Here is a 69,094-nt window from a genome sequence, read left to right as displayed (position 1 = left end):
AAGAATTTAATGGAAATGAGGTAGTTGAATGATCAAACTCTCTTCATGGGCTGACTATTTTGTTCAAATTAACATCAGTTGCTACAACAATTTCTACAGTATTGGGCAGAATTATTTTGCATCATCAGTTGTCGCTTGTTGGACTTCTCATACCCTTAAGTACCCTAACAATGACCAGCTGTTATTTCACCTAAGGTATAGTATTATGAACATACACTCTCACCACCCTACAATGTGAATTCCTATATCTAGTTCTTCAAAAATCTTAACTCAAGTGTGGCCCTTTTGGGACTCAAGTTAAACTCAATCCAGGAAACTTAAATTAAGATCAAGTATTACTCTAATAATTTCCACTAAGACAGGCCATTTTGCCGCTCTCTCTTAACTTGTACCATTAAATGGGAGGTCAACCAAAATAATGATTATAATATAAGCTACTAGAGGAAAATGCTACAACAATCTTGCAGCAACTCATAAGAACAGTCAAGAATCCATTGAGATTGTTTGTCACTCAACTACAATCAAATTTAGTTCATACTTTCAAAAAGAAAAACAAATAGCAAAGTATCAGTCATGAAGTACATTGTTTCAATCAAAAAGTAAGAAAAGGGATAAGTAAAGAACGATGAAAATTGAATCCAAATAGTTCACCGATTGCATCATTGGTGCAGACTTTGTTTTCCCGTGAATTCTGATTTTTTTCTTCTTTTCCTCTTGATTTCTTCGATGTTCATCCACTGTCGCCTTTTCATATGATGCGTGCTCCTTTTACAACTAAAAACTAGGGTAAATAGAAGCCTAGGGTGCGCATAAGTTAGATTAGGAAACTGCAGACCGCGATTCTGCAAGTATCTCGCGCTAAATTTTCTCTTTCGTTTTTCCTGGATTGCTACAGCAACGGCTACAACACTACATTGTTCCAGATTTATTTCAATTCTTTTTGTAACCGTATTCTTCCTCATTTTTTCAAGCCTATTGCATAAGCATTTCTTCCATGAAATATGAGCTTCTGGACACCTACAATTATGCACACAATTTAAGCACGAATTATTCTAAATCAAGTAAAATTTATTAAGACTAAACTAAAATAAATGCTAAATTCAGGAAACTTAAATTAAGATAAAGTGTTACTCTAATAATTTCCACTAAGACAAGCTCTTTTGCGGCTATCTTTTAATGTGTACCATTAAATGGGAGTTCAACTGAAATAATGATTATAATATAAGTTACTAGAGCAAAATACTACAGTAATCTTACAACAACTCATAAGAACAGTCAAGAACCCATTGAGATTGTTTGTCACTCAACTACAATCAAATTTAGTTTATACTTTGAAAAAAAAAACAACCAGCAAAGTATCAGCCATGAAGTACATCGTTTCAATCAAAGAGTAAGAAAGGGGATAAGCAAAGAACAATGAAAATTGAATTCAAATAGTTCTGCCGATTTCTTCACTAATGCAGACTTGTTTTCTCGTGAATTCTGATTTTTCCTTCTTTTCTTCTTGATTTCTTTGATGTTCATCCATTGTTGCCTTTTCATATGATGCGTGCTCCTTTTATAACTAAAAACTAGGGTAAACATAAGCCTAGGGCGCGCATAAGTCAGATTAGAAAATTGCCGAATGCGATTCTGCAAGTATCCCACCCTAAATTTTCTCTGTCGTTGTTTTTGGATTGCTACAGCAACGGCTACAACACTACATTGTTCCAGATTTATTTCAATTCTTTTTGTAGACGTGTTTTTTCTCATTTTTGCAAACCTATTGCATCAGCATTCCTTCCATGAAATATGAGCTTCTGGACACCTACAATTATGCACACAATTTAAGCACAAATTATTCTAAATCAAGCAAAATTTATTAAGACTAAACTAAAATGACTGTTTATGCAAAATGTAACAAAAATATAATAGAAACACATCATTTACTCTCTAAGTAATATTGATTTACGTCTAATTGCCATAATAACTCTCATTTCATAGAGTTATCAACAAGCACGACTAGAATTTTTATAATCCTATTTTATGAGGGTCTTGGGGTATATTGAAAATGAAAATTAAAGGCTCAAAAGGCGAAATAGGGTCCACTCACAAAAGGAAGATAACATGTTGGGCCTTCGTATTTGAAAAGAGGCATTTATGAAGGCAATTTTATGGATTACTTTTGTTTACTTATATTTTGGACTTTGATTGAAAAGGAAAAGATATCAAACATCACATTATTGACACAAAGTTACTTTGCGCTCCCACGAGGTTGTAAATTTAACAATTGACACAAACATAGTTGGTAATAGTGAAAATGGATAAAAAAATTATAAAAAAATCCACCAGTTTGCATGATAGATTGATATGTTTTATGATTTTGTAATGTAGTTTTAGATATTTTCCAGTCAAGGAAGTGGGATTTCACTTTACCAAGATCATTCGATGGACAAGTGATTTTCTATTATAATAGAATATGTATAAGTTTTATTAGTTTATTTGAGGCTCGTAGAATTGCTAATGGTAATTACATGTGCTTGAAAATATGATTCTGTCAGTGTGACAAAAGGTGCATATCATAACTTTAGGTGATTGGGTTACATTAGAGTACCCGTTATATGATAAAAAAAATTGACTACTGTCTACATCAATCATCGAGATACCAAGCATAAAATAATATTGGCCATAATTTCCCACAAAAGTTCAAAAACAAATTGTCAAGGAAAAGAAGAAAACCTTAATGGGAAATTATCATTTGGGTTAATGCAGCTAAGTATTGTAAATGAACCTACTGTGAGTCAATGACTATATGTATCCATGCATTATTAGACCATAGTAATGCGTGCCAAGAGTTAGCATGTTCCTTTGAAGGTAGAGAGTTGATTATAAAAGCATTTATTTTTTCGACAATACAAATACATATTTATATATATATTATAGAAATATGATGAGATTTTGCTTCCTCGAATAGATTGTTCATGAGGTCTGACATCCATTAGTGCATTGAGAGTTCATCTTTATAAGAAGGTTTAATTTAAGCATAATTTTTTAAAGTAAAACATGAGTTAAATTATATTATATTGCCCTTACTTGCAAATATTGACAATTACATCAACAAGAAAAAAGGTTATCAATTCTTCATAAGATAATTATTTTATGACTTACAAATTCCAATCTAATTGTTAACAAAAACTTGCTTTCTCAAATACCATTTGATAAGTACTTGAATAACAAATATAACACAACATTTTGTACACCCAAGTAACTTTATTAATATCAAACTTTGAACTTTGATTCCACAATCCATCGAGAGTAGATAAGGACAACATATAAGTTTTGTGTGAAGACTTGAATTATGCTTTTGAGACTAAAATACAATCGAGGAAAAGCCTTTGGGCCATAGTGCAGATTGACTTCAACTGAGGGGTCATTTTATAAATATCTTACTGACGTGGCTAAAGGCCATGAAAGGTTGCGTGATGTTTCTGGAAAATTTCTAGGGCACAATACCTAGTGTATGGGTCTTTTTCTCATTCATTTCTCAACCGAAATTAATGATTCTTGTTTCTTTGAAAAGCTTGTAATCTCCTCTATAAAGTGTAATTGATTTGTGATAAGTTTGAGTAATAAAAGTGTGTACATTTTTCCTTCAATCATAGAAGCTTAATCACTATAATGGCGATTGGTTTCTTGAACTTGCTGATTTGATTCTCTCGTTTTGCTTCTGATTTTGATCTTAATTTGTTCAATATTTATTCTTTTTGAGTATTTTTTGTGTTGATTAGCCTCTAAAATAGAACAAGTGGAATTAGACTAGAAATTGAGAAATTCACCATTGGTAATGATCTCTTATTTTAAAAGATGAAGATGAGAACTCTTTTTGTTCATCTATGTGTTAAGTCTGCTCTGGAAAAAGATGATTCTTGGGAAGCATCAGGTTCTGTCTCTGATAAGAAGAGAAGATGAATCTTAAATAGAACTCACAGTACCTTCATCTTGAGTCTTACTGACTCAATCTTAAGGAAGATTCCAGGTGAAATGACAACCTTGAGTATCATGGAATAAAGTAGAGGCTTTATATATGAAAAAGTTACTTATATGTTGTTTTTAAAGAAAATATTGTTTATTTCTCTATGAAAGAAGGGGTATCAATGAAGAACATAATGATACTTTTAACAAGATTATTCTCGATCTTAAAGGGGTTAAAAATATTAAAATTGGTGTTGAAGAAAATGTTTTCTTCTTATTGAGTTCATTACTAAAGACCTATAAAGGTTTTGTTGATACTATATTGTGTGGAAGAACAAGCTTCGCATTAGAAGCTATTAAGCCTTCACTATGCTCAAAAGAAATTCAAAAGCACTCAGAGGACTTGGATATAGACACAGAAGAATGTTTGATGGCATGATTTGAAAAGAAGAATGATAAGAAGAAAAAAAAGAACAAGAATTATTTTGAGAATGAGGATTAGTCTAAAAAAGAAAAAAATAAAGAGAAGAAAATATTTTTATTACTAGAAACCAGGCCATTACATCAAGGATTGTGCTAAAAAAAGAGAAACAATAGGAAGAAATCTGATGATGTTGTTGTGGCCTCAGATGAGCTTTCCAAAAAAGGCTATCATAGTGTTGTTTTACTAGTTGCATCAAATAAAAAGATTAAAGGCTAGGGGTTCTTAACTTTTGATGCTCTTTCTATATGAGTCTTGATAACTATCTTTTTCATGATTATTAATCTATTGATGGTGGAAGAGTCTTAATAGGTAATCACCATGCATGCAAAATTGTTGGTATTAGTTCTATTAAAATTAGAATGTATGATCGAAACGCAAGGACACTAGAGCATGTAAGGCATCTGCCTAGACTAAAGAAGAATCTCATTTGACATGCTAAATAGTTCATGTTATTTCTTTAAATCAAAGCATGATGGTTTAAAAATAATGAAAAAATCATGATATAGTGATGAAGGGTGTTAAGAAGAACAGACTTTACGTGCTGGGAGGTTCCTCTGTGTCTATTTTGTTTGCTTTGCATATTAAAATTGATGTTGACAGAGACAAGTTATGGCATTTAAGACTTGCCCACATATGTACAAAGGGCATGCGAGAATTGAGTAAAAAGGTGTTGTTATGTGGTGATAAGATTGAAGAGCTAGATTCTTATGAAAACTAAATCTTTAAGAAGGCACACAAGGTTAAGTTTGAGAAAAGAACATAATGAATTATATACATACTTTTAGGGGCCTACTCAAGTTCCATGCTTGAGTAGTGGAAAACATTTCATGCTATCATCATCAGACAACCAATCTAACGCCAAAGTCCTGAGATCTGGCTCTGGTTTGTAAGCTTGTAAAAGATCAAACAACTCATTGGCGATAAAAGCACAAATAAAGAGGTTTTTTTTGCTAAGAATGGAATGAAATGATTTTTAATTGCTTGGTTAAGAAATTACATCAAGCCATCATAAAAGTTATTAACATTTAATAAACCAATGAGTATTTTTATGAATGGTCAAATAGGCTCAAGATGTAAATGTAATTGATGCCTCCAGAGTTGCAAGATCTCCTAGCAAAAAAATAAAAGCATCGGCATACTTTAGCATTTTAGATACTCTCTCTTGCATATTTAAGACGACTAACTCATTTTCAGTTGGTGGGTCGGGTAAGCATCCTAGAGGTTTTAAGGCTTTTGGAATAACCCCTAACACTTGGCTTCCTCTAATAAAAATAGCTTATGAGACATGTTTTGATAACCCTCAACCACTTCCTCCATAGACCGAGTGTAGTTCTCTTTTGGCTACGACACAAAAAAATCTATAGCTGCTTGAATGAACTCCTTGTATTTTCCTTAGTAAAACCTAGAAAGCACATAAATGTTCATAAATTGTCTACATGAAGTTGTTGCCATTGGGAAAATCTTCAAAAATAATTTGTGAGTGTTTGAAAAAAAACTCAAATTAAATTATCTTGGTGATAGACACAATGATACACAGTTATATATGGGATGATATGTTTGTCAAATAATACGTGAAGCTCATAGCTCAATATTCAAATGCAAATAGCCAAAAGAAGCAGACAATGATTAGATATAAAAGCACACCATTAAAAGCAATAATGCAAGCGATAAAAAATATTAAAATACAAGGATATTTACTGGTAGTTGTGATTATGACTCACATCTTCCACTAGTTTTACATCTAGAAACAACTTGAATGTCCTCTATAGGTCAAAGATAGACTTCCCATTCAATTTTCTTATAAATTGACAAACAAGGTGATAAGTGCATATTTTTCATATATTTTGCTATTAATTTCTCCATCTCTTTCTTGTTTTGGTCTTAAATATTCTAGTTATTTTAGTTAATTTTTAATTTAGTAAATTATATTTTTATTGTGTTAATTTTTATCGTAGTTTTTTATTTTGTTATTTTAGGTATATTCTGGTTAAAGAGAAATTAAATTGGAGCATTCAAGAAGAAATCTGCTTAAAGGAATTAGGAAAGGAAATAACTGAAGATTTTTTTGGAAGCCAATTAATTAATTGATGCACAGTTGGAAGCATATAGGATTTCATGGAGATTAATAAAGACTTTGGGAACAAGCATGCATAAAATGAAAACTTGTTAATAAGCATGGATTTACTTGACAAATTTAAAAAGATTGCATGCATTGGATTAAATTATGGAAAGCAAATTGAAGAAAAAGGAAATTCGCAAAGTGGGCGGCATGTGCATGGCAATTAAAGGAAGCAAATATTTTGCATGGCTTCAAATGCCAAGCACGTTATGGCATGGGCGGTTTTGGCTTTAGATTTAATTCTTTCCATGCAAGGATTTAAAAGCCACAATTGAAGCATTATAAAAGGATCAACCGGAAGCAACACAATGGGGGATTTTTTCCAGCCAAGAGGATTTGAGGAACCAGCAGTCGCAAGAAGGAAAATAAGGGAGAAAATAAAAGGAATTAAAGAAAAAAACAGCCGCTTGAACTAATCTCCATGATTGGTTTTATCAATTCTCTTATTCCCAATTTAATTATGTTAGGCTAGATTTTCTATTTGGTTGAGGGTGAATTCAAAACCCCAAACATGTCATATGATTAATGTTCAATTTCTATCATTCAATTTACTTAATTGAGATTGTTTACGTTCTTCTATAATTAATGTTTATGATTTTATTCTCGTCTTGTTTGAGTGGCCAATTAGATAGGACTTGAATAAATTCTATTGATAGATTTAAAATTCTTGATCTGTAATTGTCTTGAGATTTTAATCATAAGTAGCAGGTTGCAATCAGTGATTTCAATTGGAGAACATAACGTAAGTTAAATAATCTGAGCTTGTGTGTTTATTGCCTAGATCAATCTAATATCTTTCTCTACTTAATGCTCCCATTATCTTAAATTTAAAGAGCTTGTTTTAAATTATTTAATGGTTAGAGATTACATGAAGAGCTTGTTTTGTCTAACGACACACTAAGGAAAGATTGAGACTAACAGAGCTTATTGTTGTCTACGGTTGATAGTTTCAATAGAAATTAATGATAGAATTGATATATTATGTGCATGTTTGGAGGTGGCGAATGATCCTTTAACCAAAGTTTTCATCATTATTAATTCTTTTTCCTTTAATTAGAGTTTTGATTAAATTTTTGTTTCCATAGTTTAATTTCTTTATTTCTTACTATTTAGTTAAAAATTCAAAAACCCCCCATTTTATTTATAACTAGAAAATAGAACCGCGCTTCACGCGGCTTTGAAAAAAGAATTTAGTATTATCCTTTTTTCTTACTTTACACTTGATGAAACTGATAAAAAATATGAATTGATTTTTTTTTAAAATGAGGCAACCTTATAAAAAAAAACTATTAGCCAGCAATATAAATAAAGAAGCAACACAAGATAACGAATAAAATGAGAGAATATATTATAGAGTGATTTTATTAATTCTAATTGTGTGTGTACAAAACAAAAAGATGAGCTCTCCTTTTATAGTTACATAATCACTTCATGAAATTAATGAAAAATTATGGATCATAATTCCTTGTGAGATAGCGGAAGTTATAGGGAAGCTAAAGGTTGCTAATGAGAGATAGTGGGGAGAGTAAGAGATATATATTATGAAAATCCATATTTATTTTAATAAATGTATAACACTCCCCCTTGGATGTTCATTACAAAGAATATGCCTCATTAAAACCTTTACATAATTGTTATTCTGTAATAACAATTAAATTAATTATGAGAAGATGAAAAGTCAAATCTAAAAAAAAAATCTCTATTTATTAAATAATAGAAAATATAAAAAGATAAGAAATAATAATGCCACATCACCTTTTGTAGTCCTAACTTTATATACATATAAGCTATTAGCCAGCAGCAAAAATAAAGAAGAAACGCAAGATAAAGAATAAAATGAGAGAATATGTTATAAAGTGATTTTATTCATTCCAATTGTGTGTGTACAAAATAAAAAGATAATCTCTCCTTTTATAATTACATAATCACTCGATGAAATTAATGAAAAATTATGGATCATAATTCCTTTTGAGATAGTGGGAGTTATAGGGAAGCTAAAGATTGCTAATGGGAGATAGTGGGGAGACTAAGAGATATATGTTATGAACATATACATTTATTTTAATAAATTCATAACACTCCCCCTTGGATGTTCATTACAAAAAATATGCCTCATTAAAACCTTTACATAATTGTTATTGTGTAATAACAATCAAATTAATTATGATAAGATGAAAAGCCAAATTTAAAAGAAAATTTCTCTATTTATTAGATAATAGAGAATATACAAAGATGAGAAATGGTGATGCCACATCACCTCCTCAAGTCCCAGCTTTATATATATATATATAGATTGGTATTTTCTTTAGTTAGATTAATTTATATTAATTATTTCTATTATTATTTTATGGGAAAATATCCACCGTCCACCCATTTTTTACACCTTTTTAAAAAATACACAATTCTTTCATTTTTTGGCTGGAATTCACCTAAAGTTACATTTTGTTTCACTTTTTCACTTCCGTTTGAAATCTGTTAAGAAAACTAACAGAAACTTAAAAAAATAACCATTTTACCCCCAAAACGAAAATTACAATTTCACCTTAAAAATTACCAAAAATAATCAGATTAAATCTAATTATTTTCCCCATCAGTCAATAAAGAAATTAATTACACAACCATCAAATGCAGGTTTTTTTTGAAATATTTCTGTAATTAGAATGCTAAATTATAACAGTAGTATTAAAAATAGCCCAATCTCGCAAACCATCAATTGAATTTAAGATAAATAGAGTTTTATTATTCATTGAGTTATAATCTCTAGTAGTTAAGATTTTTTTGTACTTCATTAACGTACCAATAATGATATTCATCATTAAATCTTATTATTTTTGGCATTCTTTTGGGTGAAATTGTAATTTTTGTTTTGGGGGTAAAATGGTCATTTTTTAAAGTTTCCGTTAGTTTTCTTAACGGATTCCAAACGGAAGTAGAAAAGTGAAACAAAATGTAACTTTAGGTGGATTCCAGCCAAAAAAATGAAGGAATTGTGTATTTTTAAAAAAGGTGTAAAAAACGGGTGGATAGTGGATATTTTCCCTTATTTTATTTTAAATCTTGCTTTAGAGTTGATAATAAATATAACTAGTATAGTCTCTGTGAGATCGATCCTTACTCGTTCTGTACTAATTATTTGTAGCAGTAGTAAGGTTTTAAATTTTGTGCACTCTAACGACACTACCACAAGGTCATTTATAATCAGATTTCTAAGAGTGTATCGTGCATGTTCTTTCTGGAATTATGGTCATAACTGGGTAATTGCTCTCTGTACATGTCCATCGGGATGTGTTTCAAGAGATGAAAGGACATCATCTAATTACACTTTATTCACACCATCACTAATGAATTGAATCTTGTCTTCCCTATTATCAGACATCATTCCTGAAGATGTACAACGATTTCTGTTACAGTTTCTTCGAACCCACGTATAACAAGAAACATGAAGCCATTTAGCTCTTCATTTTTTGGAATAGTTTTCTTTTCTGTAACTAGCCATGTAGATAAAGATTTTGGAGGTAACTCCCCTGCTAATCATACTTTAACTTCGATTAACCAACATATGTCAACGATTTCTGTTACAGTTTCTTTGAACCCACGTATAACAAGAAACATGAAGCCATTTAGCTCTTCATTTTTTGGAATAGTTTTCTTTTCTGTAACTAGCCATGTAGGTAAAGATTTTGGAGGTAACTCCCCTGCTAATCATACTTTAACTTCGATTAACCAACATATGTCAACAGGAATTTTATTTCTTATAAGTAGTTGCAAATGTTCGGATCGAGCTTTGTAGATTGTGAGGAATGCATTCTAAAGGAGTAAGGGAAATCTCTTGTGAAGTTTTGCAAGAATTCTTGTCCATGGGAAATCTCTTGTGAAGTTTTGCAAGAATTCTTGTCCATACCTTGGCTTGAAATTATCAATAAGTATGGAAACTAAAGGAACCAACTTTAATAGTCATGAAGTACTATTATCCACCATTTAACCAGGTAATAAATTACAACATACTGAAAGGAAATTAATTTTCCAAAATCAAATCAAACATGAAAGCACACAACGTAGAAAAAAGGGCGTATAATTAGATATTTAACTCACCATTATTCTTTTATTGCATTAATCTCAAGTTCCAATTGGATGTAATATATACCACCCTTTATTTCCTTGAATTGTCTTTCTAAATTTTCAACATGGGATGCCAATATTGGTAGTTGAAAGTCCTAAACAGAATGTGATTTATAAATTTGTATCAGGTTCTTTAGATGAAATTTTACATATAAAAGTTATCTAAGATGTTTAAAGAGGATATGTTTCATTGAGGTACTCATAAATTATATTAAAAGTAGTGAAATAAAACACAATTATCAAGCAAACACATTTAAGTGAGAAACATCATAATATGCCCCATTCAAGACATAGAAAAAAAGATCAAACAATTCAAAAGGTAAAGTAATAGTAAAATGAAATGAAAAAAAAAAGTAAACCCATTAAAACTAAAAAAGGCTTAAGGAAGATTTTGGTGGGTCACTCAAATTTATTTCAGTGTCTTCTTCATGTAGTTGGTATTCTAGATATAGTTTTAATCTTTGATCATTAACTTTAAATGTGACATCACGCTTTAGATTCTCAATTTCTATGATATATATATATATAGTGCTTTTCAGATCTAGGATCCTGGATCATAGTAATAATCCGGGAGAGTGCTTGTGGCCTTTGGATTTGATCCAACGGTCACTTTATATTTTCTTTATAGAGCACTGCTTCCCGACATATGGGCCCACACTGCAGAGTTTCTATAATTTTTTAAAACTGAAAAAATAAAAGAGGAAGCTCAATAGTCGTAGTTCTAGAGAGAGAAAACTAAAAAAAAAAACTTTTACATAGCACGATTTAACCAATTTGCACCTCGAAATAAAAAATTCCAAATTGTCTTTTAGATCCTAAACTGAACTACTTAACCCATAACTGAAATGAAAATACAACGTTTTGATCAGCAAGAGGAAAATGAAGCTTCTGTTAGAGAAAAATCAGGTTTTTAAATTTTTATAAAACCTTTTAAGATCGCTCTCATACAATATATTAGAATTTGTAATCTAAAAATCGTACCTTGAAAATCCGATTTAGCTTTCTGCTGAAGTGATTTAGGCTCCCAGATCACGATCCGTCACCACCACTCCTGTTAGATCACGATCCGTCACCACCACGCTTGTCAGATACGAACTGTCACCAATTATCTTCCAGGTTATGACTCAGGTTTGATCTCCCTTTAGTGAAAACCCTAGACTTCAAATAATGAAAATCAAAACTCATGTTACTTGCTTTTTCTATAGGGGACCCACCTTGTAAAATAACATAAGGCCCCTTACGCACAAGCTAATTAAATGGAGCCTCCCACTAAATGATATATTTAGGGTTTTGACCCAAATAGCTAGTTATCTTGCTTATTAATTCAGTAGTGGTGCAGTCAATTAAATGAGCTAACCCGAGGATCATTTGGGAACATACAATAGTGGCTATAACAATTAGGCCTGTAATTAAAATAGCCTAATTATTTAATTCCAAATCTACTCCACTAAAAGATTGGAATTGACCTCCATAATTGTATGCTCGAATAATAATTCGTCCCAAACCACATTGATTTCTTTACTGCACAGTCCTTTGTACCACATCATTAATTAAATCGATATCTCAACTATCCAATCAATTTAATTATATCTTGTTCGTTGATACTTACTGGCTTTCTCTAATGATCATTTTCAACATACTAAATATGTTGACACACTCTGGCTAGAGAATTCTATGATCAAGTGCCGAAAACCTATCAAGAGATGTGTTGTACAAATTCTATATTGTTAATCCATAACTCCAATACTCATAATTGCTCCCACCAAGATACCGGGTAATCTTGCCACAATTGTGTGTCGTGCCCATTGGTAATTCAAATGAAATAACAATTACAATCATGAAATCATAACTAACTCAAGATTAAGATTACAGTAAAATCAATGCCTATGCGATTTAATAAGTCTGACAGTCATTTCAAGGTTAATTAAATCTCATATGTGATCATGTTCAATGTAGTCGTACTACATCAATAAATTCATACATGATTAAGACAAATCATTCAATGAATTCATTACAGTCTACACCTAAATAAAGTGCCCGACTTTATTTATCAACTGCGAACTAAATTTATTTAATCATAAGATAACTTATATTTATGTCTTCTGTGAATCCACATGGTGATCACATAAATACATATAATATGATTAAATGGACTTTGATCAAAATATTAATGCAATTAAGATATTTGAATAAAATACCTCATTAATTTTATTAATCAGAAAAAATGTTTAGTACAATTAAATAAACACATATGCTTTTAAAGAGCATATTTTCCCAACAGCTCCGTCATAGCAGTGCCGCCGTCGAGTTTCTTCATTGAAGTGCAAATATAGTTAAAATATTAGTCAATATTGTCAATCAATTTGATTTTGAAGTTTTCATGTTTATTGATTTTTAACTTTATCCTAGAAATATGTATCAATTCAAATGTGTGGCATTTTTTAATGGGATTTCCTTCATGTTGGGTTGCAAATGGAATTGGTGGTGCATATATTGTACTTTCCGTTGTGCATTTGGCTTTTATGATGAGTGCATAATTTTATAGCTTTTACAGTAAGTGCTTCCACAATTCCATGTCTTTTAGGCTTGTAATGGAAATCAAAGCACAATTTGGATTGCTATTTGTTCGCAGTTTGGTCACTTTTGCCAAAGCACCAGTGCTGTTGTAGTGGCATCTACCGAGAAGTTCCCATATTATCAAACTAGAGTACATATCACAAGCTTTGACATCAAATTTTTCATAAATCAAAAGGTAAAGCCAATTAGTTCTCATGCATATATTATAGGCTTTAACATCAAATTACATCCTCAAAAAGTTAAATTGAAGAAATTCTCCTCTTTGTCAAACAAGAGTACTACACAATATAACATAAAAAATACGCAAACTGCTACAACAATTGAAACAACATTACTGCTCTCGATTCATTTTGACCCCCAACTATTTTGACAGTTCCACAAGTGACATAGATGCAAAGATCTTGGCAAGGCTCTTTACTTTATAAGGAGTGATCTGGGGGAAAAGGAGTAAGAAAAAAGAGGAACGAACATCTATTCGAAAAAAAAGATCATGGGTAATCTGTTACAATAAGTTAAAAAAAAAGTTAATGATAGATTTATTCAATTCCTTTTAATATTAAAAAATTAAATTGTATAATGAAGGCACACTTGAATGAAATCAAATTACCTGTGGAAGCATAGCTTCCATTACTTGAATTAGACGAATTTATGTTTCTTTTTGTATTCAGCTCTAATCTAAATCAACTAATACAACATCTTATTAAAAAACTGAAAAAAGTGAAAGTCGTGATAAACTTAATACAAAATAAATATGAAAATACACATTTACCTCTTTATGAGCAAGAGGCAATTTCTTTTATCGTGTGACTGGCCAACTAGACCACATCCACTGCAACGTCTTCCTTTGTCTTTCCCTTTCGCTTTCTCTTTTGCTTTTTGATCTGATTTCAACACCCCTTGTAGCCACTCATTCTCTGTTAATTTTGCCTTATCTGTAACATCCTTCCACAGTGCATCAAACTTTTCTATAGTATTTGATTCCCAAATGCATTTATGAAAATGTCTATAATTTTCCATATGGACAGTTTTGCTTAGTCTCTCCGAAAATTTGTTCAATATTATGCCAAATGCAAAATCTATGAAAAGTGAATGGAAAGGCTAGAGATATATCTTTTGTCATTGCTAGATCATGGTCAGTAATAATCATTTTTGGGTCATCACCAGGTATGGCCTCCTTAAATTGTTCAAACAACCAAAGAAATGATTATGTTGTCTCATCACTTAAAAAACTGCAACCGAAAACAATAGTTTGACCATGGTTATTAACCCCAACAAAAGGTACAAAAATCATAATATATCGATTGGTATTGTACGTAGTATCAAACACAATCACATCACCGTAAAACTTGTATGCCCGCCTACAAACTGCATCAGCCCAAAAACAATGTGTAATTCTATCATCACTATTGAGTGTTAGAAAATGTATATTTATAAAGGAGAAAATCGTCATTTTACACTTCAGTTTTACTAACACCCTTACTTTTATGTATTTAAGCTTCTTGTCATTTAATTATGTGTGTTGTATTATAATTAAGTATTTTATGTATTTTACGGGCACCATAGTTATTTCACAATGAACGAGAGATCAGACGGCAAAACAGACATCACTTTTGAACTCAGGACGGTCGAAAACCTTAAGAGGAGCATAAAAGGAAAAATGACATTGTTCACATGTACGGTACTATTCACATCTACGGTATTGTCTACGTTACTGTTCACGACACTGTTCACATAGACGGATCGATGACATGGCATTGACCGATGATGTGGCATTGACCGATGAGGTGTCACGATCCTGTTGGACTAAAATTCTTATGCAATGTTGATCGATGACGTGGCAGCATATCAGTGGACTAAAAATCTCGTGTACGGTACATGCATTACACAAGATTATTTTCAACCAAACCGCATCGTTGTTCAAGCCGAGTCAAACCGTGCTACTGTTCAAACCGCGTACTGTTGACTGATGACGTGCTGCAATTCTGAGTGTCCAAACTGTTTTTAATCCGATGGCCACTATTTACTCAATGTATCTATAAAAAAGGGGCCTCCCCCCCTAATTTGATAGCTTTGATCCATTTTTGGACTCCATTTTCTGTAATTTCTTCTCCATCTTGTATTTTCTATGTATTTTAATAAATTTCCATTTTGTCCCTAGTTCAATTATGAGTAGTTAATTTTCTTTCAAGCTTGGGTTGAAGGTGAAGTCTCAACATATGTCATAGGCTTTATTTGGTAAATTTATTTTCTCTTCCCCTATAGTTTTTGTGGATGTTTTGACTTCTCGTCGACAATAATAATAATCTTATTTAGTACCGCCTTGGTTTCACCGGCTCCCTAATACAATGTTATTATTATTTGGCACGATAAGCTCTTAGTACCATATTGATTAAAGTGTGGTTCATGAGGTGTGGACTCCCCCCTCATGATTTAATTGGTATTAATAAGGAATATTTAGCTCATGGTGCATATTGATACGGATCCAGATACCCAAGTACGTCATTTCAATATATTTCTATTCAATTTATTCTCGTCATTTAAATTCTAATTTTAGGATAATCTAAGTCACTTTCACCACAAATCCAACCACCCATTTAGAAAATTAATTCTACACACAATTAAAATCCACCTCCTCGTGAGATCGATACTAGTCACCATTGATCTATACTACAATAGATTCGTGCACTTGCGAGTTCAAATAAATTTGCACAACAAGTTTTTGGCGCCGTTGCCGGGGAGGTAAGTTATTTTAATTTGTAAAATTAATTTTTGTGAATAATTTTTTTTATTTGTTTTCTTGTATTTTTTTCTTGTTAAAAAAAGGGAAAAAATGAATATGAATTTAGAGGTTAGTTTTTCTTTTCTTTTCTTTTTCTCTTCTTTAAAATTCTGTAATTTAATTTTCAAGTTATTTTTTTCTTCTTTGTATTTTTTGTTTATCTTACTAATTTTTTTTAGTTAATTAATTTCACATATTTTTTTTGTGTATTTTTATAGTAAGGTTGTAATAGCGCGATAAGGTTAGTATTGTAATTTCTCCTTATTCTATATTTTTATTTGTTTTGTTCCCATTTTTTTTTGTTCTTTGCATGCATGGTCGTAGGTTATTATTACCTAATCTTGAACCTATAGACCTTAAACTATTAAAAACATTACGCACACACAAACACGTTAAAAATAAAATGGATTTGCAACAACAAGCACCACAAGAGAGGCCATTTAAGGACTACTTTAGTCCCTTAGCTAATTTGAGCACATCATGCATAAGATACCCAAATGTAGCTGCTAGGAGTTTTGAATTAAAACCTAGTGTGCTAAATTGTCTCCCAACATTCTATGGCCTAGAAAATGAGGACCCATATAATCATTTAAATGATTTTCATGCTGTTTGTCAAACATTTGATATGAGAATTTTTCAGCTGATGATGTTAAGCTTAGACTATTCCCATTTTCTTTAAAGGATAGAGCTCGTTCATGGTTCAATACATTGCCTTCTAATAGCATTACATCATGGGAACAAATGGTTACAAAATTTTTGAATAAATATTTCTCAGTGCATAAAACCAATGCTATTCGCAGGGAAATCTCAGAGTTTACCCAAAAGAGAAGACGAGCAGTTTTTCGAAACATGGGATCGATTCAATGGGCTCCTCTTGAAGTGTCCACATCATGGGTACGAGAAATGGCACCAATGCCAATACTTTTTGGAGGGATTATTGCCGAATGTGCAAGAATGACTAATGGCAACAAGTGGAGGAGAGCTAATGTCAAAAAGTGCATCAGAAATTTGGGAATTCTTCCAGCGACAAGCGGATAATTCCCAACAACGGAGTCGATCGCTCAGGAACACTAAAAGAATTAAGAGATTAAATGAGGTTCACATTGGTGAATCAAGTTCAGAAATGAAAGAAGTCAAAGCGATAATTGAAGGTCTCTCTCGACAAATAGCATCGTTATCGATTGCTAAATCAACAGAGCCACATGACCATGACTCATACTCAGATCAAGCCAACGCCATAGGTGTAATGAGAAAACCATCGAATTACAACCCATACTCCAACACATATAACCCTGGATGGAGAGACCACCCCAATTTTTCATGGTCTCAAGGATTCCAAAAGAATGGACCAGCAGCTCCAGCTCCATCAATGCAACCAATTCCTCAAGCTCCTCAAGCCTCTCCGCCACCATTTAGACCATACAATCAGAACCAGAACTACTCTCAACCCAGACCATGGGAGGATGCATTCCAGAATTTCAAGAATGTTACTCACTCTACGATTGAGCAACAGAATCGCACTATTGATGGACTACGAAATGAGTTGAGAGCAGGCTTCAAATCACAAGCCCAATCAGTTTCAAGCCTTGAGAAGATGGTGGGACAACTTGCTTCTTTAGTTCAGACCTTAGCAATGACTGTTGAGAAAGGCAAGTTTCCAAGTCAACCAGTGCCTAATCCTAAAGGAGTACATGAAGCAAGTACTAGTTCACCACAGCAGCATGGAGAGGTCAAAGCAGTCATGACCTTGCGAAAAGAAAAAGAAGTCGACAACAAAGTGGAGATGCCGGTGACAAAAGAAAATCAAATTGTACCTGTGAATGTTGAGGACTCACTATCTGAATTGAAAGAAGAAACCAACCCACGAGAGTATGTTCCCAAAGCTCCATTTCCTCAGAGTTTAGCTAAAGGAAAGAAGGGAAAATCCACAGGTGAGATTTTTGAAATCTTCAAACAGGTAAATGTTAACATCCTTTTACTTGATGCTATAAAACAAGTTCCATCTTATGCCAAGTTTCTTAAAGACCTTTATACTAAAAAGAGAAATATTCATGTTTAAAAGAAGGCATTTTTGACAGAAAATGTTAGTTCTATACTCCAACACAAAATTCCTCTAAAATGCAAAGACCTAGGCTCCCCCACTATCTCATGTAGTATAGGGAACCACACAATTGAGAATGCTTTGTTGGATTTAAGAGCTAGTGTAAATCTGTTGCCTTATTCAGTTTTCATGAAACTTGGACTAGGAGAATTACACCCAACTCTAGTAGTATTGCAGCTTGCAGATCGGTCCACAAAAATACCTCGTGGTATTGTAGAGGACGTGCTTATCCAGGTAGACAAGTTTTATTTTCCTGTTGATTTCATTGTAATTGACACTCAACCAATACAGGACTCAAGGAAGCACATCCCCATTATCATAGGCCGACCTTTCTTGGCAACTGTGAATGCCCACATTCAATGCAGGATTGGAAATATGCAGTTGTCCTTCGGCAACATGACTATGGAGTTGAACATTTTCAACATTGCCAAACAACCTCACAATGCAGATGATGAAATTGTTGATGTGGATTTAATTGAAGCATTAGTTGATGACACTTTTCTTTCAAACCTTAGCGATGACCCTTTACAAACATGTTTAACTCACTTTGGTTTGGATTTTGATATTGACAGATCAGTCGATGAGGTCAATGCCCTACTTGACTCAGCACCTTCCATGGACACTGATAAATAAAAGTCAAGAGTTGAACAACTAGCACCATTAGAGAAGAAACTCATCCCATCATCGAAATCACCACCGAAAGTCGAGCTCAAACCATTACCCAATACTCTGGAATATGCATTTTTGGAAAAAGAAAGTACTCTACCGGTAATCATCTCATCATCCCTAAATGACGAACAAAAAGGTAAGTTGTTGGATATTTTAAAAGAGTACAAAGGAGCATTATGATGGACCATAGCAGACATTAAAGGTATAAACCCAGTAGACTGCATGCATTACATTCACCTTAATGAAAATGCTAAATCTACTAGGGAAATGCAACGTCTTTTAAATCCTAATATGAAAGAAGTTTTTAGAACTGAAGTCCTTAAGCTATTAGATGTAGGTATCATTTACCCCATTTCTGATAGTTCATGGGTCAGTCTTGTACAAGTTGTCCCCAAAAAGTCAGGAGTCACAGTAGTTACGAATGCCGATAATGAATTGATACCAACTAGAGTGACGACAGGATGGCGTGTATGCATTGGTTATAGAAAGTTGAATTCTGTCACACGTAAAGACCATTTTCCTTTACCATTTATCGATCAAATGCTTGATAGATTAGCAGGCCATGAATTTTATTGCTTTCTAGATGGCTACTCAGGATATAATCATATTCCCATAGCACCAAAAGATCAAGAGAAAACTACTTTCACTTGCCCTTTGGGCACATTTGCATATAGGAGGATGCCATTTGGATTATGTAATGCACCTGCCAAATTTCAACGATGTATGTTAAGCATTTTTTCTGATATGGTTGAACGATTCCTTGAAGTTTTATGGATGACTTTTCTGTTTTTGGTGACTCGTTTGATCAATGTTTACATCATCTAACACTAGTTCTGCAGAGATGTATCGAGAAAAACTTAGTCTTAAATTGGGAGAAGTGTCATTTTATGGTAAAACAAGGTATTATTCTCGGTCACATCATTTCGAGCAAAGGTATTGAGGTTGACAAAGCCAATGTGGATCTTATTTCTAATCTTCCTCCACCCAAAACAGTCAGAGAAGTAAGATCTTTCCTTAGGTATGCTGGTTTTTATAGACGTTTCATTAAAGATTTTAGCAAAGTTTCTAGACCTTTATGCAATTTACTTGCTAAGGATGTACCTTTCATCTTTAATGATTCATGTCTTGTGGCTTTTGAAAAATTAAAGCAATTGTTGACATCATCACCCATCATTCAGCCCCCAAACTGGAGTTTACCATTTGAACTCATGTGTGATGCATCTTATTATGCAGTAGGAGCAGTATTAGGACAAAGAGTTGATCGAATTCCCCATGTTATTTACTATGCTAGTATGACATTGAATGATGCACAGTTGAACTATTCAACTAATGAAAAAGAAATGTTAGCAGTAGTATTTGCATTAGAAAAATTTCGATCTTATCTCATTGGTTGTAAAATAATTATATTCACAGATCATGTTGCTCTTAAATATCTTCTCACAAAGAAAGATGCAAAAGTTAGACTAATTCGTTGGGTGTTACTTTTGCAGGAATTTGACTTGGAATTTAATGATAAGAAAGGCACAGAAAATGTTGTGGCAGACTATCTCTCTCGTCTCCATTTTGACACAATTACAGAGCCATTAACATTGAATGACGTGGCATTGACGACACTGTTCACATAGACGGATCGATGACGTGGCATTGACCGATGATGTGGCATTGACTGATGAGGTGTCACGATTCTGTTGGACTAAAATTCTTATGCACTGTTGATCGATGATGTGGCAGCATATCAGTGGACCAAAAATCTCGTGTACAATACATGCATTACACAGGATTATTTTCAACCAAACCGCTTCACTGTTCAAGCTGGGACAAACCGTGTTACTGTTCAAACCGCATGGTCAAACCACGTACTATTGATAGATGACGTGGCGCAATCCTGAGCATCCAAACTGTTTTTAATCCGATGGCCATGATTTACTCAATGTATCTATAAAAAAGGGGCCTCCCTCCCCTAATTTGATAGCTCTGAATCCATTTTTGGACTCCATTTTCTATAATTCTTTCTTCATCTTGTATTTTCTATGTATTTTAATAAATTCCTATTTTGCCCCTAGTTCAATTATGAGTAGCTAATTTTCTTTCAAGCTTGGGTTGAAGGTGAAGTCTCAACATATGTCATGGGCTTTATTTGGTAAATTTATTTTCTCTTCCCCTCTAGTTTTTGTGGATGTTTTGACTTCTCATTGACAAATAATAATAATCTTATTTAGTACCGCCTTGGTTTCACCGGCTCCCTAATACAAGGTTATTATTATTTGGCACGATAAGCCCTTAGCACCATATTGATTAGAGTGTGGTTCATGAGGTGTGGATTCCCCCCTCATGATTTAATTGGTATTAATAAGGAATATTTTGCCCATGGTGCATGTTGATACGGATCCAGATACCCAAGTACGTCATTTCAATATATTTCTATTTAATTTATTCTCGTCATTTAAATTCCAATTTTAGGATAATCTAAGTCACTTTCACCACAAATCCAACCACCCATTTAGAAAATTAATTCTACACACAATTAAAATCCACCTCCTCGTGGGATCGACACTCGTCACCATTGATCTATACTACAATAGATTCGTGCACTTGCGAATTCAATAAAATTTCCACAACAATCACATCCAGCTTTGATATTGTAAAAGAATGATGAGTTATTTTCCTTCTCAGACTGAAAAATGCTCGTACAACATATCTGCATCATGACCCTTTAATTCATTCCGTAAATTTCTATCATTATTATAAAAGTCTCTATGTACACTTCCCATATTTTGCAAGCCCTCTGCCTGCAATTCAAAAAGACTGATTTGCTGACATGTTGGTATGTTCACTGCAGCTAATTGTTGACTTAAGCTTTTCTGAACTGCTGACATTGAACGATGAGACCTCAATAGATGAACCCTTCGAGGTGAAGATAATGCGTGATTATGCTCTTCAACAAATATATGAACCATATATTTATCGAATTCAGATTTAACCACTACTAATTTTGCACTACAACCACCCCGTATTATACCGCGTCTCCTCTTACAATTAACAACTTTGGATTGTCTTGCTTGTCCTTCTTTAAGGCACACATATTCCTTCCTTATTATGTCATTACTCTCTTTGCATATCTTACTCGAATTAATTCGGATACTAAAACCACCCTCTTTAGCGTATTTGTTGTTAAATTCATAAGCGTCATCTAAAGTGTCAAATTCTTGACCTTTATATGGCTTACGGTCGAGTGCTACTTCTGGTATGTAGAGACTATCCTCACAGTTTGACTGGCCAGCCACATTCTGAGCATTCATTTTACTACAACTGAAATAAAGGGAAAAAAAGAAGAAAAAACACAAATTTAGGGAGCTAAAATAAATAATTAAAGAGGATGAATATAAATCAACATGCAACTCACTTGAAAAAAAAGACTCAACGGCGACGCTACAATGATGAAGCTCCAGTAGCTACAAATTCCAAATGAGTGATTCAATTCGATAATGAACAGGTCGCTACAAATTCTAAACTAAATTTAATTTGTTCAATTTGGAATTTTTATTTCAAGCTGCAAATTAGCTAAATCGTGTTGTATAAAAGTTTTTTTTAGTTTTCTCTCTCCAGAACTACGACTACTGAGCTTCCTCTTTTATTTTTTCAGTTTTCAAAAATTATATAAACTCTGCAGTGTGGACCCATATGTTGGGAAGCAGTGCTCTATAAAGAAAATATAAATATTTTTTGAAAAATGCTTTTACCATGAAAAGCTTGGTTTCTTACCTTAATAATTCTTGAATTCCCGTATGTATTATTTCTTAATTCCTCAAGTTTATTCAATTGCGTTTTATGTTCACTACCAGCATCATCAATATTTGAATCAAAGCTTTAATAGCCTAAAATAATTTGTGCTCAAGTTCAACCACTAAGTAGCAAGGCTTATCATAAGCCAGTCGATAGGGTGATATTTCTAAAGATGTCTTGAATGAAGTACTATAACGCAAAGTGCATTAATCAGTCGAAGAGACCAATCTTTGTAGCTTGGGTTAACTGACTTTTCTAAAATTTGTTTTATCTCCCTGTTTACTAATTCAACTTGACCTCTTATTTGAAGATGATAAGAGATAACATCTTGTATAATTCCATATTTCTTCATTGAAGATTCAAATGTCTTGTTAAAAAAATGTTTACCTCCATTATTAATAATGGCTTGAGGGATTCCAAATCTGCTCAAAAGATTTTCTTTTAAAAAGTGGATCACATTTTTGTGATCATTGTGGCTACAAAGAATCACTTTAATTTATTTTGAAACATAATCAACAGCAACCAAAATATATACAAATCTAAATGATGATAGGAAGGACCTCATAAAATCAATTCCCTAACAATTAAATGTTTCAATAACAAGGATATGGATTTTAAAAGCATCAATGTTTCACTTTAAGATAGATCGTAACATTTGACAATTTTTATACAATTTATAAAATGCATGTTAATTTTTAAATAATGTAGGCTAATAGAATCCACACTACAAGCTTGTTGTAGTTATCTTCTTTGACGAAAATTGAATGACACTACTTACTTCATTGTTCGGTATATATCTCTGAAAAATTTAGTCAGAACAATACTTTAATAGGTATAGATCATCATATTAAAAATTTTTCACCTCTGTTAAGAATATTTTTTTGTCCTAGGAGTTCTAATCAAATGCTATTTCACCTATTACAAGATAATTAATAATGTTAAAATACCAATGTATTTTATCAATTGAAGACTGATAACTCTATAAAATGAGAGTTATCACGGCACTTTTAGACTTAATCAGTAATACTTAGAGAGTAAATTGTGTAATTTGATTGCATTTTAGTTACAATTTATGTGAGCATCCATTTTAGTTTATTTTTAATAAATTGAGTTTGCTTTATATCATTTTTTGTGCTTAGATTAAGTGCATGATTATAGGTGACTGAAAGCTCAAATTTTCAGGAAGGAATGCTGCTGCAACGGACTTACGGAGACAATAAAAGAACTTGGCTACAGAGGAATTGAAACAAGTCTAGAATAGTGAAAATGTTGTAGTTGTTGTTATAGTAATCCTGGAGCAATGACAGATTGAATTTTGCGCGCAACAACTAAAACATTGCGATCTAAAGTTTCCAAAAATAGAGGATACTTGCCACACACTTTTGGTTGCCTTAATTATGAATTATAAAAGGAGCACGTATGAAAAGAAAAAAAGAGAACTGTCACCCAAGGAGAATACCAAACAGAAACAACCAGAAAACAAAAATCAAGAGAGAGATTGAAGGTTGTAACAGAGAATTCAAGGAGAAAATAGAGAAGATATCAATACGACCAATCAACCTTCAGTTCTTCTTCTTATTTTCTTATTTTCTCTTTAATTATAGGAATGTATTGGATGGCTATAACAATTGTATTTATTGTTTTATCACAAATCATGAACTGAATTTGATTGTAGTTGAGTGATAAACGATTTTAATGGATGTTTGACTGAGATATATGTGTTGCTCTGTATTTGCTATAGAATTTTGTCTTAATTGTATTTACTTCAATTTTCCATTTCGGTTGACCACCCATTTAATGGATACTACCTAAGAAAGAGCCTCATAAAGGTTTGACTTAGTGGATCAAATTAAGTCAATACTTGGTTTTAGATTGAGTTTCCCAAGTTGAGTAAATCTCAATTTGAATAGAGTCATTCTTAATCTAAAATTAGTGAAGAACTAGAGAAATTATTGAAAAACTAGACATAGAGATTCACTTTATAGGATAAATGGAACCTAGAACGTTTAATATTATATTTCATGTTGGCATAACAATTGGTCACTATTAGGTTGCATTAGATATATGATATCCAACAAGCGATAGCTGATGATGCATGAGGGATTCTGCCAAGTGATGTATTAGATGTTATAACAACAATACTGTAATTGAAAAATAGTCAATGCCATTAAGTAAATTTATTCACTCAACTACTCATTTTCCATTAGTTACATCCTTGTGTTTGACGTGAGAATTTTCTTTATTGCATTTTATTTATCCCATTTTTAGCTAAATCAATTCATTAATTTCATACATTGTCTTATTTCAATTAGAACAAAAATGCATTGTTAAGATTGTTGTAGCAAGTTTGATAACATCAATCCCTGTGGAGACGATCTGAATACTCATCAGTATATTACTTGTTGTGTACATTTGCACATTGACACCCATAGCAATGGAAATCATCCAATAAAGACTCATTTGTAAGTCTTAACAAGTGCTCTATAACAACATTTTTGGCATCCATTTGCCTTTGATTGTGAGGTTGAATTCCTAGAGCAACAAAATCCATCGCATTAATCTTGGCTTGACATCTTATTTAGACAGTAAACATTTAATAATAGCATGATTAGAATAGACAATAGTAGATAAACAAAAATTAAATACTATCGAAATTTATCCAATACAAATATTATAACAAGTAGTTCTTTCTCAATGGTAGTGTAATTCATTTAGGCACTATTTTAAAGTTCTACTTGCATAATAAATAACAAAAGACTTACCTTCTTTTCTTTGTCCCAAAACAACTCCAATGATATAATCGCTAGAATCACACATTATCTTAAAAGGTAAAGACCAATCATGGGGTTGCATTACAGGGGTTGATGTTAAAAGACTTATTATCTTTTCTAAGGCTTTCTGACAATCTTCAGTCCATTTGAATGGTTTGCCTTTTATTATGAGGTTACAAAGTGGTCTAGATATGACATTAAAATCTTTTATAAACCTTCTGTAAAAGTCAGCATGACCTAAAAAGGAACGGACTTTTTTAACTGTCTTTGGTGAGGGTAAATTTAAGATGACTTCAACTTTAGCTTTATCAACTACAATTCCATTAGAAGACACTACATGGCCTAAGATAACTCCAGAAATAGTCATGAAATGATATTTTTTTCCAATTTAAATCAAGTCTTTTTTCTTTGCATCTTTCCAAAACTTTTTCCAAATTATCAAGACATTATCATAAATACAATTAAATAATTCATAAAGACTTTCAAACAATTCTCAACAATGTCATTAAAAATACTTAGCATGCATCTATGAAAATGTTGCAGGAGCATTACATAATCCAAAGGACATTCTTCTAAATGTAAATGTTTTGAATGAGCATGTGAATGTGCTATTTTCTTGGTCTTGTAAGGTTATAGGATTTGATAATAGCCTGAGTAGTGATTTGTATTAAAAATTGTCTAATTATCAAGCGATAATAATATTATTTTGTGCTTATGTTATAATTTATATTTGTGTTTGTGCAATATAATAGGAATTATTAATTATGTTTTAAATATATATAATTTTGTGTATTTTTGTGTGTTTATTAGGTAAAATATTAATTTCACATAATTCGAGGCTCCAAACAGATAAACGGAGGTCAAATTTGGATTCCGGAGGTCCGAAAATCTTAAGATCAGTTAAGATTGGCTTAAAATTGGGCTTGTGTAAAAAGAGTTGACTTTCCATGTTGACCGAGTACTAATTGGATGATGAAATGAGTTTACAATAGATATGAGTGCATGGAATAGCTGACAATTTTGACTAAATCTCAACCGTTCATGATTCAATGGCCATGATTATGCCATGTGGCAATGGTTGGTGAAGCAAGTTGTAGGATTCGAATCTTTGTAATCAGGTCGACCCGATCCACTCATTAACCCGCCAAATCTCAACTGTTCTTTGGGCAAATCAGACGAGTCAAATGATGCCACGTGTGATGTTGACTTTTGAAGTTTGACCAGCCATGTGATCTGATCTAAAGGTTGTAAGGAGCACATGCATGATGCTTATGATGGACCACAACACACTGGATTATGAATTTATTTTTCTATAAATATAGCCTCATTTTATGTTTTTAATCATCTCTCTACAACTCTCTTCTTCTCAAATTCTCTCCATCTCCCTGTAATCTTGATTTTCAGGTGTGTTTTTAATATTTTATATAATTATTTTTATAAATAAAATTAGTTTTATTTCCAATTTTAGTTGTTTTTATTACTTTTAATTATAAGTAATTCAATTTTACTACTTCTTTTTATTTCAATTATGCTTAACTAAATAATATTAGTTATGGGAAGGTGAAACTCTTAAGAAATAAATATGATTTAAGCAAATTCTATTTTTAATTTTATAAATTAAATTATTTTCTATTTAATTTTATACATATTTTATATTTTGAAATTTTGATTTATTGTAGACAAACAAATGAATTTGGCACAATAAATTCTTAAGATCTTAATAACGGCTAGTTTTCAGCTCCAACTATAAATAAGCTCAATCTAATTTAAGCAAAGAGAGATCCAAGAGTTATCATTGAGCTTGCTATTGAGCATAAAACTATTATTGAGCTTTGAACTTGTTTTTGTTTCTTTGATTCACACATTGAGCATTCATTTGTAATCAAACACATTGTGTGAGAGAAAATTCATTTGTAATCTTTATCCTTGAGAGGTTGTAAGTGTTGAGATACACTTGGGTTAAGAGATTGGGGATAATCTCTTGTTGTAAAGGTCCATTAACACCTTGGAAGTCAATTGTAAGCGTTTGAAGCCTTGGGAGGCTTGCTTAGTGAAATCCTCAAGCCCGGTGAGCTTGGAGGCGTGGACGTAGGCGGGGGTTGCCGAACCACATAAAAGTCATTGTGTTTGTTTTCTCTTCCCTTACTATTTTATTATTGTGGTTTATTGAATTTATTATTTTTTATTCCATTAAGGCATTAAATTGAATTATTATGTGGTTTGCTTATCTTAATTCTTAAAATCCCAATTCACCCCCCTCTTGGGTTGCCTAGTTAATATTTCATTTGGTATCAGAGCGAGGTGCACTTGTGTAGACTTAACCGTCTAGAGTTAAAGATATATAGCAACGCAAATTAGCTCAACCTTCATGGAAGGCAAATCTACCACTAGACCTCCATTCTTTAATGGTAATGACTATCCTTACTGGAAAACTAGGATGAGAGTCTTTTTACAAGCCTTAGACTATGAAATTTGGGAAATAGTTTGTAATGGTTCATTCATTGCTAGGAAGAATGCCTTAAGTGAGTTGGATAAGAAAAATATGTTTTTAAATTTCAAGGCTATGAATGCTTTATTTTGTGCCTTAGATAAAAAGGAATTTCATAGAGTTTCAAATTGTTCTAATGTTTATGAAATTTAGAGAAAACTTGAAGTTGTGTATGAGGAGACCACAAACGAGGAGGAATCTCATGAAGTGTCGAATTTGGCACTTATGGAAATTGGAGATGAATCGGATGATGAACTTGATGAGGTAAGCGATCTTCCTACTTATGATGAATTACATGATGCGTTTAAAGAATTGCATGATGAGTGGATGAAAATTAGTAAAAAGAATGCATGTCTTAAAAAGAAAACTGTAGAGCTCACAAATGAAAATGAATCTCTAAGTGCAAAGATTATATGCCTAGAACTAGAGAATAAAACATTGCATGATAAAGTTGCATTATCAAATGAGAAATGTAGCACTTCACCCAAGCATCTAGAATCACATGTAGATGACTTGAAAAATGAAAAAGATGCCCTGCAAAAATGCAATGTTTCATTTAATGAAAAGATTAAAGGACTAGACATAGAGAATAAAACTTTGCATAATAGAGTTGCATTATCAAATGAGAAACCAAGCACTTCACATGAGCATCTAGAGCCACACGTAGAAGATTTGAAAAAGGAAAATGAAATGCCCAAGAAAAAGAACCTTGAACTTAGTGATGTTGTGTTAAAATTCACAAATGGGCAAAAGATGTTGGATAACTTGCTTAATTCACAAAAATGTATGTTTGACAAGGGAGGCATTGGTTATAAGCCAAATTTGAAACAAAAATATTATAAGAGCTATTTTGTTAAAACTACCTCCATTAATGATCAAATTGTATGCCATTATTGCAATCAAAATGGTCACATGAAGCTTAGATATCCAATTAAAAGAAATGCAAGTTATGGAGCTACATGAATTTGGGTTCCAAAAGGAACCATTGCTAACACTCAAGGACCCAAGAATATTTGAGTACCAAAGCACACAACTTGAATATTTTATTTGTAGGTACCATGATCAAGAAATAGTGGAGAATTTCTTGATGAAAGCTTGTGAGAATATTCATTTGATCATGATCTAAGAGAAAATGATGAGTAAGATGATTTAATTGCTTGGTAACAATTCTTGCCATATTGATTTTGTTGAGTGGATCATGATAAATGGATAATAGCTTGAATTTGCGAAAGTATGCTTGTATGTTTAGATGATGGAATTATCATTGTGTATAACATTGAGTGATTTATTATGATGCCTTTGTTTGATTTTGATGATTGTATGGTCTTTGATTTCATCTTCTTAATTGTCTATCATCATTGTTCATCTCTTATGTATGTGTGAATTCATATGCCATTAATTGTGTTATATTATTTATAAAATTTGTACTAATGACTTATTGGAGTTAATATTGATTTAAATGCTGAAACCTCCAATGCTGGCGCTGGGGTTGGAGTTAATATTGACAGTTTAGATTCTAGTGACAGCGACGAAGAGTTTGATTATGTCAATGAAGATAAGTGGGATGCAGGATTGGATGACTATTATTCAGCTGACGATAGTGGGGCAGATTCAGATGCTGGTGATGATGAGAATATTGTATCAGCTACTTGCAATTACGAGACAAATTCTGGTGGATTTGAGTTCACTCCTGATGGTACAAATATTGTACTTAAAATTGGGCAATTATTCAAGAGAGTTGATGAATTTAGAAATGTTGTGAAAGTTTTTGCAATAAAGGATGGTTTTAGGCTTAAGAGGGTGAAGAATGAAAAGAGCAGGGTGACACTTAATTGTGCAGCTCCAAGATGCACTTGGAGGATACATGCAAGTCCAAATTGGAACAAAAAATATTTTCAGATCAAGACTTACATGCTTGAACATACTTGTGAGAGAAACAATGAGAATTATGAAGCAAATTCAACATGGATTGCAGCCACATATCTCCGTCTATTTAGAAGCAACACACAACTCCCCATTGATGTGCTTGGCTCAGAACTTTTCAGAAACTATGGGATAAAATGTTGCAACCAGAGACTGTATAGAGCCAAGAATAAAGCCTTGGAGTTGCTTGGTCAAGATCACAAGGCTAGCTTCACAAAGTTGTTTAGGTATATGAATGCTATCTTATCCTCTAATCCCGGTTCAACAGTCTCGTTAGATAAAGATTGGTTAGGTGGTGGGGTGAATCCTCATTTTAATTTTTTTTTTTTGCGTTTTTTGATGCTAATAGGAGGGGATTCTTTGAAGGTTGTAGGCAATTTATAGGTGTAGATGGTTGTCACCTTAAGGGTCTGTATAAAGGGGTCCTATTGTCTGCTGTTAGTGTAGATGCCAACTATGGCATCTATCCGTTAGCCATGTGTGTAGTAGACAATGAAAACACTGAGTCTTGGACTTACTTTATAGAGAAACTGTATGAGCAAATAGGCTGTAATGGTGGTGAGGGTCTTTACTTTATGAGTGACAAACAAAAGGGGATATTGAATGCTCTTGAGAGGGTTTTCCTCATGCTTTAAAAAGGTACTGTTGTAGGCATATTTATTCAAACTTCAATCAAAAGTTTCCTGGTATGTTGCTGAAAAAAGAATTCTGGGCTGCATGTAGAAGTGCAAATCAAGTTGATTTCAATAACCATATGGCTGAAATTTATAGTATCAGCCCTGCTGCTCACAAATGGTTGTTGCAAATTCCAGTGGTTTGTTGGGCTAAGCATTGCTTCCCTGTACAAATCAAGTGTTCGCATGTCACAAACAATATGACTGAATCCTTTAATAATTGGATCAGTAACTTTAGAGGCATGCCCATTGTGAGAATGCTTGAGGAGATTAGAAGGAAGATTATGATATTGATACACAAAAGATATGAGCAGGCCAACACTTGGCAAGATGAGTTGCCTCCACTTGTTCGGAGGAAGGTTATAGAAGCAAGGGTTGAATCTAGAACATTGTCAGTTATATTTGGTCATGACAAAACCTTTGAAGTAATGGAAGATATTTCTAAGAGGTGTGTTGTTGATTTAGGCACGAAGCATTGTGATTGTGGGGAGTGGGATGTATCAGGCTTACCTTGCAAGCATGTCATGTGCTGCATTGATGCAATGAGATATAACGTGAATGATTACATCCATCATTTATTGAAGAAAACTGTATTTAAGAAAACTTATTCTCACCAGCTGCATCCAGTGCCTGATGAAAGCAGATGGCCTTTACTTTTGCATGATAATCTGTTACCACCACTTGTCATAAGGGTTGCTGGTAGGCCTCAAACCAAGAGGAAAATAGAGGCTGGTGAAAATAAGGCATTTAAAAGGAGCTCAAGCGTAAGGTGTTCTAAATGCGATCAGTGGGGCCACAATGTCAGAAGCTGCAAAGTTACTGAGAGAGGGGGAAAAACTAAGAAATTTCTGAAAAAGAAAGTCCATCAGGTCATATTTATTCATTGTTTGTAATTTTGGTGTATATTGCTTTTATTATAAATTGTGTTATGCTAATCCATTATTTAATTGTCTACATATAGGATAAAGGAGAGTCATTGGGATCTACTGCTACTGTTGGTTCTGTGAATCTTAGCCAGAATAGTGTCCATGGAAATGGTATGTAATCTTGACAGCATGTTTTAACTTACATTCAGTTGCTGCATTAGCTTAATTGGAATAATAGTTTTTTTTCATGATTTAATACAACCACAAGTTACGTTTTAATTTGTTTACTTTAATCATGAAGGACAACTTACCCAGGAGTGATCACTAGTAAATTAATGCATCCAACAGCATTGAAAACATCAAGCTGTACTTATGAAGTGAAGACAGTAGAAGCCAAGCTAATCCCATCTAACAAATTTTTTTGAGGGGTTAGATGATGTATCACCTTAAATTGTAAGCATTAGAATGATAAAGATGTTGTATCATCTTTTTGTCACTCAACCGTAGATATAGGTTTGAGTTTTTGTTTATTTTGTACTTGTGATGTTTATGTATAAACATACATGCTACTACTCTATACATTGGCTACTGCTGATTTGTATAGGTTGATCGAATTCAGCCATTGATGACATTTGATACTGCTGGAATGCATATGAAATTATAAGTTAAAGTATATTATTTGTGTTATTCATTATGCTTTTTGTTGTTGATCTGATTTTGCTTCTTATGGCGTTTGTTGTTGGAATGAATATTGGATGTCAGTATGAAGTAGCTTGAGCAGGGGCTTTTACTTTTATTGTACTTGATATTATTTACTTATTATTGTAATTATCACTTATCTATCATATATATGCTAATGCAGTAGTGCATAAGGAGTTCGGCTAGATTTCATTGATATTATAGGCTTCCAACTAGGTTTTGCCACATTTTTCAGAGATGGGTTACATGAGCTTCTTAAGTATTGATACATAGCATTTGAAAAGCACCAGAACAACTACACTTTACTATAGCCTTTCATAGATATAGATAGGATTACATAAGCTATTACATCTTAAGCATTAGTAGATTGAGTATAAAGAATGTTAGATTCAAGTACATCATCATCTTCACAGCCCCTTCACCAAATCTAGATTTTTGTAACTTCTTTACTAGAGTCTTCACTTCATTCACATTAGCTTCAATAGCATGCAGAGCATCAACATTCACAATTGCAGTCATATTTCCTTCAAAAAAAGCTCCATTGTTGAAATCATTCCTTTTTGGAACCCACCACTTGAAGTACCCACAGTTTGTTTTGTTCATGCATTTATAATAAAGCTTGTGAGGGTTGTTATCTGATTCGGATATCTTTACTTCAGCTCTCATACGGCATTTGCATATATGGTTTGAAAACCTAATGAGCTTTCCATTAACAAAGTTCCTCCAACCTAGCTCATAAACTTGTTCCATGGTTGATGTGCTTGATGTATTAGAGCTTTGAGAATCCATGGCTTTCAGGCAGTGTTTGAGCTTGATTTTTTTGAATGATTTTGTTGATGAGTTCAACTGAATGAGTGATCAGTTTGAACAAATTGCAGAACCAAAGTTTTTAAGAATTTTTTAAAAGAAGTAAAAGAAGAAAAGAGTGAGCTATGGTGATTTATTAAGCCTGTAAAAGTCTCCATTTATAGGCTCTATTGCTGAATATTACCGTTTATTTACAACGGTAATATTGGCAGAAAAATGTTTATTTTTTTTAGTGTGTAATTTTTTTTATCCATTGGAATTTAAACAGTCAACTGACAGTCCATTTAACGGAACACTAACGTCAGGGGAGGTCCCTGTAATTACATGCATACTTTCTATCCGATTGTAAATACATTAAACCTCAGGGGAGGTCCCTGAAAATAACCCTATTTAAATTCTCATCATTTCATGAAAAATTAGAAAAGTTTGAAGGGCATATTTGGTTAAGGTATTAAAACTCCTCATTGCATTAGAGTATTATAATACCATTTTTGGCAATTACACCATATAGTATTATAATAGGGTCAACTCAAAATCTTATATGGTCAAAGCCGCATAAATTAAACCTGAGGGGGGTTCAGGTTTAAATGGGTTTTGTAACTATTTTGAGACAAAAATAAAACTTCCCTCTTGTTCTCACCTTTATCCTCAAATTGACCTAACTAGCTCTACATGTCGTTCTATAATTCTCCCTGGCAGTGGCTCAATAAATGCCAACTCTACGACTTTCCATCACTACTACTGTAATGCCCCAGTCCGAAATCCAAGGGCAAATATGTCCACAACTCATATATGAATTTAAATAACTGTTTACAACTGATAAAATTCGAGCCTCAAATACAAAAGCCAGCAGAATAACTTCAAAATTTAGCCAAACCATCTACCATCCTTAATTCAAATCCATCTTCTCACTCCTCACGAATCAATCCTGACTTCTGGAAACTGAATCATAATAAACTATAATGAGTATAAAACTCAGTAAGTAAACCAGTTTTTCTTATACGAAAGTACATACATACGTATATATAATGCAATGGATGATAGGTCATGATCTTTTGGAAATACTGTAAAACAAATTCATCAAAATCTTTCTCTGTCGCTTTCAAACTTTCATATTTCCTTTCAATAAAATATATATCCTGCAATGTGGTACTTTGTGCTGTGCGTGGCACTTTGCGGCGCTCTGTCCCTTAAGAGGTGGCCCCCGCATAGTCTCAAGAGGTGGCTGTTGTGCAAATTTTAATGTACTCGCAAGCGCACGAATCTATTATAGTATAGATCAATGGTGACGAGTGTCGATCCCACGAGGAGGTGGATTTTAATTATATGTAGAATTAATTTTGTAAATGGGTGGTTGAAATTGTGGTGGAAATGATTTAAATTATCCTAAAATTGGAATTGAGATGGCGATAATAAATTCTAAAATTGGAATTGCAATGGCGAGAATAAATTGAAGAGAATTCTATTGAAATGACGTACTTGGGTATCTGGATCCGTATCAACACGCATCATGGGCTAAATAATCCGTATTAATGCCAATTAAATCATGAGGGGGGAATCCACACCTCATGAACCACGCTCTAATCAATATGGTGCTAAGGGCTTATCGTGCCAAATAATAATAACCTTGTACTAGAGGGCCGGTGAAACCAAGGCGGTACTAGACAAGATTAGTATTATTTGTCGACGAGAAGTCAAAACATCCACAAAAACTAGAGGGGAAGAGAAAATAAATTTACCAAATTAAGCTCATGACACATGTTGAGACTTTACCTTCAACCCAAGCTTGAAAGAAAATTAGCCACTCATAATTGAACTAGGGGCAAAATGGGAATTTATTAAAATACGAAGAAAATACAAGATGGAGAAGGAATTACAGAAAATGGATCCCAAAAATGGATTCAGAGATATCAAATTAGGGGGGGAGGCCCCCTTTTTATAGATACATGGAGTAAATCATGGCCATCGGATTAAAAACAGTTTGGACGCTCAGGATTGCGCCACGTCATCAGTCAACAGTCCACGGTTTGACCACGCGGATGAACAGTAACACGGTTTGGTCCGACTTTGAACAGTAACGTGGTTTGGTTGAAAATAATCCTGTGTGATGCATGCACCGTATGCGAGATTTTTCGTCCACTGATATGCTGCCACGTCACCATCAACAGTATATAAGAATTTTAGTCCAACAGGATCGTGACACCTCATCAGTCAATGCCACGTCATCGGTCCATCTATGTGAACAGTGTCGTGAACAGTAACATATACAGCACCGTACACGTGAATAGTACCGTACATGTGAACAGTGCCATTTTTCCTTTTATGCTCCTCCTAAGGTTTTCGACTGTCCTGAGTTCAAAAGTGATGTCCGTTTTGCCATCTGATTTCTCGTTTATTGTGAAATGACTATGATGCCCCTAAAATACATAAAATACTTAATTAAAATAAAACACATGTAATTAAATCACAAGAAGGTTAAATACATAAAAGTAAGGGTTGTTAGTAAGACTTGAAATGTAAAATGACGGTTTTCTCCTTTATAAATATGCATTTTCTAACACTCAACACACCCCCCAACCAGCTTATTGCTAGTCCCTAGCAAATAAGCGAAAATAAAATTCAAATTCAAAATGATTTTTTTAAAAAAAAAATTTAGAAACACTCGTGTTTATTCAATGAGATTAATGATAGCAATCAAATAAAAGTATAAGCATTATCTCCAGTCTAAAGTAACATCACACCCACATCAACCATCCACATGAATCAGCCCAGTAGACTTTGTTATAGCTACTTTCAAGAATGACATGTCAAACCCCAAAATCTCACTGGAAGTAGTGACACTCTCACAAAGAAATTAAACCCAATAAAAATAGTCACTCCAATGAATGATAATTGAGAGAAAATAATGAAGAAGTGATATCACATGCTCTCACCAAGATGAAATAAATATGCCCTCAGCTTAAAAATAATATGATCTCAAGTGAAATAAAAACTGTTAGTCAACCCAATTTATTTATTTTTATATGCACCACTACATCTTTTTTTTTCTTTTTTTTTTATTAAGGGTTAACTCACAAGAAATCTAGAGATCGTGTATACAATAATAAACTGTTAAGCTGTATAAAGAATGGGCAAAAGGGTTACTCTCCAAGAAAAATGATAGGCTCAAAAACTCACTTGGTACTTATTATGACATGTTCATTCCTTCAAGCAACTCATATATGTCTCCGACATCAACATGTAGAGTAGCAAACATAATGTAACATCACTTAAGACCAAAGATAATATAAATACTAAAATTTAAATTAATCATGTCACTCAATGTTAAAACAAATCACACAAATTTTTTTTTTTTTTAAACAACATTCTACCCCCCAACCTATGAAAGGAAAATATGCATGCAGAAATGTGAAAATGATGCATAAAAACTAATTAGAAAAGTTACACGTAAAATTATAGAAAACGAAAATGATTTTTTTATTTTTTTTAAAGAAGATGCGTTTCTAGAGGAACTACACTCCATATTCAGCCATCTTCGACTCAAAAGTTGGAAAATGTATATTTATAGAGGAGAAATTAAAAAGAAGAAAAATAAACATAAACACATAATAAAGAAAAAAGAAAATGTCTGAATTTTTTTTTTAAGTTTTTTTTTAATTTTTTTTTTAAACGATGAAGATGCGTTTCTAGAGTCACTACACTCCATATTCAGCCATCTTCAACACAAAAAGTTAGCAATAGTTAGTTTCTACAACAAAAAATTGGTAAAAACTTAACCAAAATTCCATAATTGTCGACTATTCCCTCCCCCCAACCAGAACGAAACATTGTCCTCAATGTTTGAAATGAAAGAAGTAGAGTTTAGAAGACATCACCTGGGTGGTGCAACACAGAAGAAAATATTTACAGGCGGAGAGTTAAATCTAATTTGTACTTCTTACTGCTGCTACTGTTACCATCATTATTTGGACGCTCCAACACAAAGGTCCAGGGGTCTGGCTCCGGTCTATAAGCTTGTAACAGATCAAGTAGCTCATTAGCAGTGTGAGCACAAAGAAAAAGTTTTTTTACATTAGCGGGAATGAAATAGTTTTTTATTGCATGGTTAAGAAATGCGATAAAGCCATCATAAAAGTTATTGACATTTAACAAACCGATGGGTTTCTGGTGGATGTGCAGATGGGCCCAAGATGCTAGTGTGATAAGTGCCTCTAGTGTTGCAAGATCTCCTGGAAGGAAAATAAAAGCATCAGCATGATTAAGCATTGCAGTTATTCTTTCTTGCATATCTGAGACGACTAACTCTTCTCCAGTTGATGAGTCAGACGAACTGCCCAATGGTTTTAGGACTCTTGGGATGATGCCTAACACTTGACTTCCTCTGATAAAAGCTACTTCTGAGACCATTTTTGATAACCCTTGGTTACCTCCTCCATACACCAAGTGTAATTTTCTCGCTGCTATGCTTCGACCAAGATATATGGCTGCCTCAATGAACTCTTTATGTTTGCCATATGTAAATCCAGAAAGCACACAAATGTTCTTGAATTGTCTATTGGGAGTAGCTGACATTGTGATACTTCTCAAAAACAATTTATGAGTGCTTGACAAAAAAGAAATCACATTTAAGAGTCTCGGTGATAGTGGGTCATGGTTGTGTATGAGGTAATATGTCAGTGTCAAATAACGCGTAAAGCACGTGGCTCGCAAGTCAAAAAGAAAACAGTAAAAAGGAAAAAGCAAACAGTAATAAAATTATTAAAGACAATAATGCACACAATAAGACAATAGTGAAATAAAATAACAATAAAGTAAAAGGATATTTACAGGTAGTTGCGACTGTGGCTCACATCTTCCTCTGGTTTTACGTCCAGAAACGGCTTGAACGCCCTCTATGGGTCGAGGATAGGCTTCCTATCCAATTTTCTTATAAACTGGCAAACAGGGTCGTTTATAGTCAGATTCCCGAGACTATATCGTGCATGCTCTTTCTGGAATAATGGCCATAACTGGAGAATCGCTCCTTGCACATATCCACTGGGATGCGTTTCAAGAGACAAAAGGATATCATCCAATGACTCCTTATTCAAGCCATCCCTAATGAATTGAATCTTATCTTCCCTGTTATCAGATATCATGCCTAAAGAACATGGGTTTTTATTGCAACTCATTCTGGCACACTTATGACAAGCAACAGAAATTCTTCGAGCTCGTCGTTTTCTTGCATAATTTCCTTTACCACAACCAGGCATGTATGCAATAAATTTTGGAGGTAACTCACCTGCCGATCGTACTTTAGCCTCGATTAACCAACGGATGTCAGCAGGTATGTTATTCCTCATGAATAATCGCATGCGTTCGGACCGAGCTTTATAGATCGTAAGGAGGGCATTCTGAGGAAGTGAAGGGAATCGCTTGTGAAGTTTCGCTAGAATCTCGTTTCTGTCCATACCTTCGCCTCAGAATATCAGTTATTATGGGAAACTCAAGTAACCGACTTGATTGTCACGGAGTACCGTTATCCGCCACTTCACCGGGGTAACAAACTAAAACACACAAACAGAAAAACAAATTAAAACACACAAAGAAAATTAAAATCGTCCTCTTATTGAATTTACCTCAAGCTCCAACTGGATGTCGTAAACACTTCTCTCAATGTCTCTGAGTTGGCTTTCTAAACCCTCAACATAGGCTACTAACTCTGGTGGTTGTAGAGCCCAAATGCGTTGTGTTTTACAAAATTGAATCTGCCTTTTGAGATGAGTTTTGACACGTTGAAGTGGTTTAAGAATGTTCAGGAGGAACGGTCTAAGTATGAGACTCATGATTAAAAATGATAAGAGAAAACTTAATGGTAAAATAAACACACTTATGCAAAAACAATTTCAATTAGCAAAAGAATAATAATAAAAAGAAAGAAAGAAAAATCAAATCAACGAAAAGAAAAAAAAATCAATTCAAATTTGGTGGGTCACTCAAATTTATTTCGGTGTCTTCATCATGTGGTTGGTACTCTAGATATGGCTTTAATCTTTGACCATTAACTTTAAACGTGACACCGTTCTTTGGGTCCTTAATTTCAATTGCCCCATGTGGAAAAACAGTATGAACAATAAAGGGACCAGACCAACGAGAGCGTAACTTACCTGGGAATAGGTGCAAGCGAGAATTGAACAAAAGCACTTTCTGACCTGGAGTGAAGGATTTTCTCATAATTTGCTTGTCATGGAAGACTTTCATTCGTTGCTTGTAAATCTTGGCATTTTCGTATGCGTCATTGCGAATTTCTTCAAGTTCTGCCAGTTGTAATCTTCTTTCTGAGCTGGCTTGCTGCATGTCAAAGTTGAATTTCTTGATGGCCCAATACGCACGATGCTCGAGTTCCACAGGTAGGTGGCAAGCTTTTCCATACACTAGCCTGTAGGGTGACATCCCAATCGGGGTCTTGAAAGCCGTTCTATATGCCCATAATGCATCATCAAGTCTTAATGACCAATCTTTTCTGTCCGGCCTCACCGTTTTTTCTAATATGTGCTTTATTTCTCGATTGGATATCTCAACTTGGCCACTGGTTTGCGGATGATACGGAGTCGCCACTTTGTGTGTGATTGAATACTTTGTCAAAAGAGCTTTGAATGCTTTGTTACAAAAGTGGGCACCACCATCACTGATTATTGCTCGAGGGAATCCAAAGCGCGAGACAATGTTGCTTTTCAAAAATCCTATCACCACCATGTGATCATTGGTTCTACATGGAATTGCTTCTACCCATTTTGATACGTAGTCAACAGCAACCAATATGTATTGATGGCTAAAAGATGGGGGAAAGGGTCCCATGAAGTCGATACCCCATACGTTAAAAATTTCAACCACTAAAATTGGATTTAATGGCATCATATTCCTTCGCGTAATGCTCCCCATTCGTTGACACCTATCACATGAAGAACAGAAAGTGTAAGCGTCTCGAAATATAGTTGGCCAATAGAAACCACATTGTAAAACTTTAGTTGCTGTTTTCTTAGTACTGAAATGGCCTCCACAAGCTTGTTCATGGCAGAATGAAAGGATATTCGGAATTTCATTTTCTGGGACACATCGTCTAACAATTTGATCAGCACAATACTTGAACAAATACGGGTCATCCCAAAAGAAATTCTTTATCTCTGCAAAGAATTTACCCTTGTCTTGCTTGGTCCAATGCTCTGGAAGTTTACCTGTAACAAGATAATTAACTATATCAGCATACCAAGGTAATACTTCCACACTCATTAATTGTTCATCTGGAAATGATTCATTCAATGGTAATGATTCTGTAATTGTGTCAAAATGGAGACGAGAGAGGTGGTCCGCCACAACATTCTCTGTGCCTTTCTTATCTTTGAATTCCAAGTCAAATTCCTGCAAAAGTAACACCCAACGAATTAGTCTGGCTTTTGCATCTTTCTTTGTGAGAAGATATTTAAGAGCAGCATGATCCGTGAATATAATTATTTTACAACCAATGAGATATAATCGAAATTTTTCCAATGCAAACACTATTGCTAGCATTTCTTTTTCAGTAGTTGAATAGTTCAACTGTGCATCATTCAATGTCATACTAGCATAATAAATAACATGGGGAATTCGATCAACTCTTTGTCCTAATACTGCTCCTACTGCATAATCAGATGCATCACACATTAGCTCAAATGGTAAGCTCCAGTTTGGGGCCTGAATGATGGGTGATGATGTCAACAACTGTTTTAATTTTTCAAACGCCATAAGACATGAATCATTAAAGATAAAAGGTACATCGTTAGCAAGTAAATTGCATAAGGGTCTAGAAACTTTGCTAAAATCTTTAATGAAACGTCTATAGAAACCAGCATGCCCAAGGAAAGATCTTACTTCTCTGACTGTTTTGGGTGGAGGAAGATTAGAAATGAGATCCACCTTAGCTTTGTCAACCTCAATACCTTTGCTCGAAATGATGTGACCGAGAACAATACATTGTTTTACCATAAAATGGCATTTCTCCCAATTTAAGACCAAGTTCTTCTCGATACATCTCTGCAGAACTAGTGTTAGATGATGTAAACATTGATCAAACGAATCACCAAAGACAGAAAAGTCATCCATAAAGACTTCAAGGAATCGTTCAACCATATCAGAAAAAATGCTCAACATGCATCGTTGAAATGTAGCAGGTGCATTACATAATCCAAATGGCATCCTCCTATATGCAAATGTGCCAAAAGGGCAAGTGAAAGTGGTTTTCTCCTGATCTTTTGGTGCTATGGGGATCTGATTATATCCTGAGTAGCCATCTAGAAAGCAATAAAATTTATGACCTGCTAATCTATCAAGCATTTGATCAATAAATGGTAAGGGAAAATGGTCTTTACGTGTGACAGAATTCAACTTTCTGTAATCAATGCATACACGCCATCTTGTAGTCACTCTAGTGGGTATCAATTCATTATCAGCATTCATAACTACTGTGACTCCTGACTTTTTAGGGACAACTTGTACAGGACTGACCCATGAACTATCAGAAATTGGGTAAATGATACCTGCGTCTAATAGTTTAAGGACTTCTGTTCTAACAACTTCTTTCATGTTAGGATTTAACCGACGTTGCATCTCCCTAGTAGTTTTAGCATTTTCATCAAGGTGAATATAATGCATGCAGTTTACTGGGTTTATACCTTTTATGTCTGCTATAGTCCATCTTAATGCCCCTTTGTGCTCTTTCAAAACATCTAACAACTTACCTTTTTGTTCGTCATTGAGGGATGATGAGATGATTACCGGCAGAGTGCTTTCTTCTCCCAAAAACGCATATTCCAAAGTGTTGGGCAATGGTTTGAGCTCGAGTTTCGGTGGTGATTCTGATGATGGAATGAGTTGCTTCTTTGATGGTGCTAGTTGTTCAACTCTTGACTTCCATTTATTAGTATCCATAGATGGTGCTGAGTCAAGCAGGGCGTTGACCTCATCGACCGATCTGTCAATATCAAAATCCAAACCAAAGTGAGTTAAACATGTTTGTAAAGGATCATCACTAAGGTTTGAAAGAAAAGTGTCATCAACTAATGCTTCAATTAAATCCACATCAACAATTCCATCATCTGCACTGTGAGGTTGTTTGGCAATGTTGAAAATGTTTAGCTCCATAGTCATGTTGCCGAAGGACAACTGCATATTTCCAGTCCTGCATTGAATGTGAGCATCCGTAGTTGCCAAGAAAGGTCGGCCTAGAATAATGGGGATGTGCTTCCTTGAATTCTGTATTGGTTGAGTGTCAATTACAATGAAATCAACAGGAAAATAAAACTTGTCTACCTGGATAAGCACGTCCTCCACAATACCACGAGGTATTTTCGTGGACCGATCTGCAAGCTGTAACACCACTGGAGTTGGGTGCAATTCTCCAAGTCCAAGTTTCACGAATACAGAGTAAGGCAATAGATTTACACTAGCTCCTAAATCCAACAAAGCATTCTCAATTGTGTGGTTCCCTATACTACATGAGATAGTGGGGGAGCCTGGGTCTTTGCATTTTAAAGGAATTTTATGTTGGAGTATAGAACTAACGTTTTCTGTTAAAAATGCCTTCTTTTGAACATGCATATTTCTCTTTTTAGTACAAAGGTCTTTAAGAAATTTGGCATAAGATGGAACTTGTTTAATCACATCAAGTAAAGGGATGTTAATACTTACCTGTTTGAAGATTTCAAGAATCTCACCTGTGGATTTTCCCTTTTTTCCTTTCGCTAACCTCTGAGGAAATGGAGCTTTCGGAACATATTCTCGTGAGTTGGTTTCTTCTTTCTCCTCCGGTGATGAGTCATCAATATTCACAGGTACAATTTGATTTTCTTTTGTCACCGGCATCTCCACTTTGTTGTCGACTTCTTTTCCTTTTCGCAAGGTCATTACTGCTTTGACCTCTCCATGCTGCTGTGGTGAACTGGTACTTGCTTCATGCACTCCTTTAGGATTAGGCACTGGTTGACTTGGAAACTTACCTTTCTCAACGGTCATTGCCAAGGTCTGAACTAAAGAAGCAAGTTGTCCCACCATCTTCTCGAGGCTTGAAACTGATTGGGCTTGTGAATTGAAGCCTGCTCTCAACTCATTTCGTAGTCCATCAATGGTGCGGTTCTGTTGCTCAATCGTGGAGTGAGTAACATTCTTGAAATTTTAGAATGCATCCTCCCATGGTCTGGGTTGAGAGTAGTTCTGGTTCTGATTGTATGGTCTAAATGGGGGCTGAGAGGCTTAAGGAATTTGTGGAATTGGTTGCATTGGTGGAGCTGGAGCTGCTGGTCCATTCTGTTGGAATCCTTGAGACCATGAAAAATTAGGGTGGTCTCTCCATCCAGGATTATATGTGTTGGAGTATGGGTTGTAATTCGATGGTTTTCTTATTACACCTATGGCATTGGCTTGATCTGAGTATGAGTTATGGTCATGTGATTCTGTTGATTTAGCAGTCGATAACGATGCTATTTGTCGAGCAAGACCTTCAACCATCTCCTTGACTTCTTTGATTCCTGAAGTTGATTCGCCAATTTGAACCTCATTCACTCCTTTAATTCTTCTAGTAGTCCTGAGTGATCGACTCCGTTGTTGAGAATTATCTGCTTGTCGCTGGAAGAATTCCCAAATTTCTGATGCACTTTTTGACATTAGCTCTCCTCCACTTGTTGCCATTAGCCATTCTTGCACATTCGGTAGTAATCCCTCCAAAAAGTATTGACATTGGTGTCATTTCTCGTACCCATGATGTGGACACTTCAAGAGTAGCCCATTGAATCGCTCCCATGTTTCGAAAAATTGCTCGTCCTCTCTCTGGGTAAACTCCGAGATTTCCCTGCGAATAGCATTGGTTTTATGCACTGGGAAATATTTATTCAAAAATTTAGTTACCATTTGTTCCCATGATGAAATGCTATTGGCAGGCAATGTATTAAGCCATGAACGAGCTCTATCCTTTAAAGAAAATGGGAATAATCTGAGTTTAACATCATCATCTGAAAAATTTTCATATTTAAAAGTTTGACAAATGGCATGAAAATCATTCAGATGATTATATGGGTCCTCATTTTCTAAGCCATAAAATGTGGGGAGACAATTTAGCACACTAGGTTTTAATTCAAAACTCCTAGCAGCTACATTTGGGTATCTTATGTATGATGTGCTCAAATTAGCTAAGGGACTAAAATAGTCCTTAAATGGCCTCTCCTGCGGTGCTTGTAAATCCATTCCAAATTTATTTTTAATGTGCCTGTGTGTGCGAAGTGTTTTTTCTAATTCAAAGTCTATAGGTTCAAGATTAGGTAATAATGACCTACGACCATGCATGCAAAACAAATAAAATAAAAATAAAGATGGGAACAAAACAAATAAAAATAAAGAAGAGGGAGAAATTACGATACTAACCTTATTGCGCTATTACAACCTTTCTATAAAAATACACAAAAATAAATACGTGAAATAAATTAACTAAAAATTAAATTAATAAAATAAAAAAATTACAAAGAAAAAAAAATTGAAAATTAAATTACAGAATTTTAAAGAAGAAAAAGAAATACTAACCTTTAAATTGTAGATTTAATTTTTTTTTTAATGAAAAAAAAAATTACAAGAAAACAATTAAAAGAAATTATTCACAAAAATTAATTCTATGAATTAAAATTACTTACCTCCCCGGCAACGGCGCCAAAAACTTGTTGTGCAAATTTTAATGTACTCGCAAGCGCACGAATCTATTGTAGTATAGATCAATGGTGACGAGTGTCGATCCCACGAGGAGGTGGATTTTAATTATATGTAGAATTAATTTTGTAAATGGGTGGTTGAAATTGTGGTGGAAATGATTTAAATTATCCTAAAATTGGAATTGAGATGGCGATAATAAATTCTAAAATTGGAATTGCAATGGCGAGAATAAATTGAAGAGAATTCTATTGAAATGACGTACTTGGGTATCTGGATCCGTATCAACATGCATCATGGGCTAAATAATCCGTATTAATGCCAATTAAATCATGAGGGGGGAATCCACACCTCATGAACCACGCTCTAATCAATATGGTGCTAAGGGCTTATCGTGCCAAATAATAATAACCTTGTACTAGAGGGCTGGTGAAACCAAGGCGGTACTAGACAAGATTAGTATTATTTGTCGACGAGAAGTCAAAACATCCACAAAAACTAGAGGGGAAGAGAAAATAAATTTACCAAATTAAGCTCATGACACATGTTGAGACTTCACCTTCAACCCAAGCTTGAAAGAAAATTAGCCACTCATAATTAAACTAAGGGCAAAATGGGAATTTATTAAAATACGAAGAAAATACAAGATGGAGAAGGAATTACAGAAAATGGATCCCAAAAATGGATTCAGAGATATCAAATTAGGGGGGAGAGGCCCCCTTTTTATAGATACATGGAGTAAATCATGGCCATCGGATTAAAAACAGTTTGGACGCTCAGGATTGCGCCACGTCATCAGTCAACAGTCCACGGTTTGACCACGCGGATGAACAGTAACACGGTTTGGTCCGACTTTGAACAGTAACGCGGTTTAGTTGAAAATAATCCTGTGTGATGCATGCACCGTATGCGAGATTTTTCGTCCACTGATATGCTACCATGTCACCATCAACAGTATATAAGAATTTTAGTCCAACAGGATCATGACACCTCATCAGTCAATGCCACGTCATCGGTCCGTCTATGTGAACAGTGTCGTGAACAGTAACATATACAGTACCGTACACGTGAATAGTACCGTACATGTGAACAGTGCCATTTTTCCTTTTATGCTCCTCCTAAGGTTTTCGACTGTCCTGAGTTCAAAAGTGATGTCTGTTTTGCCATCTGATTTCTCGTTTATTGTGAAATGACTATGATGCCCCTAAAATACATAAAATACTTAATTAAAATAAAACACATGTAATTAAATCACAAGAAGGTTAAATACATAAAAGTAAGGGTTGTTAGTAAGACTTGAAATGTAAAATGACGGTTTTCTCCTTTATAAATATGCATTTTCTAACACTCAACAGTAGCCCCCACACAACTTCAAGAGGTGGCCCCCAATGCAAAATCTCATAAAACAGAAATTTTGTTTGCTAAAATCCACTTTCTCATTCATAGAAAACTCAATACATTTTCGTGCTCATGCCAATGAATCATCACACATATATATGCCCATGTCCATAATCACGCCCAAAACATCACATAAACACATGGGCAGAGACATAGAAATCCATATTCGTACATATCAAAATAGGCTTTTCACACAAGTCAAACATATATATTGTTTATTGTGATTCGTTTGGAAATCTAGTTTACTTACCTCCTAGTATCCTCGAGTAACAAATGCACATTGATATCATTGGCCTCTTGATCTTGATTTCTCTAAACCTTTCTAAATTAAGGATTTCTCTACTCTTGTTATCATGACTTAGAATGGGAGAGAATGAAATTTCTAAGTTGCATTCAAAATGAAAGGTGGTGGGGGGTATTTATAGGATTTCTTAAGGCTAATGGATGGTTAGGATTTTGCCTCCATAACTCTTGATCAATGGTTGAAGTTATCCTTCATAAATGCCTTACGAGTTTCTAGAACTCTTATCTATCTCTACAACTTCTCTTACATCATCACTTATGTCATAGATTATGTCATCTTTACTTAAAATTAAATACCTAAGTAAAGATGAGATTACCCTTCATAAATGTCTTGCTAACTTCTAGAATTCCTTAACTTTCTCTACACTTCTTCTTACATCATCGCTTATGTCAATACTTACGTCATCATTCCTTATGTCATTGCTTATGTCATCATTCCTTAAATTAAATATTATAAACTCAAGAGGCTTGTTAACTTAAAAAATAAATTCTACTATATTTAAGAGAATTAGGGTATTACAACTACAGCTATGTTCACTGCATAACACTAACTCCACCATAACCTTATCTTGCAACACCAACTCGACCATGCAATACCATTGTTGTCCTTATCCCTCACCGTTTAGGGTTTGATTTTTAATTTAGGTTTAATTTTTTAATTTAGCTTTGATTTCTATATTAGGGTTTGACTTTATTTGCTTTTAATTTAATCATGTTTATTTTATTTACTTTTAATTTTATCATGTTTATCTGTTATATTCAAACATTTATTGCAATTGATTTTTGGAAAATAAGGGGCCAATTGCTCGTGGTAGATTTTTAGATATGATTCAGAGATAACAGTAGGTTGTGGCTTTTTACTTATGAGCACAGAGCTAGGAAAGTAGCTATGTGTGCACAGCTAGGAAATAGATAATTGTTGTCTCAGTAATTTTTTTATTACAAAAAAGATTTTTTCAACATTGATCAATTAAGGATCATTTATATTATATTATATTTTGCATTAAATATTATCCAGCAGAGCACCCATTTGGGTTAGATGAGAACAAAGAGAGACCTTAAAGACGTCTTTCCATATACTTTTATGTATATTTGTGGAGTAATGCATAAGGTGCAAAAACTTGAATGTCTTTATTCATAATGAACAACCAGTAATAGGTAACCAAATGTATAGTAATATTGGTACAATGGATAATCTTTGTTTGGACAAAATCATTCTGTGCGGGGATAAAAAAAATTCTCAAGTTTTGTTGTCCATTCATAAAAAGGAAAAAAAATAGTTTATGAATAATAAGTTTGAGTTTAAGTTAATTTTCAATACAGTGGTTGCTGAAAGTTTAGTTACCTCTGCAATTGGTAAGAATTTAGGGGAATTGTTATTCCATGACAACCTGTTATTTATTCATCGAGCATTTTGAAGTATTGCAACTATGTGAGATTGCTACATAAGCTCTATTCTTTTCTAAGACAAAAAAATTGGTTGTTTTATCTTTTAACAAAGTGGAGAGATTCATCATCTATTTATGCATGCATTTGGACATATTTAAGAACAATGAATTGATGAGACCATATAATTTAAGATAGTGAGAAATTTGTAACAACAAGTTGAATAATGTATAAAGAACAATTTTTATAATAATCAGCAGTTGTTATATACACATACATGTTCATAGCTATTGTTGCTAACAATTGTTGGATAACTTACATGAATTTTTTCAGTGATTTAATTATTCACTGAAATTGACATCTTTTTTATTCATTTCAATGGGGTTATTTTAATTTAGGTTCCAAAACAAATACATAAACTGGAGTTTCCTTCCAACGGCTATTGTTTGGTTCCAGTGAGTTCAAATTCTTAGCATTTATTATTTCCACGGCAAGAAATGGCCTATGAAATATAATTCCTTGGATTTCAATATACTTCCTCTACCCTCCGTTAAATCGTGTGATAGGCATGATTTTGTGGCTCATCAAGTCAAATGAGAATGGATCAAATGTTCTATTTGCTCTAGCCTTTTTTTATTATTACTATTATTATTATTATTAGTCCATATGGAGATTTAACTTTCTAGAAGGAAATCTATTAAATGGTTTGATTTTTTTTTTCATTTTACTGGTTCTGTTAGGTATGGACATCGGAATAAAAGTTTTTTCATAATGTGGCAAATCAAATTGAAGTTTATTTTCATTGTGATGTATTTTTTGTTAATGATGTTGATCTAAAGGCATAACGAAAGAAAAATGATTCGGAGTCATACATTCCAATTCCATGCTACTCAATTACAATATTTAGATAGCATTATAGGCAATAGTGACATACAATGTGTGAACCAACTAAGAATGGATAGAAGAACATTTGGCCTACTATGTAAGCTACTTTGATCAAATGGGGGATTAAAGGCTAATGGTTTATTGGTTGTTGAAGGGCAAGTTTGCATGTTCCTACACACTTTGTCTCATCATGTTAAGAATCGCATAATTGGCGGTAGGTTTTTTAGATTAGGTGAGACTGTTGGTAGATACTTCAACTTAGTGTTAAACAGAGTATTATGGCTACACGGTGTTTTACTAAGGGCATCAGATCCTGCATCAGAGAATTACACTGATGAGATGTGGAAGTGATTTAAAGTACATTGTCAATTATTTTTATTTCATTATAGCTGCTGATAATTTAATACTAATTAAATGTTCATTTGTTTTATATATGTAGAATTGCTTCGGGGTATTGGGTTGAACTTATATTAGAGTCTGTGTGCCAAAAAATTATAGGACAAGTATTGAACAGGAAAGGGTTAGATTGCTACAAATATTTTACAGGTATGTTCACAAGATATGAAATTCATCTTCATAAAAGCCGGATGGGAAGGCTCTGCCTCTGGCTCAAGAGTAATTTGCGATGCATTAAATAAACTAACTAGTTTAAAAGTTCCTGCAAGTATTACTTAACTTAAAAAATTAATTTAATTAAATTACATATTCAAAAACAAAATTATATTAATGCTTATGTGAAATAAATAGGTTACTACTATCTTATGGATGCCAGATATACAAATGCTGAAGAATTCCTAGCACCATGTAGGGGAACAAAATATCACTTATCAGAATGAAGAGATGGGTGTGCTCCTTGCAATAAAGAAGAATTTTTTAACATGAAACATTCATCAGCAAGAAACGTTATTGTGCGGTGTTTTAGATTGCTCAAAATGCAATGGGCCATTCTTTGAAGTCCTTCATTTTATTCAATTAAAACCCAATGTCGCATTATTACTGCATGATGTTTATTGCATAATCAATTAGGAGAGAAATGTTTGTGGATCCTATGGAGCATGAATTAGTTGACATATCTAATATTGAAGTAGAAGATAATGATAACATAGGTAGCAGTGAAGCTTGAAACCAGTAGACGAGTTAAAGGAATGATTTAGCTGTTGCTATGTATAATAATTGGCTTGGAAATTAGGACTCATCTAAGGTTGTACTTTTGTTAATACATAGATGTCATTAGGAAAGCATCAAAGCTTGTACTTTTGTTAGTATATGGATGTCATTAGAAAAGCATATGAGCCTGTACTTTTGTTAATATATGGATGTCAGCCTGTACTTTTGCTAATATATAGATGTCATTAGGAAAACATCTAAGGCTATACTTTTGTTAATATATAGATATCATTAAGAAAGTATCTAAGATTGTAACCTTTTGTTTATATTTGATGTTATTAGAAATTTATCAAGGGTTATTGATGTGAATTTGAATTAGTGCTATATTTTAGTTACTTGTTTAAAAAATTGGTATAATATTTTTTTTGTAGGAATAGAGAGTGAAGGACCAAGCCATACTGTTGGAAATAAGACAAGCTCAAGACAAAAATGGACAAAAGATGAAGATGAAGCAATGTTGAATATTTTAGATGTTGTAGTTGCAAAATGGTGGTCAAGCTGATAACGACACCTTTAAATCTGGAAGTTACAAATGTATGGAAAATAAATTAGAAAAACTGTTACCAAGGAGCGGTTTGAAGACGTATCCACATATTGACTCTAAGACAAGGATATGGAAGAAAAGTTATGGAGTGATATTTGATATGTTGAAAACTAACAGTTTTGGCTAAAATGATGAGAGAAAATGTGTAGTGGTTGACAGTGAAAAAGTATGGAGATCATATGTGGAGGTTAACATTTTGAATTTAAAATAAAGAAAATGATTTCTTTTTATGTCATCATTTACAAAAATTGTCTTTAATTTGTTTATTATGAACATAATAGAATTTATTTAATTATGTTGTTTTGTTATTGTAATCCCATAAAGATGTAAGCACTTGGAGAGATAAGCAATTTCCAGATTATGAGAGGTTAGCAAACATATTTGGAAAAGGTCATCCAACGGGAAGTTCGGTAGAAACTCCAAATGATATGGCTAATGAACACTTCAGGAAGAAATTCATGATGGTGATAATGAGATTGATGATGAAGGTTCTCTGATGTCTGCTACCTTGCCTTCAAATTCTCAATACACTACTCAATCATGTTCACAATCATCACACATGAGGAAGTCTAAATTAGATGAACAAATTGTTGTTGATGTTGACAAATTGGTTTCAACATTTCACCAAGCCAATGCTAACATGTCTCAAAATATGTTTGGAAGTAGTAAAGACAAGAAAAATTCAAAGACAAAATGAGTAGAAGATCTCTAAATTTTATCTCTTATTCATTTAACTATACAAGTAGTCGATCAATGTAAATGTGTAAACCATGTTTTATTTTTTTAACTCTTCCAAGCCTTTAAGCCCTTGTTTGGTTGGAAGAAATGGTAAGAAAGAAGAGGAATGGAAAGGAATGAGAAGGAAAGAAAATGAGTGAAAAAAGGGGGTCAATCTCATTTTTATTGTTTGGTCGGACATAGAATTAATCTTTTTTCCCTTATTTTTTCCCCTCTGCTCATTTCCTCTCTATTTTGGTAATTTTTGTTATGATGCTTTTTATTTTGTTTTATAGAACAAGATTGATTAGTTTTTATTAAGGGTGGGCTATTTGAACCCACCAAATTACTCACTAAACCCACTTTTGAAAATATTTTTTTATGATTAAAACACCCCTGAATCAAATTATAGTTATGGACATTAAAATATAATTAAAAAAAAACAAAATTTTTACTCTTTCAACCCATCTTCATATTCAACATAATTTTCTTAAGCCCTAATCATATTTTCATTAAATCCTAATCAATCAACAGGTGTGATTCTTCTGTCAAGCCATATATTTTTAAAATATTTTTATATTTATTCACTCTTTAAAATGTTTCTTTCTCATGGTATTGCTCTATCATATGAAAAATTCATGAACAATCATTGTAAATATGCAGTTCTTAACTAAGAAATCAAGCTTGCTGACATAACTTGATGATAACAAACCTGAACAATGGAGAAGCATCCATTTTGACTCATTTGGTTGAGCTTTCATCATTTCAAAACTTCTGAACCGATAAATGGAAATTATATTGTTGAAAACCACCAACATGATGCACTATGAAATCATATTCCTTGCATAACTTTCTTCGAAAAAAACTTTTTTGAAAAAACTTTCTTAGGACCAAAAAAAAAAAAAGTTTCAATGAAACATTTATCATATGGGTTTAATGAGTAAAATCACTATTAATATAAAAATTGGGTTTAGTAAGGATATTTAAGTAGGTTTATTGAGTAAAATTAAAAATTTTAAAATTTGAAGTTGGGTTTATTTAGCAAATGGGTTTAGTGAGTAATTTAGTGGGTTCAAATAGCCCCACTCTTTTATTAAAAATAAAAACATGTTTGGCAGTTTAATTTTAAGTTAATGTCTGAAAATGAAATGCATTTGGTATTTGTCTTGAAAAACAAAAATAATGAAAATTTTGTTAGTATAATTTTTTAGAAAAAGAAATATTCCAATAGATACATTATATAAATATATGTTTAATTTTAATACGTTTTTAAAATAAAAATTTAGTCAAACTTTAAGAAAAAAACATCAGTAGATTTTGTAAATTTCTTAGGTTTTAAAGAAATTATTTTTTTATTTAAATGATTCATGAGAATTTTAAAACTATTTATTGATTGTTACATTTACTTATTTTATTTGTGCTAAATTAATATTTTATTGTTAATATTGTTCTATATATAAAGTAGCGTACGAGCTATAATTTAAATGCATGCAAAACATTTTACAGATTTATTATATAATAAACAATTTCTCTAACAAATACATGGACCCCACTAAACTTTAGTAGTAATTATTGCATTACATGTGGAACTCATTATAACAGGGAAAAAACGTTCTCGACTTTTATAAAGAAAAAAGTGGGAAACAAGAACTATTTGAATTTCGCATTTTTTGTTTATAGTTAAAAAAAAAAAACCGCATCCAGAAACAAATTTTACACTTTTATGATTTCATAAAAGGAAATATCACGGTAACAAACATACCCTAAGGAATCTTGTCACATATGCGCACTCAAATTGAAAACTATACTTATCATCAACATTAATATTAGAGTCGCAAAAAATTATTGTAAATAATATGAATCATGCATTGTTTTCATTCAACCAACACTATAAAACTATATCATACAAGACAATTTGTACAAAAAGTTTATAATTCTACCATGCGTCTTACATATCCAAACACTTCTTGACAATTGCCATCAAAATCTATCAAAAAAAAAAAAACATTGGTGCTGATGATGTAAACTCACATATCAATATCCTTTCTATGCATTAGTTAAATAAAAATTTGGAGATATTCGATATTTAGTGATTCGTGGGAAAATGTCCATCTTGAATGGTTTGGCATGTGTTTGTGATGAAATATTTTATTAAAAACTGACCTTGAATTGTTTGTAGTGCTCTCTTGGGTAATTTGGTGCAATGGCAAAATGGAATCTTGTCCCATCAGGATGTTCAATATAGCTTCAAGCCTTTATATCCCCTTCAAAATAAGGGATTCTAATATTTTTTGGGATTGTTTAAGACACCAGAATATAGATGCATGCAGCAGCTACTTTAAAATGGATGGTATACTTTGCGATATGAGTATAGTATTAAGGTGACTCCAAGGCCTTGCAACTTTGTTGACCACAAAGTGGCAAGGATGGCACCATCAGCGACAGCATTAAGCTACAATCTGAGTTCTACAATAAAATTTGTTCAACTTGGAGAAATGGATTTTATAATTTCAAAATGATATGTCATGGTAAAAGAAATTAAGAGAGAAAATCTGCCACCAAGAAAGCCGCAAATAGAGATACTATAGAATTTCACTTGGCTAAGAAATATAATTAACAAAGTTGCCAAATATATATTAATAAACAGAAGTTTTGGCTTTCCATTTCCATGCATAATCAGAATACTTAAGACTGAGATCGTCCATGCTCCAGAAAAAGAAATAGAAAGATCTTGTTTCCGTCACTTGGCTAAGAAATATAATTAACAAGGTTGCCTAATATTAAAAAAAAACGAAAGTTTTGGCTTTCCATTTCCATGGACAATCGGAATATCTAGACTGAGATCGTCCATGCACCAGAAAAAGATATATATGAAATCAAATCTGCCAATTTGGAGAGCGCTGGGCCTAAAACATTATCCATAATACCGAATGAAGGAGAATCATGAGTAATACACTACAGAGGCCCAGTCCTGAGTGCTTTGTCTAAATCAGAAATCAAGTCATTTACATCTTCAATTCCCACAGATATACGGACAAGATCTTCAGTTAGACCTCTTGCTTGGCGCACTTCAACTGGTATGCTGGCATGGGACATAAAGCAGGGCATGCTTATGAGTGACTTTACACTCCCTACAAACAGAACATAATCACACCATCACTACAAGAGACAATCACAAAATATGGGCAGAACTTGCATTGTAGCTTCAAAGACAAAGCAAGTTCACCAAATTCTACAATTGGCTACATAAAATTGGTTTAATAACCACTGAAAAAATGATTCCAATAAAAGGCATCATCAAAAACACAATATACACAGTAACGCAATTCTGCCATTCATAGTATTGAAATTATACCCATGGGAAAGATTCTTTGTTCATTCTTTCCTGTTTTAAATTTATGATATTCAAGTTTACTAAGTATTTTGCGGTGTATATTATACAGGCACCAATACCCAGACCTGTATTTAAACTTCAAAATTTTCAAGAGAAGAATATGCAGTCATGCATGAATATCGAATAGGTGGATTACCAAAGCTGACCGTAATGCTGAAGTACTTTGTAGTCTCAACAACATGCTTTGAGAGTGCTAGTGACCCTGTCAGAAAGCTAAGTACAGAGCCAGCCCCCTTTGCCTGGAAGAGCAACCACAAGGTCTCATTAATGATAAGCAAAACAGATTGTAGAAATAAGTTTCAAGGTCCATTATCTGACAGCACCTGAGAATAGTGTAACTCATGTCCAGGATGCTCAGGGAGACCTGCATAGTTAACTTTCTTCACTCTCGGATGGGAAGCAAGGAACTCAGCTATCTTCTGAGCATTATCCTGCAAAGAATGCAAATGTCTCAGTTGCAGGTTTAACACTAAAACAGATCTTTCACACAAAACATAAGAAGCAGAAGTAGGCTAAAAGCAGCAACAAAGTGCTCCATGTAACCTTTCACAGATCTTTCAAACTTGTGAGGAACTTGGCATCCAAAAGCTGTAATAAATTTAGTGCAAGCAAACAAGTAATTTAGCCATTAAATTTGAGAGAACCAAGTAAAATTCCCTATATCATAACCACATCCACAATCAGCAGTAACCATATCTATTAGTCTATCATACTCCAGATGCAGAATTCTCTAAATGAATATCAACTAAGTCTAAATTCTTAACAAGTCTACGGTATGGGGTTATAGCTTTGATCACTACCGAAGCAAGGATCTTTACTCCATATAAACAAAGCTTCAGAGTACTGAGTAAGATTCTGCACAATTAATAAGAGCACATTTCCATGGAAGCACAACAAAAAACATTTTCATTTTTCATCATTCCAAAATCTGACTTTCAACATTGACCGTAAAGTGGACAGTATCAGTGACATTTTTCTACTTTCTTGGCTCAGGAACAAAAGATAAGTAACTTAAAAATTGAAAATGTACAGAGGGGAGGAACTAAAAGTCCAAAAATATGAGGACAAGTCCAAAGACCAGAAGCAACAAAAGCCCAAACCCTCCCAATTAAGAAAGGTAAAGAAAAAGGAAATTATACTTAATGCCGCACCTTTGCACGTTCAAGTTGCTGTAAATTACATCATTGTTAACTTTTAGCAGTCACTTATTTGGCACAAGTGTCAGATGTTTATTAGATGATTGACATCTAACTAGAGAACTTTGAAAGAAGCAACATGGTATTGGACATTATAAACACAACCGACGAGTCAAAGTTCAGACGTGAGCACTATCTTAACACACATTCCAAGTAAACCAGTAGAACTGAATTGATGGAATGGTCTTGACAATTAATTTTATTATAGAAAAAAACGACGTAACAACATTACTCAAAACATAACAGCATGCAAAAAGACTTAATCTACTCAGAGCAGGTCAAAGAAGCACACCTGTTGCTTCTCCACACGTAAAGCCATGGTCTTGACACCTCGCAAACAAATCCAACAATCAAATGGGGCTAACCCAGAGCCTTCTGCATTTTGCAGAAAATACAACTCTTTTGCCAACCTGATAAATGTAGAGACAAGTGGCTAAATAAGATGTATCCTCTGCTGTTAGTCAAATTCAAAATTGATGCACTTTAGTAACTTGCATATCATTTATTATAAGTATTTTAAAAGTTCTGAAAACTAAATAGACTTGAAATTTCAAAAGTTACTTAAAAACAAACAAACTGAAGTTTTAGACATTGTGAAGTTCAACTAGGATCACATTATTTATGCAAAAACAGTATTCTAGAAAAATAAAACTACTATAGCCATAATTCCTATACAAGGTAATAACAAGTCCACATTATATTAGAATAACCATAGATTATTATGTTCTATAAATAAAAGGGTAAAAAGAAACTATTTTCTTACAAGTGAAGATGAAAATCTTAATTCATAAGACATTTTTATGTGCAACACTCAATTATATCATAGCAAACAAAGTGAATTTATCTCTTAGGAGGAACCTTAACCCATCCAACACAGTTAAAAAAAGACAAGAACTCACTGGTCATAACACAATAGAATAGGAATACTTTTGACCAGAAGTACCAGGTTAAACGGCGTGTTTGATTGCAAAAACACGTCAATGCATTATTTTCAACCAATAAAGTGGTCTCAATTACTTTTCTTTTTCTTTCCTTTTCTATTAATACAAGTATCTTTGTGCGTTTCATGGAGCACAACTCTTATAAACACAAATGTGGCACACTGGTACACCCTCTAAAAGCCTACAAGCTACTCTTCACAAGGAGAGAAACAAAATGATTCAAACGAAAGTTCAGAAGAAACTGTAAAAGAAAAGTAAAATAAATCCCAAAAATTGCAGTTAAAAGCGCGAACAATAACCTTTCTCCTTTTACAGCAAGCACACCTGCCATGACATCACTATGTCCAGCTATAAATTTAGTAGCTGAGTGCATCACAATGTCTGAAACAGAGATGGACCAATCACAAAAAACCCATAATTTATAGGAATAACAGCTGTTCATTAAAACTCAAGTTATGTAACTAATCTGATACCTGCTCCGAGTTCCAGAGGTCGAGATAATACAGGGGACATAATGCTGTTATCCACTAGCAGAAGAGCACCATGTGCATGAGCCATTTCGGCAATTTTCTACAAATTATATGAAATGGAAAAGAATTCTGCAATTAGCATCACCCCATTTTATTTAACGACAGCAGTGGAAACCAAAGATACATAAATCTAAAGATAAATCAAAGTATCCAAAAAAAAATTATATATATATCCAAATAAGAAGAGAAAATGAGCATGGTGTCCATTGTTTTAGCAGAGCTTATTGTTTAAAGAACCCAAACGGCCCAGTATACTAAATTATAATGGAAGCATCAGAACACAGGCATAATCTGTAAGTTCTTGAGCATGATAATTTACATATCATCAGATTAATAAACATCAATAGGTTAAGCAAGCGATCGAACAACCTAAATGTACTAAAAAACAAGATTCATAATTTTAAAAAGCTAAATGTCTTACACGAATGTCACAAATTTGTTGTCGAGGGTTGGTTGGACTTTCCACCCAGACAAGCTTTGTCCAAGGACCAATAGCAGAGGCAACCTCATCTAGATCGCATGTATTCACACGCCTAAATATTTTCATGCATAATTACCTCAAATTTCAACTACAGCAAAATCACAATGAGCAAAACAAGAGGATATACTAACTTCACTACAACCCCAGTTTTAGGAGTTACTCGTGATAACAAACGATCAGTACCACCATACAGGTCATCTCCAGCAACAATTTCTTCACCTACAAGTACATGAAACATACCAAACTAGTTATTAGCTATTGAAAGGACAAAAAAGATATTTACTAAAATGAGCACCTCCATGAAAGAAAGATTACAAACATAATTAATTCAATAAATGAAATGCAAAAGAAATAATAATAATAATAATGATGATCATAAATAACTAAAATAGAAAAGCACCAGTTCCAAGAAGATGAGTAACAGCAGCCAAAGCAGCCATTCCGCTGGTGAAGCAAAGCGCTTGGTCGGCCTTATCAAGCTTTGCAAGGAGGCTAATAAATAAGGATAAAAATAATGGAGATAAAGCCCAGCAGAAATAGTCATAGAAATTGCACTCTGATAAATGATAATTGGCAAAACTATTTCAAATGTCTCGAGTACTTAAACAAGCATGATCACCTTTCTAAGGCATCTCGTGTAGGATTTCCACTTCTGGTATAATCATAGGCGCCATTCTCTGTCGCAGAAGGCTAGGAAACAGATTATATGGAAACTCAAAAATAATGTGCATTTGTGTATTTGTATAATAGAGCTGAAATTTCATATGCATTCGTGTGTCTGTTCATTGCGATTTTCTATTAGCATAATCCTTATTACATACATAAACAGAAAACTTTCATCTCAGATCAAATAAGCCTTACATTACATCAACATTGCACTGAGGAATGCACAAGTGGGGAAACAATAAGTCAATAACCATTCATGATATATGCAAACCAATATAGGACTGTATTGAAAGTCATGAACCATCAGTGATCATCAAATTCCCTCCCCCTCATAGCATTAAATTAGGTAAGGTTTCAGAATCAGATCCCTTGACCTTTAAAATCATCACTTATCTTCCCATTTCAAAATGTTTTAAAGTCTTTGCATTCTTTAAAATGTCAAAGTATACTTACACCAAAGTTTTCCCTTTCTATTTTATCCATTTAGCAAATTTCTCACGTTCAAATAATTTTCTAAATAAGTAAACTAACACGCTATGCATGCAAGGATGGCACTCATTTAAGTTAGATAGTTTGTTATCTTCAACAAAAATTAATGTTTTATAAGAAAATTTACAATGCATATTTAGCTTGACACTTAATAAAACAGATTTCACTTCTCACGTAATTACCCCCTTGGAAGTAACTATTAATCAAGACAGTCATATCCCATATTCGAAGTTGCCAATTCAGAATGTAAAATATGGCCAAAAGAATATGCTATCACATTGTACAATCAGTAAGTTTATATTGCGGAGGTAAAAATGAATAAAACTTTCCAACACAGACTAGTCCCACAGGCTTACTTGCTTAAATGTCGCAGTCTGATAAAGCGGAGTGCTCAACGCACCATAAGGATCAAACTCATTAGAAAAATTCATCAATAATGTAGAAACACCAGGCTCCTCCTCCACGCTCATTTCTGGAGGATATGATGATTATAAAAAATAAATAAATAAATAAACACTAATAAAGTAAAACAAATAATAAACCTCAACTCAAAAAACAGACCTTCTTCCAAACACTCAGCTACATCATCCACAAGAGCTGAAGTGCTGACATCAATTTCCTTTTCCCTGTCTATCGAGCAATTCAGTTTTAATTCCTTCGCAAATATTATCCGCCTTTTACTAAACCCAAAGCTTGTTGGGGAATTTAAAGGTATTGAAGAACCCTAAAATTTTTGACCGAGATTCTTGTTAATGGATGCTTTAAATAAACTTAAAAGCATGTTGCAATAATGTAAAAAAAAAAAAAAAAAAGGACTTACACTGTTGGTGAGATCAGTGTAGGCATCGGAGACGAAAGGCTTGAGATGGAGAGAAGAGGCCATCATTTGTCTTTATTTTCGACTTTGGTGCCAAATTGAATTTTGCTGCAAAAGCGATATTTTTAACTGATGTTAGCTGTTATAGTAAGTACAAGTGGGTAGCGGGGCAAATCGAGTTCCGAGCCGAACCGAACCGATTTAATTCGGCTTTCGACTTTCTTGAAAATTCGGGTTTAAACTTTGGTTTTAGTTGCAATTCGGGTTACAACATATTCCAAAATTTAATTTAATTTCAAAATGAATCAAATCCCAGCCAGGCAGCCACCTAAAATTCCAAAATAAAATACCAACCCAGCTCAATGATGCAAAAATGGAAAACAAAAATGAATATCTAATCACAAATAAGGGATTTCCCTACATTGAAACTGTGGTATAATACAATAGTTTTTATCTTTACCTAATATAACCATTGGATTAAAAACTAAGTGATCCCATGCTCAAGAAATGGCCATGTTTCTCTTAAATGAAACCGGAGAAGTCGGCAAAGAATCGGTTATCGTACTCGGGTTTTTACTACTCAAGGGTTTTTGTTGCAGCCAATTGAACGAAGAAGCGATACTGCCGTCACTGAAAAAACTTATGATTAAGAAGAAGCTTGGCAAGAAGATGAGGCAAAACTGGCCCATCCCTCACTGGATCTGTATGCGCACTGACAACACTATCAGATAAAATGCAAAGCGCATGCACTGGCACCGCACAAAGCTTGGATTCTAAGTTGCTTTTAATCAGATTGATCTGCTATTGAGTTTGTTTTAAGCTTATCTCGAAGTAATTTCGACTATGATACCAGGCTTTATGTTTTTAATTTAGTATTGGAAAACCCATTTGTATAAGGAACTCATTAAGAGTCCTTAATACATTTTGAGTCGTTTTGAGTTAACTTGCAATTATAAAATTCGACTTGTTTCCTTTGTCGGCTCTCTCATTTCTGACTTCTGCATTTGGGTTTAATGGGTTTCAATTTTTGAACCAGTAAAAGAAAATTTTGTGAAAGAGAGAGGGGAATTCTCATAAATTCTTCAGCCATGAAGGTATCATATTCTTCAATTGCAACATAGCTTTTGCGTTTGGCATACTGACATTTGTTTGCTGTTGATCTGAAAAAGATAACGGGACTACTAGAATTCAATCAATAGCACGCATTTGATAAAAACTTTCTCCAGCCGACGCTCATTAACGGAATGTTGGGATTATATGCTCTTTTAAAGTATATTAATTATTTTTTTATTAATAAAATATTAAAGATATTTTTAATTGTATAAATATTTTGAATAAGATCTGTTTAATTATATTATATGTATTTATGTGATCATCATATGGATTCATAGAAGATATAAATATAAGTTATCTTATAATTAAATAAATTAAGTTCGCAATTGATAAATAAATCTAAGAGAGGCAAGTTATATTTTTGGTATCAAATTACTACAAGACCGGAAGAATAAAACTTTATCCTTGTCTCAAGCGGTCTATATCGACAAGATATTGACTAGATTTAGCATGAAAAATTTCAAGACTGGTTTATTACCATTCAAACATGAAATTGCATTCTCTAAGGATCAATCACCTAAAAGCATCTGAAGAGATAAAGAGAATGAGACGAGTTCCCTATGCAGAAGCAGTGGGAAGTCTCATGTATGTCATGCTTTCAGACATCTGTTTTGCAGTATGGATGGTTAGCAGATATCAAATCCTGGACCTGAACACTGGACTGCAGACAAGCATATAATGAAGCATTTGAAAAGAACTAAAAATTATATACTTGTATATTCTGGTGATGAACTCATTCTAGTGGGTTATACTAATTTTGACTTTATGTCAGATAATGATTCTAGAAAATCAACTTCTGGCTATATGTTTACATTAGGAAGTGGAGCTATTAGTTGGAGGAGTGTGAAACAATCTTGTATCACAGACTCCACAACTGAAACTGAATATGTGGCTGCATCTGAAGCTGCAAAAGAAGCTGTATGGCTCTGCAGGTTCCTATAAGATCTTGAGGTGGTACTTGTTGTAACTGCACTCTTAAACTATTTTGTGATAATGGTGGTGTGGTAGCTATTCTAAGGAACCAAGAAACCACAAGAAACAAAACATATTGTGAGGAAGTATAATCTTATAAGGGAACAGTGTAGAAAGGTTATATGACAGTACCCCAAATGGCATTAGATGTTATATGACAGATCTTATTACAATGGCCATTAGTGGGAAACATTTATAACCTACACTTAGAGCCCTAGAGCATGTGCAATATGTCATATATGCTTTAAGAGCTAGTGGGAGATTGTTGGGATTATATGCTCTTTTAAAGCATATTAATTTATTTTCTGATTAATAAAATATTGAAGATATTTTCAATTGCATAAATATTTTGAATAAGGTCCGTTTAATCATATTATATGTATTTATGTGATCATCATATGGATTCACAGAAGACATAAATACAAGTTATCTTATGATTAAATAAATTAAGTTCGCAGTTGATAAATAGAGTTGGACACTCTATTTATGTTTAGACTGTAGTAAATTCATTGAATGATTTGTCTTAATCATGTATGAATTTACTGATGTAGTTTGATTACATTGAGTTGGATCACATATGAGATTTAATTAACATTTAAATGACTGTTAGACTTATTAAATCTCATGGGCATTAATTTTACTGTAATATTAATCTTGAGTTAGTTATGATTTCATGATTGTAATTGTTATTCCATTTGAGTTACCAATGGGCACGACACACAATTGTGGTCAAGATTACCCGGTATCTTGGTGGGAGTAATTATGAGTATTGGAGTTAGAGATTAACAATATAAAATTTGTACAACACATCTCTTGATGGGTTTTCGGCACTTGATCATAGAATTCTCTGGCCAGAGTGTGTCAACATATTTAGTATGTTGAAAATGATCATTAGAGAAAACCAGTAAGTATCAAGGAATAAGATGTAATTAAATCGATTGGACAATTGAGATATCGATTTAATTAAATGATGTGGTATAAAGGATTATGCAGTAAAGAAATCGATGTGGCTTGGGATTAATTATTATTCGAGCATACAATTATGGAGGTCAGTTCCAATCTTTTAGTGGAGTAAATTTAGAATTAAATAATTGGGATAGTTTAATTACAGGCCTAATTATTGTAGCTACTATTGTATGTTCTCAAATGATCCCCGGGTTAGCTTATTTAATTAATTGCACCACTACTGGATTAATAAGTAAGATAACTAGATATTTAGGTTAAAAGCCTAAATATATTATTTAGTGGGAGGCTCCATGTAATGTACTTGTGTCTAAGGGGTCTTGTTTTATTTTACAAGGTGGGCCCCTATGACAAGAAAGAAGTAACGTTACTTTTGGTTTATTATTTTTAATTTAAATCAAACTTGATTTAATAGAATTAAATAATATAAAAAATGGAGCCTAGGGTTTCCACTAGAGAGAAATATAAAAAGGCTTATTTTTTCCCAAAAGAAATAGAGTAGCCACTTTATACAGATCAGAGAAAAAGATTTTTCTCTTTATTGTTGAGAGAAAAATTTTCCCGTGCTAGTTGCTTTAGTGGTGATAAAGGCGCCCACATGTCAAGCGCATATCAAACTTGAGTCATAGCCTGGAAGATTATTTGGTGGCGGATCGTGATCTGACAGGAGTGGTGGTGACAGATCGTGATCTGACAGGAGTGGTAGTGACAGATCGTGATCTGGGAGCCTAAATCACCTCAGCAGAAAAAGCCAAATCGGATTTTTAAGGTACAATTTCTAAATTACAAATTCTTATATATTGTATGAGAGCGATCCTAAAAGTTTTTATAAAAAATTAAAAAAAAAAACTTATTTTTCTCCAACACGGACTTCAACGGTTGACAGTTTAAGTTATCAATAAATTTCAGCCGTTAAATTAAACAAGAAAGCATCCAACAACTTTATTGAATAAGAACAAAAACTATAGTACATTACCACAATTGTAACATAGGTCAACCCCAAACATATATAATAGATCAATAACTTATCACCATTAACACTCAACAACCACAATTACAATGTTAAAAAACCAAATCAGCAACAATTACAAACAACCATCACATAAAAGAAGATTGAACAGTTTCAGTGCCTGTGACGCCTCTTACCCATGCCCAAAAGAAGATTGAATTGCAAACAGTTATTCATGCACCATTTGGAACCACATGTATTACCTTCACTTGTGCGGCTGACAACGACGAAAGAAGCTAGAGGCAGCGATAACTGAGATGACAGCAACTGGAATGAGGAAGCAAATCGAGAATGGGTAGAAACTGCAGCGTCAACTCACTTGAATGGAAGTGACAGCAGTGGCAGCATGAGCGTGGTCCTCCTTTCTCTTTCCCCGATAGAGAAGAAGTCAAGAAAGAGAAGAGGAACTAGGAGGTGTTGCGTTCTGGTTTTTCGTCTTCCACATGTATATATATATGTATGTTGAACCAAATATTCTCGTACAACAAGCATCACCTCAAATACAAGTTTAATAATATTACTCCCAAATTATTATAAATCATGATACAAGCCAACTCCATATACAAATCATCACATAATTCATCAACCATAAAAAGATCATGAACTATTATTCCATCAATTACCAAATCAACAACTTATGAAATTATCATATAAAACAACCATGTAGTCAAATCATCATCATATCCCAAAATCATCACCATAATCACATATCAATCATCAAAACAATACTCAAAGTGCATATTATTCTCCTCCTTTTGACAACATTGAAATGATATATTACGTTGTCTCTCCCTTTGGACAACAAAAAAAATTCAAAATATATATTATCCAAAATCATATTGTATGCTCCCCCTAAATAGATGGCCAATTTAAAATTTTAACCAAAATGATTTTATTCAAAAACATATCATATTTATTTCTCACTTCATCATATAAAAAAAATGATTGATAGATGCAATCGAAACAAGATTATCAAAAATAATTCGATGAAGATATTACCCATTTTGTGCGAGCAAAAATTTCGGTAAAATCTCCCCTAATTTTACTCCGCATTTGTTTCTTCATGTTGCTCCTCTTGATTTTCAAGTGGTGCATTCTTTTGGCTATCCTTTGATGAATCTTCTTCTAGCTTTTCATCTACATCATCATCAACAACAACTTTCTCCATAGAAGAAGAATTAGATTCATCAAATGTAACATGTATAGATTCTTCCACAACCAAAGTTCTTTTGTTATACAATCTACAAGCTTTGCTTGTGATTGAATAGCCAAGAAAAAAATACCAACATCAAATTTTGGATCAAATTTGCCAAGATTATCTTTTATGTTCAAAATAAAACATTTGCATCCAAAAACTTTGAAATAACCAATGTTGGGTTTTCTATCTTTCCAAAGCTCATAGGGAGTTTTATTGAGATGAGATCTAATTAACACGGTCCTAGCCATGTTTAGAATAGACATATTCTTTTTCTCTACAACTCCATTTTGTTGTGAAGTCCTAAGTAATGAAAATTGATGCTCAATGGCAAAATCATTACAAAAATTCTCAAATGCATGATTTTCAAATACTCCACCATGATCACTTCTAATACAAGAAATAACATATAACTCATCTATCATGCATATACATCACACAATCATGAAATATGTAAGCATTCATATTTATCATGCTTAGGCATTACATAATCATTAAAATCAAACAAATCCATCATGATGAGTTGACAAGCTATCATCATATATATATATATATATATTCATTCATCATGATAAAGCACTCAAAGTTAAACACAATGATAATTCAATTATGTAAACATACAAGTATACTTTCATAAATTCAAGCTACTATCCATTTTTCATGATCCACTCAACATAATAAATAGGCAAAATAAACTTATTCACTTCATGTTAATGCACTTAATGTTATGATACCAAATGAATTATTAAATACTTACTAAGAATAAAAGACCATCACTTATAATCAATAAGGCAATAATTGTTACCAAAACAATTAAATCATTTTTTCTTACATCATGATCAAGTGATTATCCTCATAAGCTTTTATCAAGGAACTCTCCGTCATTCTTTGATTGTGGTACCTACAAAGAAAATATTCAAGTTGTGCCTTTTGGAACCCAAATACACTTGACTTCATAATATACATTTCTCTTAACTGGACATCTAAAACTCATATGACCATTTTGATTGCAATAATGACAAACAATTTTATGATCACTTGTGGAGGCAGCCTTAACAAAATAATTCTTATAATATTTTTGTTTCAAGTTAGGCTTATATCCAAGTCTTCCTTTATCAAATACACATTTTTTAGAGTTGAACAATTTTTCTAAGTTCTTTTGACCATTTGTGAATTTTAAGACAATCTCATTTAACTCATTGCTCTTCTTTCTAAGCACTTCATTTTCTTTTATTAATTCATCAACATGTGATTTCTCATGCTCATATGAAATACTTTGTTTACATGTGAATGATGCAATTCTATCATGTAACATTTCATTATCTAATTCCAATTCTTTGATCTTTTCATTTAATGAAACATTGGATTTTTGCAAGGCATCTTTTTCATTTTTCAAGTCATTTACATGTGATTCTAGATGCTTGTGTGAAGTACTAGGTTTCTCATTTGATAATGTAACTCTATCATGCAATGTTTTATTTTCTAATTCTAGACAACTAATCTTTGTACTTAGAGATTCATTTTCATTTGTGAGCTCTACCGTTTTCTTTTTAAGACTTGCATTCTTTTTACCAACTTTTATCAATTCATCATACAATTTTTTAAACGCATCATGTAATTCATCATAATTGGGAAGATCACTTACCTCATCAAGTTCATCATCTGATTCATCTCCAATTGCCACAAGTGCCAAATTTGACACTTCATGAGATTCCTCCTCGTTTGTAGTCTCCTCATACACAACTTCAAGTTTTCTCCAAATTTCATAAGCATTAGAACAATTTGAAACTCTATGAAATTCCTTTTTATCTAAAGCACAAAATAAAGCATTCATGACCTTGGAATTTAAAGACATATTTTTCCTATCCACTCACTTAAAGCATTCTTCCTAGGAATGAATGAACCATCACAAACTATTTCCCATATTTCATAATCTAAGGCTTGTAAAAAGATTCTCATCCTAGTTTTCCAATAAGGGTAATCATTTCCATCGAAAAATGGAGGTCTAGCGGTAGATTGGCCTTCCATGATGGTTGAGCTAATTTGGGTTGCTATGGATCTTTAACTCTAGACGGTTAAGTCTCCGAAAGAGCACCTCGCTCTGATACCAAATGAAATTCTAGTTATGCAACCCAAGAGAGGGGGTGAATTGGAATTTTAAAAATTAAGTTAAGCAAATCACACAACAATTTAATCTAATGCCTTAATGGAATAAAAAACAATAAATTCAATAAAGCACAATAATAAAGGAGTAAGGGAAGAGAGAGCAAACACAATGATTTTTACGTGGTTCGGCAATCCCCGCCTACGTCCACGCCTCCAAGCTCACCGAGCTTGAGGATTTCACTAAGCAAGCCTCCAAGGCTTCAAATGCTTACAATTGACTTCCAAGGTGTCAATGGACCTTCACAACAAGAGATTATCCCCAATCTCTTAACCCAAGTGTATCACAATACTTATAATCTTTTAACTTGATTTTACAAAAATGATTACAAATGAATTTCTCTCACACAATGTGTTTGATCACAAATGAAAGCTCAATGTGTGAATGAATGAGATGAATACAAGGATTTAAAGCTCAATAAAAGTTGTATTCTCAATATTTTGCTTAATGATGATCGTTAGAATTCTTCTTGTTTGAATTGGATTGAACTTATTTATAGTTGGAGTTGAAAACTAGCCGTTATTGACTTTCTACTCACTGTCGGATCGCCATTTGACTGGTCAATATAACCGTTGGGCTGAATTTTTAAATTTTCGAATCGCTGTTTTATAGATGTCGGATCGCTGTTAGTGTCCAGAGGCTAATCTTTCAACTCTGTGCAATGTCGGTTAACCGTTATCTAGATGACGAATCGCCGCTAGTGTCCAGAAGCTAATCTTCAATTCTGTTAGATGTCGGCGAGCCGTTATCAAGATGTCGGATTGCTGTTTTCTACAGTAATTGCTACAGTGACTGCTATAGTGAATTATTTTGTAAAATAATAGTTTGACCTCAAAACTTTATATAACTGTACTATGGCCCAAAACGTTATACATTTAACAAATAAGTCCAATTTCAGAATTTCTAAATAATGCTTACTATTTCCAAAACTTTTTGAAATTATGATATAGCCCAAAATGCTATGAATACTTTTCAAATAAATCATTCTCCAAAATTTCAAGCAATACTTGTTGATTTCAAAGTTTTCAAAACTCTTTCAATTAAACCATAAACTTGAAAAAAAAATAATTTCATAAAATCATTTTTCCATTAAATATAAAACCTTTAAAATGTGAAACTAATGATTTATTTAAAATGTATAAAAATAATTTGAGCTTTTAAAAACTGAATCATTCTTAATTTTGTTTGTTATCATCAAAATCAATATTATGGATACATATATGCTAACAGCCATGTTACCTTTTTTTTCATATTGGTTAAAATTAATGGGTGGTGTATAAGATTATTAGGTTGCTTCATGAAGTTCAAGAAGTCATGGTTAAGCATGGACACAATGAAATGGATATGATTGAAATTGCTGTTGTGTTACCATGGACTACAAGTGGGCAGAGGAAGCTAACTTCAAAGGATAGTAAATTGTATTGGGTTTTTGAGGAGTTTTTTTTTTAATTATTATCAATAGTTGCCTTGTCATTGAGTTTGAGGTGCACACTGGGTTAGGTGGTTAGTCATGTCATGAAATTGTTGTAATGGGATTTGAAAATCCAATCAATGTAGGTGTTACAATGGGTAATAATAAGTTTAAAAATTTTAGTGAGGATCACTTTGTCGAGGGCACTTATCTAGTGAAGAGAATGGTCTCTCACATATGTATGAATACTAGGGGTGGCAAAATAACTTGGACCCGGATGAACCCAGATTATCCGGTGTGGGTTGAACCCGGTCCGGAGATAAAAATAATGCGGAGCCTGAATTAATTTTATAAGCTCGGACATATTCGGGTCCGAATCTGGGTTTACGTAAACCTGGATATCCAGAACCAGGACCCGGACCCGAATATCTTTATTTTAAAATTTATTAAATAATTAATTTTAAGTTATTAAATCTAAGTATAAAAGCAAAAAAAAGGAAAGAAAATAAACCCTAAAACAAATTGCAACCGCAGCAGCCCCATTTCTCCTCTTCTCTCACCTTCTTCAATCTTCACGCCACAAAGCCCAAATTCATCATCGTCAATTTGTCATCATCATCCTCAATATTCAATTCATCATGCCGTTGTTCGTCTTCATCAATTCATCGCGCCGCCGCTCGTCTTCATCAATTCGTCGCATCGCCGTCCATGATCCACCATCGTCTTCATCGCGTCACCATTCATCTTGATTACATAATTAACATACATGCTTCTTGGGAATTAACAATGCTCTGAGGTGATATTAACATCTGTGGGTCAGCTTTTATCTCTAAATCATAA

General features: G+C 33.4%; 4 protein-coding genes, 1 non-coding gene and 1 pseudogene across 6 annotated transcripts; 4 read left to right on the top strand and 2 right to left on the bottom strand.

Moving 5' to 3' along the window:
* The first annotated feature begins 29,046 nt into the window (after positions 1–29,046).
* LOC127899872 (uncharacterized) lies at positions 29,047–30,399 on the top strand. The gene is made up of 3 exons (XM_052434012.1): positions 29,047–29,080; positions 29,286–29,991; positions 30,114–30,399. Exons 1-3 carry the CDS (start codon positions 29,047–29,049, stop codon positions 30,397–30,399), a joined length of 1,026 nt encoding a protein of 341 aa, XP_052289972.1.
* A 119-nt stretch (positions 30,400–30,518) lies between these two features.
* LOC127899871 (uncharacterized) lies at positions 30,519–31,483 on the top strand. The gene is made up of 2 exons (XM_052434011.1): positions 30,519–31,307; positions 31,400–31,483. The coding sequence occupies exons 1-2, from the start codon at positions 30,519–30,521 to the stop codon at positions 31,481–31,483; spliced, it is 873 nt and encodes a 290-aa protein (XP_052289971.1).
* Positions 31,484–38,567: 7,084 nt separating this feature from the next.
* LOC127899657 (uncharacterized) lies at positions 38,568–41,414 on the bottom strand (the record flags this gene model as incomplete). The annotated part of the gene is made up of 4 exons (XM_052433154.1): positions 38,568–39,604; positions 39,851–40,207; positions 40,409–40,604; positions 41,331–41,414. Coding segments are annotated over 4 exons (1,479 nt in total), but the record flags the coding sequence as incomplete, so codon positions are not given.
* Positions 41,415–43,572: 2,158 nt separating this feature from the next.
* On the top strand, positions 43,573–43,676 carry LOC127900169 (small nucleolar RNA R71). Its single transcript, XR_008052186.1, has one exon. It is a non-coding gene; the product is annotated as a small nucleolar RNA R71 (small nucleolar RNA).
* Positions 43,677–53,523: 9,847 nt separating this feature from the next.
* Positions 53,524–59,541, bottom strand: LOC102608399 (cystathionine beta-lyase, chloroplastic). Of its 2 annotated transcripts, none has more exons than XM_006492446.4 (13): positions 59,431–59,541; positions 59,172–59,334; positions 58,967–59,082; positions 58,075–58,145; positions 57,856–57,947; positions 57,587–57,674; positions 57,396–57,507; positions 56,918–57,014; positions 56,744–56,825; positions 55,796–55,913; positions 54,631–54,738; positions 54,444–54,546; positions 53,524–54,044 (listed from the first exon to the last, which is right to left on the bottom strand). In XM_006492446.4, exons 1-13 carry the CDS (start codon positions 59,494–59,496, stop codon positions 53,869–53,871), a joined length of 1,392 nt encoding a protein of 463 aa, XP_006492509.2. In that variant the 5' UTR covers positions 59,497–59,541; the 3' UTR covers positions 53,524–53,868. The 2 variants fall into 2 exon arrangements, with proteins under 2 accessions (XP_006492509.2, XP_006492510.2); XM_006492447.4 differs by having other exon boundaries at positions 59,172–59,236; positions 59,431–59,535.
* Positions 59,542–59,546: 5 nt separating this feature from the next.
* On the top strand, positions 59,547–60,350 carry LOC127899759 (60S ribosomal protein L39-1-like; annotated as a pseudogene).
* The last annotated feature ends 8,744 nt before the right edge of the window (positions 60,351–69,094 follow it).

The sequence above is a fragment of the Citrus sinensis genome, chromosome 9 (genome assembly GCF_022201045.2).
Source record: "Citrus sinensis cultivar Valencia sweet orange chromosome 9, DVS_A1.0, whole genome shotgun sequence".
Classification (NCBI taxonomy): domain Eukaryota; kingdom Viridiplantae; phylum Streptophyta; class Magnoliopsida; order Sapindales; family Rutaceae; genus Citrus; species Citrus sinensis.
This window is presented reverse-complemented; position numbering and strand designations above follow the sequence as displayed.

Coding starts and splice junctions, on each gene's coding strand:
- LOC127899872 (XM_052434012.1), top strand. CDS start 29,047: ATGGATAATAGCTTGAATTTGCGAAAGTATGCTT. Junction 29,081..29,285: donor GAATTTGCGAAAGTATGCTT/GTATGTTTAGAT, acceptor GACTTATTGGAG/TTAATATTGATTTAAATGCT. Junction 29,992..30,113: donor AGCTTCACAAAGTTGTTTAG/GTATATGAATGC, acceptor TGATGCTAATAG/GAGGGGATTCTTTGAAGGTT.
- LOC127899871 (XM_052434011.1), top strand. CDS start 30,519: ATGGCTGAAATTTATAGTATCAGCCCTGCTGCTCACAAATGGTTGTTG. Junction 31,308..31,399: donor TGAAAAAGAAAGTCCATCAG/GTCATATTTATT, acceptor GTCTACATATAG/GATAAAGGAGAGTCATTGGG.
- LOC102608399 (XM_006492446.4), bottom strand. CDS start 59,496: ATGATGGCCTCTTCTCTCCATCTCAAGCCTTTCGTCTCCGATGCCTAC. Junction 58,146..58,966: donor AGACTGCGACATTTAAGCAA/GTAAGCCTGTGG, acceptor TCTGTTTCCTAG/CCTTCTGCGACAGAGAATGG. Junction 54,739..55,795: donor TACGTGTGGAGAAGCAACAG/GTGTGCTTCTTT, acceptor CATTCTTTGCAG/GATAATGCTCAGAAGATAGC.